At 33.7% G+C, this 54046-nt stretch overlaps 4 protein-coding genes and 2 long non-coding RNA genes across 6 annotated transcripts; 4 read left to right on the top strand and 2 right to left on the bottom strand.

Annotated features, from left to right (window-relative positions):
- The first annotated feature begins 1409 nt into the window (after nucleotides 1-1409).
- Nucleotides 1410-2787, top strand: LOC123663655. The gene is made up of 2 exons (XM_045598323.1): nucleotides 1410-2077; nucleotides 2380-2787. The coding sequence occupies exons 1-2, from the start codon at nucleotides 1730-1732 to the stop codon at nucleotides 2701-2703; spliced, it is 672 nt and encodes a 223-aa protein (XP_045454279.1). The 5' UTR covers nucleotides 1410-1729; the 3' UTR covers nucleotides 2704-2787.
- A 2688-nt stretch (nucleotides 2788-5475) lies between these two features.
- On the top strand, nucleotides 5476-7024 carry LOC123663656. The gene is made up of 3 exons (XM_045598324.1): nucleotides 5476-5980; nucleotides 6089-6203; nucleotides 6614-7024. Exons 1-3 carry the CDS (start codon nucleotides 5610-5612, stop codon nucleotides 6893-6895), a joined length of 768 nt encoding a protein of 255 aa, XP_045454280.1. The 5' UTR covers nucleotides 5476-5609; the 3' UTR covers nucleotides 6896-7024.
- A 2646-nt stretch (nucleotides 7025-9670) lies between these two features.
- LOC123663779 lies at nucleotides 9671-10215 on the bottom strand. The gene is made up of 2 exons (XR_006744702.1): nucleotides 9915-10215; nucleotides 9671-9780 (listed from the first exon to the last, which is right to left on the bottom strand). It is a non-coding gene; the product is annotated as an uncharacterized LOC123663779 (long non-coding RNA).
- Nucleotides 10216-10743: 528 nt separating this feature from the next.
- On the bottom strand, nucleotides 10744-26196 carry LOC123663777 (bleomycin hydrolase). The gene is made up of 12 exons (XM_045598444.1): nucleotides 26006-26196; nucleotides 25167-25324; nucleotides 20892-21022; nucleotides 20381-20495; nucleotides 18602-18739; nucleotides 17623-17743; nucleotides 17330-17457; nucleotides 16858-16985; nucleotides 14027-14125; nucleotides 12413-12533; nucleotides 11701-11811; nucleotides 10744-11190 (listed from the first exon to the last, which is right to left on the bottom strand). The coding sequence occupies exons 1-12, from the start codon at nucleotides 26085-26087 to the stop codon at nucleotides 11068-11070; spliced, it is 1455 nt and encodes a 484-aa protein (XP_045454400.1). The 5' UTR covers nucleotides 26088-26196; the 3' UTR covers nucleotides 10744-11067.
- Nucleotides 13593-36250, top strand: LOC123663780. The gene is made up of 3 exons (XR_006744703.1): nucleotides 13593-13732; nucleotides 20457-20460; nucleotides 36238-36250. It is a non-coding gene; the product is annotated as an uncharacterized LOC123663780 (long non-coding RNA).
- LOC123663778 lies at nucleotides 26755-30517 on the top strand. The gene is made up of 3 exons (XM_045598445.1): nucleotides 26755-26994; nucleotides 28725-28826; nucleotides 29656-30517. The coding sequence occupies exons 1-3, from the start codon at nucleotides 26854-26856 to the stop codon at nucleotides 30070-30072; spliced, it is 660 nt and encodes a 219-aa protein (XP_045454401.1). The 5' UTR covers nucleotides 26755-26853; the 3' UTR covers nucleotides 30073-30517.
- Nucleotides 36251-54046: the final 17796 nt, after the last annotated feature.

Here is a 54046-nt window from a genome sequence, read left to right as displayed (position 1 = left end):
AGAAGCAACACAATTTGAAAAAAAATTGTTGAATTTTATATATATTTTCTAGTTCTTGATTTTTTTTTAAATTTTGTTGATTGGTTTTTAATTAAGTACATAAAAGTATTTAGGAAATTTAGTATTTTAGAAAATAACAAATACCGTAAAATAAAATAAATCAAACAAAATAATAATAATAATTCAAACTATTATGTGAAATAAAAAAACATGTGTCTTTATTTATTTTTGTTACTGATATTACGTCATTTTCGTTATATATTTTTCTTACGGTTTTAGTATCACATTATTTAACCGACTTCCAAAAAGGAGGAGGTTCTCAATTCGACTGTATTTTTTTTAATGTATGTTACATCAGAACTTTTGACCGGGTGGACTGATTTCGACAATTTTTTTTAATCGAAAGGTTGTGTGTGTCAATTGGTCCCATTTAAATTTATTTGCGATCTAACAACTGCTTTTTTCGTCGACCTACGTTGTATTATACCGCATAACTTTTTACTGGATGTACCGATTTTGATAATTCTTTTTTTGTTGGAAAGGGGATATCTTTAGTTTGGTACCAGCTTCTTCCATTTGACCGTGTTCAACGCCGAGCGGCTCGAATCGTTGACGATAAGATTCTCTCCGATCGGCTCGATTCTTTGGCGCTGCGTAGAGATGTCGGGTCACTCTGCATCTTCTAACGTATTTACCACGGGCAGTGTTCTGAGGAATTGTTCGGACTAATACCTACAGCAGAATTCCATCACCGGACATCGCGTCAAAATTCAAAATTTTACCCACATCACCTCGAAGTCTGGAGGTCTACGACAGCTCGATTTTTGCACCATTTTCTGCCACGCACGACCCCTCTATGGAACCAGCTGCCACCAACGGTATTTCCGAACCGATACGACCTAGGGACCTTCAAAAGAAGAGCATATTCCTTTTTGAAAGGCCGGCAACGCGCCTGCTAATCCTTTGATGTAACCGGTGTCTGTGGATGTTGTTTTTCACTTACTATCAGGTGAGCCAACTGTCCGTTTGCCCCCTCTTTTATAAAAAAAAAATGTTCCCGTCCCCGCGTTTTGGCGGCTCACACGCATCTGGGCGTGTAGCGGACCGTTGATCGCTTGTTCCGCACACCGGTTCCTCCACACCGACTTCGTCTTAAGCCGATGTGCGATCTCGCTAGGAGACACCCTTATAGGACGCATGGACATCCCGAGCCCTTCTAGAGGGCTCCCCTTCTTCTTTCACGGCTGGGTCTCAGTACCCGGCCACCCCACCCAGTGACGCTGTAAAGGCCGATATACTCTTTGGATAGGGCCAACAGCACTATACAAATCGAAAAAGAAAAAAATCTACAAATCTACACTCTTGCTCTTGCTACACTCCATAAGTCAATTTCTTACCTCAATTCCATGAGCAAACTAACTAAACTAGTCTGTGGGCTACTGGGCTCTGGCCTCTGTGGCTGTCAATTTCAAATCAATAAAATTATTTACAAGTCTGCTTGTCTGCTTGGTATCTTCTGTTTGGAGTATCTTAATTCCTAATTTGCTATCAAACTTAAGTGAGTAAAGTTATACAAAAAATATGCAAATAAATAATTAAACGTATTATCACTACATTTATACAAATTGTATGTTTATAACATACTTCACTATTAAAGTATACGTAAATAAATAAGTACTATAGTGTTTTATGTTACAATAGTTCAACAATCATTTAATATTTACTTACGATGGAAAGCAAGAAAGTTTGGTCTAAAAAGGAAGTGTTTCAATTGATCGCTCGATATAAACACTATAGAGAACTATGGGATACTCGATCAATAGAATTTAGAGATACGTATAAAAGAAGAAAAGCCGAAAATAAGCTGGCGGCTGAATTTAAAACTACAGTTGCGGAAATAGGTAGAAAGATTCGTATTTTACGAAGTCAATTTTTTTACGAATATAAGAAAATGTATGATGATGAAGCCGAGGATGGGTCGTCGTCGACCGCGTATGTCACGAAATGGGCTTATTATCGCCCTTTACAATTTATTCTCGTTGCGAGGGAAGACAATAGTGACAACACTAATTTAATGGTAAGAAAACTTACTAATACAATTTAAAACAAAAAACTTAAGTCAATAATAAATAATAACCTTAAGTTAATAATAAATTACCTTATACTTAATGGCCCCCAGTTGGTGTACTTCTCTGTCGGTACTCAGAAATCTTACATATTTATTTATTTTATTCTAATTATATCATTAATTGTACACTAAAAAAGATTTACACACTAACAAAAAGAAGAGATGGTCAAGAGGCAAACATTAAAATTCATATAAAAAATATTTTAAAATAATTCTGTCCTCATTTACATCTAACATAATATGTGTTACAGGATCCTGATAAAGATTTAAACGAAGGCTTATGGACTCAAAATGATAATGATTCCAACGAAAGTAACGTAGATGAAGACTCGGACTCTAAAATAGTATTTGTTAGCAAGAAGAGGAGGCGATCAGACTCTTCATCAGACTCGAGTGATCAATCAGAGCAAAGTAATCAAGTTCCTAATGATGAATATCAGATATTTGGTAATTACGTTGCAAGTGAATTAAGATCTATGCACTATGACAAAAATATAAGGGAGTTAAAGAGATTGATTCAACAGCACATTGTAAGATGGACGGAGGAAGATGATAAGGAGTACTTTTCAAACTGAAGTATTAATTTGATTATATGTAAGAAATTTATTTCATACATATAATAAATTGAATGTTTATAAATGTATACTTGTTGTATGTACCATTTGTTTTAATATTTATGTCAATAAATTTTTTTAAAAATAATTACAATATTTTAATGTTCGTTATTCATTTTAACTCTTAAGAAATATGAAACTACCTGTCGATTGGTATTGTAAAATAAAAGCAAAGCATATTAATTAAAAATAATTTAAATACACGTTAAGTATGTTGTTGTACACGGGCTATTTTCCGCAACTCGACGTCTTGATGCGCCTTTTTTGCGTGATCGGCTGGTGGGCACTATTCGTGCCAGCCAAGCTCCTTGAGGAAGCCTAGCAGACCCTTCACGTTGCCGACGACTTCCTGGAGCAACCTCGGTGTCCCAAGGTGTAGTGCCCTGTAGTTCGCCACACCACCGCATTCCAGCAGGATATGTGAGGCCGTTTCCTCTGCCTCCAGGCACGCTCTGCACAGGGGGCTGTCTGTAACACCTAGATTGTGTAAGTGCTTGTTAAGACACGTTAAGTAATAAGCAAGTAGAAAAAATAAGAAAATTAAACATTTATTTACAAAATTAATTTGAAGCTAAAGAAATAGTTGTATTACATATTTATTTTTTAATTATAATACTAAACAAACTCAATTCAATTAATTTATTTTTGTATGGATTTGCAATAAGCATATTTTATATTAGTTAAAAGCAAAATCAATATTAATATTTTATTTTTATATATAACTATTTATAGGTCGGCAAACAAGCATATAGCTCACCTGATGAAGCAAACACCGTAGCTTATAGACGTCTACAACACCAAAACCATCGCAAACGCTTTACCCACTCATCCCCAATTCCCCCAAGAGCTCTGGTCACCTTACTCACCAACGGGAACACAACACTATTTTCAAAGCAGAAAGCAGTATTATTTAGCTGTGGTCTTCTGTAAAGTCGATGTACCCCAGTCGGACTGCTTCATATTTTGAGCAGAACATTTCCCGCTATGCCTTACTTCAGTGTAAATGCTAATAATAAAAACAAAACACACATTGACTTACAACTGAACTTAAAAATACTTATAATTACTTAACTTATTGTTTGAATATAGCTTAATCATTATATGTTATTTCGGTGGATAAGCGTTTCGGTAGACGCTTGTTGTCGCCATGTAGCCGGCGATCGCGCGTTTGATTTCCGCTCGGAGAAAATATTTTATTTGTTTGAATATTTATTTAAAGTCTGGGTGATTGTCCTTGTAGGTAGGGTATCTATCGTGTCTCGAAGAGCACGAAAAGCAGTGGGGCACGGTAGTCTTCATAAACACTTGGTAGCGATCGTAACGACTAATGGGTAGGTAAATTTTCCACCAACCCGCAGTGGAGTAGCGTGGTGATTTAAACTTAAACCCTTTTCCTATATGAAGAAAGAGACTTTTGCCCAGCTGTGGGGAGAATGTAATAGGCTGAATCAATCAATCAATTCAATCAATCAATCAATCAATCAATCAGCTTTTATCCACTCTTTATACGCTACGCGCTACGCTTCAGCCTGTAATATCCCACTGCTGGGCATAGGCCTCTTTCCCCATGTAGGAGAAGGATCAGAGCTTAATCCACCACGCTGCTTTAATGTGGGTTGGTGAATATATATGGCTCTACTAAGAGTAACGGCCGCTATCAGGTGTACATGATAACAACCGGGATAGACGGCTTAACGCGCTCTCCGAGGCACGGTGGGGAGACCCACAAAGACTGCACAAACACCCAGACCTGACTGCGCAAACATCTGTATGGCCAATAAAAATGTTTGTTAAGCGCGGGGATCAAACCCGCAACCGCCAGCGCAACGGACCAGCGCTGTGATTTTTTTTTATATATAAAGAAAATACATCCACGGGCTTTTAAAACCCATGTCCTTTTTAATTCCTTAAACATTCTATTTTTTTAAATCAAAGTATGCGTTTTCAACAACATCATTGCTTAACTTAGACTATCTTAATGTATCTAATAGAGACGTGAGTCCACCGACCGATTCTTATTCTAACGTATATGAGATGCAATTTTTTTCTTTCAGTTTTTTTTTCTTTTTGGAATTATTCTATTTATTTAACTATTCTATTGATTTTGGATGTGACTGTTGCACCAAAATGTCTTTATACATGAATCTGCATATATCTCATGTGGACTTTCACACAATGATTTTCATTACCATCTAAAAGGGGCTATAATAAAAAGTTAACTAAATAAAATTCGAGTAGGTAATAAAATCAGAACATCATCGATGTGGTCGAAGACGATTAAATACGCGTTATTAGAGATAATTCAAAAACTTCTCGTCAGATCTTGCTCAGATTTTAATAGGACCACACGACAAGCACCAGAATGTAAAAGCAATTACCTAATTCGATATACTTAATAGACAATTATCAAAATAAAAAATTACTTTATTCATGAAGGCTTCAAAAGCACTTTTGAATCACCATTTTACAAATTAAAAGTATATTTGTTTAAATAATTGGTTATAGTTAAAAGTAAAGCTGCCATCGAGGCATCGTTTCGTTATTTACTTTCTACAGAGGAGAATAGGAAAGAAATTTCGTAGCTACTCTTTAAAAAAACCTGTGTATGAGGTAACATATACAAAAAAACAGTCGAATTGAGTATCTCTTCCGTTTTTGAAGTCGGTTAAATTAAAAAGGCAGAAAGTTGAGTTTTGACAGGAATCCAGAGTAAAAAATATAGGTATCACGTTGTTTCCTTAATTTGACAATGACAACATTGACAACAGTATTTGGCGGAATCAAGAATGTCATACTCGTAGTCAATTTGTGCAATCTAAAATAAAAATAGTTAATAATTAGTTAACCGTTAATTAAATATATTAAAAATGCAACTGGTTACTAAAGTGTATCTTTATCGTAGCCCTTACACAATTTGTTATATTTCACAGGACCGTTTACTATTACCTGATGAATATAGTTCCAAATCTATCGGTGTTAAAGTGAATACCAGTGATTTTAACTTAGATGATACCGAAATTAAAAATGACAATACGAAAGAATTAAACAAGAAAAATTTAAAATTAAGTACAACAGCTCTATTTTTACAGCCTTTTCTCAAAGAGTGCTTAAATTCTGAAGTGTATAGAACGAATGTTTTGAGAAATTTAAAAAAATTGAGTAGTCATCCTAACAGTGGGACATTATTTTTAAAATTAATTCTAGAACCACCGGATAAAGAAGTGATCGATTATGCGTGGTAAGATAACACTTTTATAATTTTTTTTTTGTTTTGAAAACAAATTTTCTAATTTAACATTTAGTTTATAGTCTAGGTTATTTAGTTATCCAATATGTTGTTTTTCAGGAATTATAGAATGTCATTGTTAATATGGACGAGAGTTGAAGTAGAAAATGCATTTTCGTGGTTATCAACACTTGGTGGAGCTTATTCAGCACTAGGAGACTATTTTGAGCACTGTGTGAGTTTAATTGTTCTTTTTAATAAACATTGGTTGGGGTTTAAGTATTAGGACCTATTTCACTACTTGTCGATAACGCTATTTTAGAATCTAAAAGCTGTAGTTTATTAATTGAGGTGAAACAAGTACTAATGGTCTATTCTACCTCTTGCTGTTAAAGTCTCATAGTAACTTATTTGCAGGATAAACTTTATCCAAAACTGGCATTACAGGCTATTAGTAATACACTTTTAACAGAATAATGCAGAAAGCTCTCATATGCAATCAAAACAAATTTAAAACAGTATATTTACATGGATATTGAGATAGAATACACCTGTGATGTCATTAGTTACTATAAGTTCATAAAATTAAAATTGTTGTAAATTGTACAAATGCTTATATTATATTGTAAATTATTATTTTTACAGGCCGAAGAAGCAGGTAAAATATCGATGCGTCAGTATGCTTTGTCTAAAATGCTAGGTGATGATAGTCTAGCGGCGAGGAGTAAATTGTACTCTGCAATAGCATATGCACAGAAGGGTAAATTGAAACTAGCAAAGTATTTAGTTAAAAATATAGCAAAATACGCAAGAGAGAGTAATGATAGACGTCTCAACAGGATGTGTCAAGGTGTATGGGTTAAGTTAAAGTACTTACAAGGCAAAGCAAAGAAAGACAATTGTGTTCATAGGGCAAGTTCCAAGTGAATGTATAGTGATTTAAATCTTCTTGAAGCTTATTTTATCACAAAAGAATTGTTATAATTCATGTTGAATTTTTGTAAAATTACTATAAGTAATAATAAATATCAAAAAGTAAAAAGCAATATTTATATATGTATGAAGTATAATTTAAGCGTTGTGACTATTGGATTTCTTATAAAAATTATATAATAAGTTTTTCATGACCAATTTATTTTAGAAAGCTAAATTGTTTATCTATTTACCATTCTGTGATGGTGACTATTAAGGGTAATAACAATACATTTTTAAATATTAGGAAACTTATGTGCTATTCTGAAATAGAAATGATAACAGGATGTTAAAACCTAATATTCTTATCAGTATCAATTTCAAAAAGTAGTACATCCTACGTTATTATTGTTATGTTGTATTATTGTATTATTATTAGGTATTAATTCAGTTGTATTGACTGTGTTCGTCATGTCATTTAGATGGTGTCCTAAAATGTCACGACTATCTATTAGCTTAAAATCATTAATATATCTAATATATAATTATTGTTTTAAGAACATACAGTAACTAGAATAGCCAAGCTTAAAAGTGTATTTTTTTGGATTTTTTGCATATTTCGATACAATTGTACTTTAAATTATAAATTACAATTAATTTGGATTTTGATGAGTTATTCATATTTAAATTATAATTTAATACATCCCTTGTGGATGAACCTCTATAAGGAACAGAAATTGTTATTAGAATATCAATCATATAGTCATATATGTATATTTTTTCCTTACAGAATATGCATTAGAAAATAACTTTATTTTCCAATGTTTACGCGAATTTCTCTCATTATAATGAAACAAATTTTTCAGATTTTATTGCGGTTTATTAGGTTTTTTTTTATACATGCCCGCTGTTGTTTTGCACGGGCTTTTTTCCGCAACTCGACGTCTTGGTGCGCTTTTTTTTTGCGTGATTGGCTGGGGCCACTATTCGTGTCAGCCTAGCTCCTTGAGGAAGCCTAGCAGACCCTTATACATGCCCGACGTTTCGAATACTTTACAGAAACCATGGCCACAGGAGGAGTCCTAATACACAATAGCCTAAGAGACCGCGATAAAATCTGTAAAAGTTGTTTCATTATAATAACTCTATTTGTCGAAATTAATTTTTAGTTTGATTTTGTTTTTGTTTTAATAAATATACGATATGTTGTACATATATATTTTTCTGTAATGAGATAAAAGTCAATTGATAATACTTCAGTCAAGAAAATAATAATTATTCATTAACTTTTGTTAATATTGTGTTGGTGGAGTTATTTATAAATAAAGGATCATTTGAAATTTAATACATTTGTTTCTTCTTGTTATGATAATGATGATAAGTTTCTCATAGCGATAGTAAGTAGTCTTGACATGCTAATTAATTGATATCGGGTTTATAATTAAATTTAGCTTAGAATCTAGAGCAATACTACTAGGGAAGTACCTAGTGTACAGAAGATCACAGCCAAATAATACTGCTCTGTAATGTTGTATTCCTGTGGTGAGTGATGTAATTAGAGCTTCGGGGAATATGATGTGTCAATAATAGGGATAGACTGGCAACGCCTGTGGAATTCTGTTGATGTTGCAGGCGTTCATAGGCGATGGTACCACTTACTATCAAGCACATTTGTCTTCCTAGTGGTGGAGAAAATACACTTCACGTTTATGTTATGTCGCTTTTTCCTCAGTCTCTTTAACCGACTTCAAAAAAGGAGGAGGTTACTCAATTCGACCGTATAATTTGTATTTTTTTTAAATGTATCTTCAGGGAAATCTTCGTCGTTTATGAACCAATTTTGATAATTCTTTTTTTGTTGAAAAGAAGACACTCCAAGTGTGGTACCATGATAAAGAAACCAGGATCTGATGATGGAATCCCAGAGAAATCGAAGGAAACCCTCGAAAATAGTAGTGACAACTAGTGCGTTTGTTAACTTTTTTCGTCTACTTATGTTGTATTGCTTGTCGATGTAACTGAAGTCGGTTTTTTTCGTTTGCGAGCAAACACAATTATTCTAGATCTCTTATTAATACCCCCTCGAGAAACGCTGCGAAATCGTTTTGTGTAAAGGAAAGATTTGGGGATTTTTGCTAATTAATGGAAGGTGCTAGAGCTTAGAAAATCAGATAGCTCATTTGATTTTGTTTATTTTAGCTTGATAGTACTTTGTTACATTTTGAGTTTACATGTAGGCTTCTTGTGAGAGACTTAGTAAAAACAAAACAAAGATACTAGTTTAATTTACTATTTTTTGTTATTAGTTCTAAAGATTATGTAAAATGGACATGTAGTAGACAAAAAAAAAAATCAGGATTAATATTTTAAAATATTTTATTGTTTTAACAAAGGTAACATGACGGTAACTAGTTAATGATAATGAACACATTTTATTACAATGTAAGAAGAAAGTATTAAAAATTAATCTTAATATTAATCAAAGTAATACAATTTTCACTTGATTATGTTTGTGTTGTAATAATTGCTTTAAACAAGGTTGTGCTGAAGAAATATTAAATATTATATTTCTTAATATTTTTCATGAATATTACGATATGCAAAATAATGATATGAAATGAAAGCTAATCTATATAATATATATATATAATCTATATAATATATTATATATAATCTATATAATATATAATAATCGATTAATGTGCGTATTATTAGAATGAAGGGGCACATTATGGATTTATGTTTGTAAGTTTTTAAAGTGAACATCTTTATTCATTTAAACTAGCCTGATAGTCTTTTAAAAAGTTTATTATAATCGTTAACGGTGCTAGTATTTTACTTGTTAACTCCATCTTTCTGGAACATTCTTTTACATAAAATTAGTGCAAAAAGTGAGATGACTAACGCCGAGTTGCACGAAAAGAAATTAAAATTTAAGTAGTGATTAAACTAAGTTAATCGCAAGAATTGTATGAAAATCTTGTGATTAAATTAGTTTAATCTCTACTTAAATTTTAATTTCGTTTCGTGCAACTCGGCGTAAGAATGTTTATTCGCCTTTTAACTCGTCAACCATATGCAGTTACAAGAGTTTAATTACTTTGGTAATTTTTAAAAATTGTATGCATTGTAAGGGGCCAAATAAATAATACATCTAAAAAAGGGGACAAAATATTTGGTCACCATTTAAAGTTAAAGAGTAATGTGTTTTTAAAATCACTTTTTATGTAAGTATTACTATAGTGACGAAGACGACTAACGACGACGCGTTGGAGCAGCGGTCATAGCACTGGCTCTAGCGCTGGCGGTCGTGGATTCGATTCCCACTCACAACAGACATTTGTATCGGGTCATATAGATTTTTGTCGTTGTCTAGGCGTTGTGCTTGTGTATTGTGTGTGTTTCCGGACCCCCAACACGAGAGAAAATCCTACTGGGGGCCGTTGAGTGTAAAGCGGTTATTAATTATTATTATTATAGTTAACATTAAATATATAATCAGAACAAAAAGCTAGCTACGCCGATGATAAGGACTTCAAACAACAAATCTCGATGTTACATTTCAATCACCGAGGACAGAATTTTCAACACTTACTCTAACAGTTTACGTTAGTTTTTGGTTCTTGTTCAATTTACAAGTGAACACAGTAAGGATTGTACAATTAATAGCACCGTGCCATTTAATTACAACAAAAATATTGTTGTTTTTAAAATTACAATTGTTAAATACCTAATTATATTTTTATTGTGTAGTTGGTTAATTTTGCATTTGAGACGCCATTAATAATTTACAAATAAATTAAAATTCAAAATTACTAATTTGTTGCAAACTAAAGTAGCATGGTTTCAAATAAAATATTTTCTTTCTAATAGAGGGAGTTTATGAATTACAATTCAGCAAATATTTTGACTTGTTCCCTGTGAATATAGAATCACGCCACTACACGAATATATATTTCAAAAACTAATATGATTGGGTATTAGTCTTTCACTAGTATATAAATTTGATTTTTCTACTATATTAATATATAGAAAACTTGCCCTTATATAAGTAAAACATATTTTTGACTGATATTGATACTAATATTCTCAAATTCAAAATTACTCATCCATATGGATTAGTTTATATTCCTCGAACATTTCTATTGTATGTAACAAGTCAAGTTATTTATAGCAAAAAGTAATTATCACTCCTGTGAGCAAAGCGGACAAGCCAGAGTCCCCATCGGGTCCCAGGCGGGGAGCGTGACTGGCTTTTGTTTGAAAACGTCGAGGACGTGCTGCGGGACATACTTCTTATCCACGACAACCTGAAATATGAATTATGATATTACAAAAGAAATATATAAGTGCAGTAAAGAAATACATATTTTTAATAGATGGTTTATACATTTTTTTACACCACAGTTTTATATATTATTTGTTATTGTACGCTATCTACGCTTCAGCCTGTAATATCCCACTGCTGGGGATAGGCCTATCAGGTGTACATGATAACAACCGGGACTGAGCGCTTAACGTGCTCTCCGAAGCACGTTGGGGAGAACCACAAAGATTGTACAAACACACAGACCAAGGCAAACATCTGTATGACCAATACAAATGTTTATCATGTGCAGGGATCGAACCCGCAACCGCCAGCACAACAGCTACAAACCAATGCTGTGACCGTTGTGCCAACGCGTCGTTATTCGTCATATTTGTTTTCATTCTTATAATATTTTATTTATCTTCACCCAGTCTTCAATACAGTCAAATAATTATTATTGATAATATAAAAAATTTAACGGCTGTACTTAATAGTAAAAAAAAAATCTCACCTCAAATACAAACTCCCTGAACCACGGCTCCGTGAGTAGTAAGTATCCCTTATCGTATTCTTTTTCACCATACGAGTTCTCAACTCGGAACTTTTTAGGATTACCTTGTTCCTGTCAAATAACAAACTATGTATATGATAGAAGTGTGCCTATTTTATCACTATAAACCTGTATAGTCCAGGAGCCATATAGGCTACAGATCAGGCAAAAGTTATTTTTACAGGTGAACTTAAACTCTGCTTGTATTGATTTTTTTTGTATACAGCTTAGTAATGGAGTTTAGTATATGTATTTTAGTACTCTTGCTTGTATTTATTTACCTAGTGTATTTACCCAAGACAATAAATATTATAAACGACAGCTAATCAGAAGGGCGTCAAAACTTAAAGTAACTGAAGAAGATTTGACAGATAACAGTCATACGATCAGTGATCTATGAGTCTTTTGAACCTCTTATAATTAACTGACTTTTAATAGACGTACATAAAAAATGTCATGCAAATTTTTTTTAACAAAAAGTTTTGTCCTACAACTCTGAGCAACCCTCCTCCCTTCTCTCTTATATCATTACAGCCTAAGCCTTCTCTCTTATAAGCCAACATATTTTTCTAATTCTTTTCATAATATCAGCAAATCAAGCTTTAAGTTTTACCATTACCAACCAACCATTAATAGGTAAGTTTTCTTTATCATAATTAAAATATGTACTTACATCTGTACCGACAGCGGTGAACACCATAGCATGTGTCATACAGGAGTCTCCATACAAGAGTCTGTCGGCCTTGTTGAGTCCGACCTGCACTTCCGTGTTGAACACTAGTCGGTAATCGTGCCTGCAAACCAAATATACAAAAAATACTTGCTGACTATGAGACTCGTATGAAAAATAGATGTTGGCTGATTCTCAGACCTACCCGATATGCACATAAAATTTCATAAAAATCCATCCAGCCGTTTCGGAGAGGTAGTTTAACTAAAGTTGTGACACGAGAATTTTATGTATAAGATAATATTATAGATCAAATAAAACTCATCATACATTTGTATAAAATGTAAGTATAAAACTTAATACAAATGTCTGATTGTCGGTTCTGAATTGAAACATTTTTGGGCCTGTTTGAGAAGTTGTAAAGTTTATTTCAGATATAAGATATAATATGTTAACGTAGGTATGTATAATAATATTCTTTTTTAACCACCTGCTGATATGTTTTATCAGCAGAACAGGACAATGACTTAACAGAAACTTCGTTAGCTATAGGTTTCAATGGTCTTGTATTGGTATTTTTGGACGTACCAACTCAGAAACCTTTTTACACCTTGGACCATGTTTATATATATATAGATATCGTGAACGGTTAATAATTAATATGATTTATTTATTTATTTATTAGGGATGGTACACAGCATAGAAAAAGTTATAAAAAAAATAAGAATGAAATATAATCATAAAGGCCAATTACGATCATCCATCCGTTTAAAATTAAATTAACAAATTTGACGTTATTAGTATATTATTATTACGCGATGTCGGTAACTCTTTGAGGGGAATCAAGGTCGAATTATGTAGACATTTGGGGACAAGCCATAGAGAAATTGCTATTTTTGAATAAGTTTTAATTTAGTATGGATATTCTTTACATATCTTAAATCTTTAAGGGAGTTGGGATGAATTGATGAATTATAAAGTATTAATTTTGAATTTGTGAATTCACAAGTTGGAAATAAAAACGTCTGATAGATAAAGTGGAGTTTGATCTTAAAAATGATAAACTTTCTTTTAACCCATTTGTTAGGGAACGTCTCACATCTTCATTGCAGTGCAACTCTGTAACGGTTCACATCGTGTGGTCCTTACTTTAATTTATCGGTCATCGGTGTGAAGTGTTTATAAACTGTGAGTGCAATAGACAATCAGTGGTGTGACAGAACGTTTGGTATATAAGACAGTGATTTGACATTTGAACTCTCTTTTCCCATATTTCTTCTCGTCGTGCGAAGTGTTTGCTAAACAATGTAATTTTGTAATACAGTAATCTATTCTCTTCCATCTTTCATTTTCTCCAACTCTTCAAACAACAATGCAATAAAATACAAGCAACAAGCAATACAACGAAACATTAGATATCATTATACGTCAGATAGGTTAATCAGCAACCGATAAAACAACACATTTCATTTAGTAGATTTAAATATAACAAATATAATATATTATGTATACGGTAAAGTATAAAAATTACGTTGTACCATAATCATTCTCACACTAACCTGTTATCAATAAAAAATAAATAAATAAATAAATAAATAAATAAATAAATATACTAACGCGTCTAAGTCTTCAAGACCATTTTTTCTCTCGAATCGTTTGGACACTTCGCAGCCGAACCAGACCGCTTCCCCGCCTTGAATACAGTCTTTTACAGCTCTGCAATGATAAATATTTTATAACGTATAACTGAACATAAACGACAACTTCTGTTTAAATGATTTTAGGCGCATTCCAGCTAAGGCTCACAACGCCATCGACCACGACCGCTGAAATTGCCGTTCCACTACCCGTGACCATGGCGTTTGCAAGGTCTCCGAAATATCGAGAATGTCATGTGTTCTCGTCAAATCCCAGAGAATTAAAAGTGCTCATAGTGACTGTGAAAATTTAAAAATCGGTCATGTGCGAGTCGGACTCGCACACGAAGGGTTCCGTACCATTGACTAGGTAAACAACAGTGGCACAAAATGGCTTTTTTGTATGGGAATATTCATTTTACCCCCCTTGAATATTCATTTTACTATTTATTATTAAAGTAAAAATACAACTAAGTACAACAGACAGACAGACAGACAGACAGACAGACAGACAGACAGACAGACAGACAGACAGACAGACAGACAGACAGACAGACAGACAGACAGACAGACAGACAGACAGACAGACAGACAGACAGACAGACAGACAGACAGACAGACAGACAGACAGACAGACAGACAGACAGACAGACAGACAGACAGACAGACAGACAGACAGACAGACAGACAGACAGACAGACAGACAGACAGACAGACAGACAGACAGACAGACAGACAGACAGACAGACAGACAGACAGACAGACAGACAGACAGACAGACAGACAGACAGACAGACAGACAGACAGACAGACAGACAGACAGACAGACAGACAGACAGACAGACAGACAGACAGACAGACAGACAGACAGACAGACAGACAGACAGACAGACAGACAGACAGACAGACAGACAGACAGACAGACAGACAGACAGACAGACAGACAGACAGACAGACAGACAGACAGACAGACAGACAGACAGACAGACAGACAGACAGACAGACAGACAGACAGACAGACAGACAGACAGACAGACAGACAGACAGACAGACAGACAGACAGACAGACAGACAGACAGACAGACAGACAGACAGACAGACAGACAGACAGACAGACAGACAGACAGACAGACAGACAGACAGACAGACAGACAGACAGACAGACAGACAGACAGACAGACAGACAGACAGACAGACAGACAGACAGACAGACAGACAGACAGACAGACAGACAGACAGACAGACAGACAGACAGACAGACAGACAGACAGACAGACAGACAGACAGACAGACAGACAGACAGACAGACAGACAGACAGACAGACAGACAGACAGACAGACAGACAGACAGACAGACAGACAGACAGACAGACAGACAGACAGACAGACAGACAGACAGACAGACAGACAGACAGACAGACAGACAGACAGACAGACAGACAGACAGACAGACAGACAGACAGACAGACAGACAGACAGACAGACAGACAGACAGACAGACAGACAGACAGACAGACAGACAGACAGACAGACAGACAGACAGACAGACAGACAGACAGACAGACAGACAGACAGACAGACAGACAGACAGACAGACAGACAGACAGACAGACAGACAGACAGACAGACAGACAGACAGACAGACAGACAGACAGACAGACAGACAGACAGACAGACAGACAGACAGACAGACAGACAGACAGACAGACAGACAGACAGACAGACAGACAGACAGACAGACAGACAGACAGACAGACAGACAGACAGACAGACAGACAGACAGACAGACAGACAGACAGACAGACAGACAGACAGACAGACATCGAAAAGTAATACAGCGTAAGTAGTCGAAATAATAGTCAATTAAGTACGCATTGTTAGGAATAACTCAAAAAGTATTTATTACATCACGATTAAATTTAGTACGAAGTACGAAGTACACGACAAGCACCAACTTTCGATAAAAAAGTTACGAGGTACCAAAATAATAATAATAATAATGTAACCTTAACGAACTCCTTTTTTGAATTTGTTTAAAAGGATTAATTATTATTGTTTGATAATTTCAACAGTTAAGAGAATATGCTAAAGAGTTGCGAGGTCTGGTGGCGTCGCAAGCGTCAGACGAGGAGATCCAGGCCGCGATAGACAAACAGATAGCTGTTATATACAATATTGTCGCTACTTGCCTTGGTATGTATTTTATTTATATAAACCGTAAAGTGATTTTGCAAATAATATTAGTAAATTCTAGAAAACAAAGATTACTTAAACTTCTCGCATTTGACGATTCGCAAAATAAAACAACGTATATAGTGTCGGGTCAGCTAGATCGGGCAGGCAGGCAGGCAGGCAGGCAGGCAGGCAGGCAGGCAGGCAGGCAGGCAGGCAGGCAGGCAGGCAGGCAGGCAGGCAGGCAGGCAGGCAGGCAGGCAGGCAGGCAGGCAGGCAGGCAGGCAGGCAGGCAGGCAGGCAGGCAGGCAGGCAGGCAGGCAGGCAGGCAGGCAGGCAGGCAGGCAGGCAGGCAGGCAGGCAGGCAGGCAGGCAGGCAGGCAGGCAGGCAGGCAGGCAGGCAGGCAGGCAGGCAGGCAGGCAGGCAGGCAGGCAGGCAGGCAGGCAGGCAGGCAGGCAGGCAGGCAGGCAGGCAGGCAGGCAGGCAGGCAGGCAGGCAGGCAGGCAGGCAGGCAGGCAGGCAGGCAGGCAGGCAGGCAGGCAGGCAGGCAGGCAGGCAGGCAGGCAGGCGAAGTCTTAGTAATAGGGTCCGTTTTTACCCTTTGGGTTGGGATGGACTCCTCCTATTATGATACTAACTTGATAAGAGTTTCGATGGGTTGGTTGTTGTAAGCAGTCTGCTTGCCGCCGACCATGTTGCCTAAACACTGCAGCGTGTACAGCTGACCGAACGGGTTCGATTCCCGGGGATCGCTTACTAAGCACACCTGGAAAGAGAAGAAAATAGTCACTTCCAACTTGGAAAATAAATCATATCAAATTGTATTAAAAAAAATATCATTAGTTTTATAATAAAGCGCAAATTAAAAAAGTATTTTTTATATTACGTTACGCGTTACATAAAGTAAAAATACAAGCCTAATGGTCACAACGCTGGCTTATGATTATGGCGGGTTCCCCGCACATGGCATATATTTGTATTGACTATACATATGTTTTTTGTGGTCTGGGCGATTGTGCTTGTGTATTGTTTCCGGATGATTTCTGGATTTATGGAATTTATACGAGAACTTTTATTGAATCATTGTTGAATTTAGGTTTTAGTAATCACCTTATCGTCTACATTGTAGACGGGCTTCACGTGCTTGTTGTAGAACTCCTGGGGGGTGAGCGGCCCGAAGCTGTTGTAGGCTTTCTCCTTGTTGTAGAATTCGAAAGTGAACTGGTCCGGTGGGGTACCTGTGTTAGAACATAAATTATAGTTATCTAGCTGACCCGACACTATATACGTTGTTTTATTTTGCGAATCGTCAAATGCGAGAAGTTTAAGTAATCTTTGTTTTCTAGAATTTACTAATATTATTTGCAAAATCACTTTACGGTTTATATAAATAAAATACATACCAAGGCAAGTAGCGACAATATTGTATATAACAGCTATCTGTTTGTCTATCGCGGCCTGGATCTCCTCGTCTGACGCTTGCGACGCCACCAGACCTCGCAACTCTTTAGCATATTCTCTTAACTGTTGAAATTATCAAACAATAATAATTAATCCTTTTAAACAAATTCAAAAAAGGAGTTCGTTAAGGTTACATTATTATTATTATTATTTTGGTACCTCGTAACTTTTTTATCGAAAGTTGGTGCTTGTCGTGTACTTCGTACTTCGTACTAAATTTAATCGTGATGTAATAAATACTTTTTGAGTTATTCCTAACAATGCGTACTTAATTGACTATTATTTCGACTACTTACGCTGTATTACTTTTCGATGTCAATTGAAGTCGGATCTTTTTGTTCGCGAGCTAATGAATTATTTTATACTACGTGTCAAAAAAAAGTACGGTCCACCTAATGGTAAACGGTTACCGTAGACTATGGACGTCTGCGACAACATAACGTTGCTAACTATATACCCCTCAATCAAACTCATCCCCATGAGCTCTGGCTACCTCACAGCATAACTTGAGTACAGTTATTATTTAGTTGTGATTGTATGTGCAGTACTTCCCCAATCGGGCTGCTTTAAATTTTAAGCAAGTTATTTATTGCTGTGCCCTACCTCAATTTTAAAATATATTTTGTTATATAGAATCACTATAATAAGGCTTTCTATGACGGTTGATAGTCTATTTACGTTAAGAAAATAGTGACACATCGTCGTCACTTAGTCACACACCTTGACCGATTAAATCACAATTAACTATAGCGCCTGAGCTTTACTCATCACTTTGAATATGGAAATAATTAATTGGTCAAGGGTATTAGCTAAGTAACAGCGATGAGTCACTATTTTCTTAACGCGAACAGACTATATTTCGTTTAGTTAGGGAATATAGTACAATAATAATTTTATTTATTTTAATTAGTTATAAGTTACCTTAGTCTTGATGAGAGCGTTCATATGCAGGCTCCGACGTGAGCTGAAGGTCTCCGGGAAGCACTTCTTGGGCATGAGGCCGTGCTTGTTGATTAGGTTCACTATCAGGTCCCATTGTCCGCCGTCGTTTATTGGGTCCTGAGGAAGACACATAATCAAGTATATATTTCTTAAGGATTCTCAATATTTTTTTGGAATTTAGCTAATTATAATTAATTATTATAATATGGTGATATGTTATTTAATTTTAATACATGTCACTGGTATGGGGGGGGAGTGCATGGATTGTTTTAGGAGGAACATTTCTAGGATCATCTCCTTTATATTTTAGACAGTAAATGCATATACAGGAATTTTACTACGCTAGCTTATAAAATTATTTTATTTTACTTTGTTGAAGGCGATGTCTATCCGACTATATAAACTAAATTCAAACTTAATAAAGTTCAGCCTAGAAGTCATTTTTGATACATGAACATTGTACTATACAATTAATTTTCAAAAAGATGTTCTTTTTCCAAAAACCAGTTACAAATGTACATAAAGCTAATAATGTTTTGTTATGTATTTTAAGGTCTTTGAAAAAGTGAATACCAAATCAATAATTGTTTTATAATAAAATAATGATTTTTTTTATGTAAAAGATGGTCTTAAAATTCAATTCGAAGTGATTAAAAAAAAAATTTTAATATTGAAATATTTTGTTATACAAGTGTTTGTGTTGGAGGCAGGCAGCCAAGATAATTTATAGTTTTAAATTAAAATAGAAATGAAGAATAGAATATATTGTGGAACTGTCGATTGTATTAAGGTATAGGGTAGGTAGGGACGGACATTTTCAGTTTTGCTGTGTCCCTAAATCAAATAAGAAAAAGAATTGATGATTACATATACACGAAAAAGCATTGATGATTACATATGAGTCAATAACTTCTGTAACATTGCCTTATCATTATTAGATTCTGTTTATTTAATTATCTTTTATCTAGTATATAAATATTGGCTTTTACTCGTTATCTCGGTAGACCAAATTGTCTGTTTTCTGATAAAATATAATGCCATTTCTTACCACATGTTACGTAGTGATAAGATAATAAACAATAATGCATAACAGTGATAAGCATAACGTAATATAGTGCAATTTATATCTGTAAAAAATGTAATGGCATTTCTGTTTACTCAAATATTTGTAAATAAAACATCAAAAATGTAAAATTTGTCAAACTGAGGTAGGGTACAGCACGAAATTTCCTGCTCAACATTTGGAGCAGCCCGACTGGGGAAGTACCTCGACCTTGCAGAAGATCACAGCTAAATAATACTGTTTTAAAGCAGTATTGTGTTCCTTTTGGTGAGTAAGGTGACCAGAGCTCCTGGGGATTGGGTCGGCAACGCACTTGCGATGCTTCTGGTATTGCATACGTCTATAAGTTACGGTAATCGTTAACCATCAGGTGAGCTTGTTTGCCGACCTAGTTATATAAAAAAAAAAAAGAAAATAATAATATTGAATAGAATATAATTTACTGTATTTCATTGGTGTTGCTGTTTATTTGAGTCAAATAGAATTTATTTTTATTGAAAATACAATACAACTAAGCGACAATTTATAATTATAGCATTTGCTAAACTTAACATAAAAATAACCTAAATTACTCTATATAATTAAATTAATTACTTAATTGCGTCATTTCACGCGAAGCGGACGATTAAAAATGTTAATGTTTCCGATTTTGGTTACATTTGATTATTATATTGTTAAATAAACAAAAAACATACCTTTAATAAGAAATTAACTAAGCGATCCTCTAGCTTTTCCCCTTGTTTTGCAGTTTCCACAATGTTGTTCAACCAGAAATGTGATCTTTCTACCTTATCCCAGAAGAATAGGTAGCTGTAAAAATTAATCAATCATTTAACATTCAGACAATATTTATATTTATCAGCATTAGGTTTATTAATCACAATTTTTCAAGTAAAATTGCGTTTTTCAATTTACTTGTGTTAATGAAAGTGTCACAAACATAGAATGTAATGTTTCATTTTGGTCGCACCAAGCAATAATTAATATTTTAAATCACCCCTTTAAACGTTTTTCCTCTTCTTTTTTTTTAAATTTGATTTACCTCTAAGTCAATAAAGTAGAATATATGTCGGGGATTTGGAAACATACGAGAGCAGAAACGCCCAGACCACGGAAAACTTCTGTATGGCCCAAAGAAATAATTTGTCACCCCGAATGGCTAGAGCATGTATTGTTTTATCAATTTCCCTTAAACAAATATCTTACCTTTGTGAGAATTCAAATTCTTCAATGGCGTATTTCTTCATGAAAGGTAGTCTCATAACATTGAGAGCGGCAAATAGCCAGCATCTACCACTGTTCTCTTGGTTTGTCACAGGTTTGCCTTCCGACTCCACCTGTTTCAGAAATGGTAAATAAGCAGTGGTAACAGGGGCAAACGACATATGATCCGACTAATGGAAAGCGTATACTGTAGCCCAGTGGTCGTCACACTTTTTGGGCCAAGGGTCGCATAGGGCAATGTATTCTTGCCGGGCCGCACACTAACGCTATGGGCGTTTGTCGATATATTTATTCGGTCGTATTCATATTTGTTACATAATATTAAGGTACTATGGGTAAGACAGAATAGAATACAGCACCCCCTCTCTTAACCTGGGTGTACTAAGAGAGAAATAAGGGATAACAAAGTTTCACTAACGACTTGGAACTTATTTTATGCGAAATCTGAAGAGAAATCGAGGATGCGATGATTCTAAACTCCGTGTCTTGTTCTACTTCTGTGAAGGTGATAGATGGGCTTTTTCAAGGACGCGTCGCTTTTGGTTCACAAGATTCTTGCTAGCCACGTTATTACAGTTCGAAGTACTCAAAAACAACACTCTGTAGATAAAGTCAAGGCCATGACTGAGGATATTTCGAAAGCCATACATGGCTCTACTCGGCCCTTTACAACATTGTTGTTAGAGACATTCAACACAACAATAGAGACATTTAGCACATTAACAGAGACAATAGAGACATTCAACAATTCAACACAACAATAGAAACATTTAACACAACAACGGAGACATTCAACACAACAACAGAGACATCAACATCAGTGGGGGTACAAGACCGCGACGGTTTAGAGTGCAACGATTGCAGGGATCAGATGCTAGTTTACATCCTTACGTGGGAGAGGCTTTTATGATATGATTGAAGACAAAAGGCTTCAAGCAATGTGTCTCGTCTCTCTTGACGGTTTCAAGACAGTTACGGTTACGTTGACGTTTTAACGATGAGACTAGTCTGCAAGTTTAAGATCACTCAACGTTCTATAGAACGGGATAATCTTGGACTCTTATAAAAATCGGATCAGAAATGAGATTATTCGCGAAAAACAGAAGTAACCGATCAGAAGACAAACAGAAGTAGCCCGTAACATCGGCAACTTGAAGTGACAGTGGGCCGGTCGCGTGTGACGGAATACACTTGGTCCCTGTAGCAAACGTATTCTGGAGTAGAGAGCGAGTACTGGTTGTGCAAAGGCAGTATGAGTCATCCTGCCGCCCGCGTCACGCTGGAACGAGTATCTGCGTAAGATAGCCGGCAGAGGCTGGTTGAGGATTGCAGATAACTGAAAGATTTGGAACGAGCTTGGGGGAAAGCCTATGTCTAGCTGTGAACTGTGATAGTGACGCGAAGTTAAACGATTTTATTACTAATTGTTAGTAGTCGTCGATCAATCACGACTAACAAATAAAACATAAAAAATACGAATACGAATCGAATGCGTAGAGGTGAACAAATTCTGCCGTTATCATAACATATAAATTACAGTTAAAACTAATGATACGAGGTCTTCTAGACTTTTATGATTATTGGACACATTTTGCCCAAGCTTAACAAACTCTTTTTTTCACTCAATTTGGTTTGTATCTTTAGATAGTTAGTAATATTTAAAATATTCGTCGAGTTACGGTCCGAACAAAAAGGCCGGTAGACCGCATTTGACGACCTAGGCTGAAACCTATAGAAACCAATATTGGGAGCATTACAAGTGCATTGGCTAAGTTAGTCCTGACCCTGAGAGATCTGGCTACCTTACTCAACAGTGGAACACGATACTACTTTTGTCAGGAAGACATTGTAAATTATATTAGACAGTCTACACCAGTGATTCCCAAAGTGGTCAATATCGACCCCTACGGGTCTATGACAACCTGCAAGGGGTCTACGTCAGCGAAAAAAAATTTGGGGGTCCATGAAATGAAAATGGGGGTCCACGATAGTGGATCTCGACACATACACTGATAGTACTTATTTACTTACATCATACTATCTTATAATATCAAAACATATACATTATTTATAAAAGTACCTATGAAGTAAAAAATTTATTATATAAGTTTATAAAATTGTGTAAGTTGTAGGATGTTGGTATTTGCTTTGTGGTCGCAATACATTTTGATAATTTATTATTAAAGCATCAGGTTCATCCTTCTCACTAAAAATATTATAGTTAATTAAATTATTAATTTATAGTTTATTTTATGTTTATTTAATATTACGTATATTTTACATAACAGATACTCAATTTTATTTTGAGTAGTTTTAATTTAAATTCAATTAATAAATATATAAATTAACATGTGTTTTTACTTTAAGTTTTTAACACTAAACTTCACTACAGTTAGAAATTTACAGGAAATCAATATCAGGTAAGTAGGGGTAAGGGGGAGTAGGTCTACCCAACACGAAAAAACATGGCAAGGGGTCTACGACACAAAAAAGTTTGGGGAACTCTGGTCTACACAATGTGCAACTATCTTAAAGATTTGTTCGTAATGTATTTGTGGGGTAGAATAAAGCATGTATAAATAAACAATTAAAACACTAAAAAATTACAGTGCAGTGTAGTACAGTGAGTATTGATGATTATGTTTTCATAATTACTAGTAGTAGTTGTAATTATAAAAATTGTTAAAAGGACCTTCTTTATTATTAAACGGTTTTATTTAGCCCACCCCGTTTGTTTTATTTTTTATTATTCTTGGGTCAAATTTAGTAATTCAAATTTCACCCTCTTCCTGTCAACCGATTAATTTGAAATTTTGTATACACTTTGGATTTTGGTGACAATACAATTATGTTTATTCATTATCATTATAAATTCAAGATGGCCGCCGCTACAAAATGGCGGATAACGTAGGTTTTATCGATCCCATCAATATGGGTATCAAATGAAAGTGCTCAACCAGTATAATCAATGTACTATATAAAATTAAAATCCAAGATGGCGGCCTCTACAAAATGGCGGATAACTTAGGTTTTATCAATCCCATCAACATGGGTATCAAATGAAAGGTCTCAACAAGTAGAATACAATTTACTATGCAAAATTGAAATCTAAGCTGGCCGCCGCTACCAAATGTCTGATAACAATTTTTTATCAATCCCACCAATATGGGTATCAAATAAAAGGGCTTGACAAGAAGAATACAGTGCACTATACAACCTCAATATTTAAGATGGGCCTTGCAATAATGAATGCTAAATGAATTAAACAGAATGCGAAATAAAAACTAAAAACTAGAAAATAAAAATAGGCAAAAAAACTTTTTAAGTTAAACGGTTTTATGTTAAACATACATTGCAATGTTTAAGATAAATGTACTAAAAACCAAAAAATAATAAAATAGATACAGTCGTGGGAATTATAAACATATGCATAGACTAGACTAAAATAAAACCGTGGGGCACGTCAATTGTCTACAAATTATCGACTTAATGTGCGATAGAAGAATCGTTTAATTCGTCGTTAAAATAGGCAGTTGGCCTGCAGACGGTGAGGAAATTACTTACTATTTTCTTGCTCATGGAAATTCCAATAGTTATACACTCCATGTAAATAAAAGAGATGTTTCAACTAGTTTATCGTTGGACATTCACACTGCTGGCTGGCGAGGAATCGTTTCACTGCTCGTAGTTTGTCTTTAATCGACAAAACATATGATAAAAGTACTACTCGCTCACCACTATGAAACCCTAAAACTCGCTTATAATCGAGCTTGCTAGCTTGTTTCCACATTCTAGCCCTACTTATCACACGTCCATCGTTGTCGGTTGAACAACTGCCTAATTATAGTGTAACATTACAAAACAAACATTTTAATCAACGATTGTAGACAATTGACGTGCCCCACGGTTTTATTTTAGTCTAGTCTATGCATATGTTTATGATTCCCACGACTGTATCTATTTTATTATTTTTTGGTTTTTAGTACATTTATCTTAAACATTGCAATGTATGTTTAACATAAAACCGTTTAACTTAAAAAGTTTTTTTACCTATTTTTATATCTATACTAATATTATAAAGCTGAAAATTTTTTTCTTTGTTTGCTTAAACACGTTAATCTCAGGATCTCCTGATTGGAATTGAATTTTTTTTTTCTGTTGGATAGGCTATTTACAGCTTATAATAGAGAACAATTGTTATAGAAACTACTTTATTAATGTAAGTAAATAATTTTATTAATATAGTAGTCTTATTACCTTAATGTTATAAACATGTAGAGTACTGTCAGTTTTCCGTTTGCTGACAGCGACTTCGAAGGGATCAAACCGAGCACAGACATTTTGAGCTAATTCATTTTTAGGATCAGAGTTGAAGTTATTCCTTAGTTTATCTAAAGTTTCGAGACTCAAAGGTTCTGTAAACAGACGATAAAATACAGAGTTAGTTTTTAAAGTTTTTGTTTTGTGATGTCCTTTTTCTAAAGTTTGTCTGGAAGATATTACTCTTTAGCATTCAGACTGCCTGTTCTACATAGTATTTATTACCTTGCGAATTTCTGTATTTCATATTTTGTTTTTGATTGTATGATAAAGTACAGTAGACATTAATAATCACTTATAAGCTTTTATAAATAAAAAATGTCTTGCAAATAAAAGATAACATATTATAGTGTAAATGTTATGAAATATTCCAGAATATAAATAAAATTTATTAATATTTTAAGTATGTAGCTACTTGAGGTATTTTATTGGTATGCATAATTTAAAAGGACTATTTAAAACATCATTATTGTTATAAGTAGAAACTGTATCTTAAATTTATAAAATATGTGAAAGTCAGCCTGGCAAATTCTATAAATAGAATATGAATATTTTATTCATTTGACGGCTTTACTATGTAATAAAATAGTCTATTAATAGATAACAAGTTTGAAATGCTCTGTTCAAGGTATGTTGTGAGCTTTTTGTTCGGCATAATTATTTTAGTTATACATACAACTTGAAATAAAAAAGCAAATATTTTAGAAGCTATTCATAATAATTATTGGACTCGCATAAACAAAATGAAGTAGATAATAATTAAAATCTTTACTTACTTGAAGACATGGCTACTGTTGCTGTTCTTAGTATAGAAAACGGAGTTTTGAATAAAGTTGATTGTATACAATTGATTATCATTTAAAGAAAAATAAACAATATCAGTTCGCCGGCAAACGCGGCGATTATATACTGCAGCTGATGATAGACGCCAACAGGGCAAGGGACATTCAAGAACTGTGTACAAGAGAGAGACAGACAGATTACGCAGTACTGTCACGACGATGATACGTAAAATTGTTAGGAATCTGACGTATTCCATAAATTTATGACGACTTGATGACGACAGACGACAGTTGACAGTCAGACTGTCGATTGCCACTTAATTTTCACTTACACGATTGACCTTTGACGGCATTGCATTATTCAGATGTGCGTATATATATATAAGTGTACTATTTCAGCATCATAGTTCAATTATCAATAATTTATATTGTTGCACTCTTAAAATTAATATAAAACTTGTAAAAAGTTATGGCATAAGACTTATTTTAGATACAGTATTTTTAGTATAGGCAATCTTGTCATGTGAAGCGGTAAATTTAAATCAACAAGATGGCTCATTTTATCGAGAAAAAAAAATACTTTTACTAAATATACTGCTTTATATTTATACATATAACCGTAACGTTAAGAGTTTACTCATAATATAACTTTTAAATTAGGCAGACTGCTTAATATTAAAGGAATTAAAATATACACTAAAATCAATACTTGAGCTAGCGCAGTGGGTAACACTGACGTTTTTGGAGCGACTTATATAAAGATAAAACGGAATTACGGAACATCACATACTATTACAAATGTAAACCAGTTTCATAATTTTTATTTTCTAATATTAAAAAAAATGGCTATGAAAGCTTATGAAGACGCGTGTATGAGAGCGGAATTATTCGGCCAACCGAAACCGGATAGAGAAGAGTTTTTATCAAAACATAAACATTTGGATGTGGTTGAATTTGAAGAAGTTGATATAAAGACAACAGAGGTATATTTTTAATTAAAACTTATTTTTAATTATAAATATTTATTTTTTATTTTAATCTGAGCTAAAATGTTAAGTAACTTTTATAGTGAATAAATATCATTATTTTTTAATAATATAAGGAATTCATATTGTATTTATTTTTAACCGACTTCCAAAAAATGAGGAGGTTCTCAATTCGACTGTATTTTTTTATGTATGTGAATTCAGAACTTTTGACTGGATGGACCGATTTCGACAAATTTTTTTTTTAATCGAAAGGCGGTGTGTTTCAATTGGTCCTATTTAAATTTATTTGAGATCTAACAACTACTTTTCGAGTTATATCTAATAATGTGTTTTTACTTGACGCTTTTTTCGTCGACCTACGTTGTATTATACCGCATAACTTTTTACTGGATGTACCGATTTTGATAATTTTTTTTTTTGGAAAGGAGATATCTCTTTTTTGGTACCATGATAAGGAAATCAGGATCTGATGATGGGATCCCAGAGAAATCGATGGAAACTCTCGAAAATCCGCATAACTTTTTACTGGGTGTACCGATTTTGATAATTTTTATTTAATCGAAAGCCGATGTTTATCATGTAGTCATATTCAAATGTCATCGAGATCTGATTACAAATTTTGGAGTAATCTTTGATAATGCGTATTTACTTGACTATTTTTTCGTCTACCTACGTTATATTACTTGTCGATGTAATTGAAGTCGGTTTTTTTTCATTTGCCTGCAAACAAAATTATATTATATATTTTAAATAGATGCACGCGAAAACAAAAATTTTGCCGAACTATAGAAATGTCGCATTGATGTAGTAGTTCAAGGACAAAGTGAACTAACAGAAGTGTTTATTATTGTAATTAAAACGATGTACTATTAAAAGGCATTTTACAAGCTACTTATTGAATAATTTTCTTTAGTTAGTTTTAAGCACCTATTTAAAAATATATATAGTATATATATATATATAATTATTTATATATTTTGTTCAATTATATCCAACTTTTCACGATCATATAAAAGTCAGAAATTAACTTAGTTCGACTTAGATCCATAAAAAGATTAAGGAGTCCGAAAAATTATTTATAATCCTTTATCATCGGATTCTTCAACATCAGAGTCTTCTGACACCTGTCTTAATAACCTGTGTTTTAGTATTTTATACTGTCGATATTGTTAACAAAAAAAAAAACATTTCAAGTTGAAACAATACGTAAAATAGATAAGAGGCCACCCTTAAATTACGTCATACGAATTGCACGATTGTTTTACTAAAATAGATAAGAGGCCACCCTTAAATTACGTCATACGAATTGCACGATTGTTTTACCCCTACTCCGTCATTATCGTAGATTTGTGAGAACCGGGCATTCCTACCTAGCGTGACGTCACATACTTGACAATTTTACACCTATAAATAATTATTTATCAAAAAAACCCCATCAATCCAAAATATGTATGAAAAATAAAAATATTTTAAAATTAACAATTATATATATTATATTATATACATTATTTTGAAATGTGATGACACAAAATTTTGGGCCCCTTCCCATCCCTTGTTACACGACGTCACACTTCAGGAACACCATCTCCCTCTCTAATTTATATTTCAAAATCGAATTTTTTTTATCAAAAAAACTATTTATTTATTTAATATTTTTTGCATATTTAGAATAAAAATACAGTAACAATATTCTAATTTAAGTGCCATTGTACTAACTCTTCCAGAATACGGCGATGCTGAACGATGACCTGCATCGTGCGAGTGGAGGTCTTGCCGAACTGAATACCAGACTGAACTCTACTCAAACCAAGCTTAATCGTCTTAGGGTAAATATAAATAAATTGTATATTTAGGGGTTATCGATAAAAAGTCTATTATTGCTGCAGTCCTCATAGTTTTCACAGAGGTTGTAATCTCGACCGTACCTATGAATTGCTCTCGTATCATCTCAATTTCCGCGCATTAGAAAAACATTTGTGTTATTTAATTATTTTCATCTTCTTAAAACAATAAACAACCGCTATGGTGTAGTGGTGCGAGTGTAGTGGTTCCGCTCCGGATGGATATTTGCATTGGTACAAATATTTCGTCCCGGTTTGTTGTTATCATAAATACCTGATAGCTATAAATACTCATAGTAGGGAACATATCCGCCAACCCGCAGTGGAGAAGCGTGGTAGATTAAGCTCCAATCATTAACTTACATGGAGAAAGAGGCCTATGCCCAACAGTGAGATGTTGAATGCTGAATGCAAAACAATAAATCCAAATGCATAAAATAAATTATGGGTTTATGCAGTAGATTATTAATTTTCTTTAATGTGATCAAATAAAATGGAAACGAGACAATATCACAATAATATATCTATAGGGCAGTATTTTTAAATAATTTAACTGAATTATTAATAATATAGAAGTAAATGTCACCATCTAGCGTCTTCGGTGCGACAAAGCCAGCCCTGCGGTCACCAACCCGCCTGCCCAGCGTGGTGACTATGGGCAAAACACATGAGTTAACGCTATTTTTGGCGTAAACTTGTGGAGGCCTATGTCCAGCAGTGGACTGTGATAGGCTGTAATGATGAAATGTCACCATATCAATATTTTGCCAAGCTTTTTTAACATCAATTAAAAAAAAACTTTATATCCTTCCAGGGTGTCTGCGGTAGCGTCACAAACTTTTTTCGTATAAAGCTCTCTGCAAAGGATAACTTATCTTACTCAAGTGAACCAAGCTACATCGGACAGACGAATTATGATAAAGATTATATACCGCCAAAAAGTTCGGATGTCGGCTTTATAAATAAAGGCCTTGGTCCCGACGATAATGAAATGACGCCACATACGAAAAAACCAAAACAGAACAAATGCGATATCAATTCAGCCTTAGCGGATTTGGAATCTATGGAAATAGTCGAAAATAGTTCTTTGTTTGCTAAAACGGCTGTAATCGATCATCGTAAGCAAGTTTCTTCTCAAAGTAGTAAATTAGATAATTTGATAATACAGGCCGAGAGGGCTGAAGCGTCTTTGAAAAGTCAAAATCGACAAATAAGGTCGTTCTTGCGATAATAGAGAACAAAAAAATTAAAAAAAGAATCAAATATATGCCAAATTAATTTGAATATAAATTGTTTATTGTCAATTGAATACGCTTGATACGTATAGCAATATATTTTGTTGATATTTGTTTATAGGATAAAAAAGTAAATAAATTACTTAAAAATTATTTTGCTACAGATAATTCATTTGCTTAAATGTGATATATTTATTTTTTAATAATTAAGACAATTTTTAACAAGAGAAAAAGTCTATAGTATGAATATTTAATTGCATAATAGTTGTTTTAATTAAAGTTAAATAAAATGTAACTAAAAATTGTAGTCATCGAATATTATACAGAAATAAGAAAATCTACTAAAAAGGCTTTCTTTATTATTTGAATGTCTATAACAATAATTACTTTTGCGAATGTACTTACAGATACTTGAAATAAAAACAAATGAATTTATCGAGACTTTTCTGCTTATGATAATTTATTGATTTGTAACATGTCGTAAGCTAAAATTATGTATACATACGTAAAAAAAAATTAAGTACTCTACTACTATATCAATATGTTAAAACAGTGTATTTATGCGTAGTTACTTTGTTAAATTTAAATTTAATTAATTTTCGTTAAATAAAAAAAAATCAAAACAGATAAAGCGCGTAAGTATATATTCCGTTGCAGCAAGGACTCTAAGAATTTATTTAGCGAGTTATTTTGATTAATATTTTGGAGGTTATATTTTCGTATTTACCAGAGAAAGTTAGATTCTTAGAAGTTATTAAAACAATTACAGACATATGCGGTCGAACTTGGTGATTGTTGTCACAAACTGCTTTTTGACCGTTATAGCCAGTTTCAATACTTTATCAATATATAGCATATAGCATTTTGACGTAAACGCTATACAAATTGTGTCAAAAGCCTTGTAAGCGAAACTAGAGATAGATTATTCAAAATTTATTAAACCTATCTGCAATAAAATATATTTATATAATAATAAGATTTTACTCGGATTGTGTGATGTGATGCTGGTGCTTATATGTAAAAAATATATACTCATAAATAATAAGACAATATAAATGTATCAAATACTTACTATTTTCAATCTCCGTAATAACTAGTTCTTACGAAAGTGTAATCATAGTTATAAAAATTTAGGTTAAATAAGATTTTAATTAGAATTTGTACATGAAACATTATTGTACATAAACAATGTTTTTGGTGTTATTTTTGACGCGAAATCTTTATAAATGTTTTTTTTTTTTTTCTAAATCAAGTAGTCTGAAAATGATACTCATAATCCTTAAGTTTTTTTTATCTGGGTGAGACAAATTGTTATAATAAACAGAAAATCCAAATCTATATAAATGAAGATAAATCGCCGAAATATATTCGCATAACTTCCGATTGTCTGCACCTAAATTGGATAATTATTTTTTATTATTGTCAAGAAAAGGCTTAAAAACATAAAAGAAATTAAAAAAACAAACCAATATACTCACGCTAGTCAAATATATTTTTAATTCCGATATCTTTGCCTGTTCACATCCACGGACTTTTGAACCCATGTCCTTTTTTATTTCTAAAACATGCAATTTTTCTAAATCACGGTAGGCTTTACTCAGCAACATCATTGTTTAAGTTAGATTAACTTAATGTCTCCAACAGAGACGTGAAGCCTGTTTTCCTTTACACATAAAGTACATTCTTAACGCAGATGAAGTTGCGGTTATCAGATAGTATGTAATAAAAAATACGTAGTTCTTCTTCGAAATGGGCCAGTATAACTTAAAAAACTATGGCTGGGTTAAACTTACCGATAGCTTACACTCCGTGTGGCTGCCTACTGTTATTGATTTCTCAGTGTTTTGTAAATAAAATAAATTAGAGTTTTGTGCCTACATAGTGCCTCAATATTTATTTCAAGTTACCTAATTCTTAAAAATTATTATACTTATACTTTCGGATCTTGAAATTGTTCTATCTAGCATTGTAATATCGATATATGTAACATTTCAAGTTGTATCAAATAAAGTATGATAAAAAAAGAAAAAAAAGGTTTTTTATTTTTTCAAATACGACAGAAATGTCCATAGATAAACGAACAGCAGAGTTTAATGAAATGGTTTTTATAAGTATTACAGTTATAGTATAAAAATACAATATAATCTATTTATGCACAAATAGTTTAGTCATGTTTTCAATATTTACTTTATAGACAGGGGTCATAAAAAATCACTATCAGTGATAAGACAGTACTTTGTGAAGTTTAAATATTATAATCTTTCTTTCACGTACTTTTAAACGAGGAAACTACACAATCGCATCAATGAATGCGCAAATTAAGAAGATCAAATACTGATCAATTATTATTTGACATTGGTCTCGAGCAAGGGTAAACAAAAACGGAATCAGTCGAACCATGAAACGATTGGTTATATAAATGATTATTGTACCATGACAAATCAATCTTGATCAGTCGAGCCGTCGAGATGCTTCTTCCATTCCTCATATTACAATTAGTTGTTGCTGTTTTAGCAAATCCGTTTCACAAATATCCTTACGTCTTTCTCCTTGACGTTGGAAATGAAGAAATAGAAAAAACCAATACAGAACAGATAAGACTGACGATTCCTGGCGGTTCATTAGCTTTAAAGTATCCCGCGACTGGTGATGGAGACACGATTGGACATGTCAGGGTGAGCGGTATTGATTTTGGAACGGAACTCAAAGCGAGTATTATCCAAGGCGGACCTGGATATAAATACGTTGTGTTAGTATTTATGGGTAACCCAGGCGCTTCATATGATGCGGTCGTCACTATACAAACTGTACCTAATATTGATAACCCTAGTCAGTTAGTTTCGGACATAAATTCTGGAGATACAAATCAAGAATCAGAAGATGATACACCAAATAACAGTGCAGAAGATAGATCAGACATCGAAGTTAAACATTTGTATAGTGAAAATTCGCAGACAATGCAATCGAGCTCAAATACGTATGATTACATTAGAGACGAAGGCTTGAGGGGTCCAACTGACGACAGTGGACCCAAAAATGACCTCGACGAGATGAAAGATGACAATGATGAAATTGAAGATAATAATGATGATGGTGAAAATGATGACGAAAATCAAATTACTGATACACAAAATAATTATTCTGGAGGCAATTCAAATTTAAACGACCATAGAAATAGTTTAAATAGTAATCAGTACGGGAAATACGAAGCCTTCAAGCCTTTTATCATAGGAGGCGTGAGGTTCTATCCTCAAACTGGCCAATATACCCAGGATGGATACAGCAAGTCAATCCATGATCAAGAAAATCATGATGATGGAGACGGGGATGATGATATTGAATATAATGATAATGAAGCAAATAATAATATTGAGCCAGAATACAGGTCTCCTATTGATTATTAAATATATTTATTAAATTAAATATATTTTTTTGTATTGGTGTGATATATGTATATAACTTTATTTTGTGAAGAAGTTCTAAGTTGCTGGCTGTTTATGTAAAAACAAAACTTTTGAATGTCCATACATCTAAATATACGTAAAATATGTAGTAATAATTTTAAGTTAGTGAAAAACTTGTATAAGTTTGGCCAAAAATTTTGTCATTATAAAAATTGTTATCTTAAGAGTAAGTAAAACCGAGCTTAGCTTGGTATTTTTTTTTTTGTAAATCTTGTGTTTTCGAAATGATATAAATTAAATACGAATTACATAGTGATGAAATAAGAATAGTATTTTTCGATCTTACTGACATAATAAAAAAATATATAAACTTAAAAAAAACTTGCACAAATTAGATAGGTAGCACGAAAAACGGTAACATAATTAATATCCATAAAATCTATTCTAAGACAACAGAGCTTAAAAAGCATTTGTCCCACTTGTCCACTTTAAGTAGGGCCGGTAATTTTGGAACACAGCTTTTCAGGGAAGTCATACATCATCATGTAGGTCGCTAAAATTAGGACGGGTATAGAAATAGTTCAACAACATTGTTGTTTTGGACCATTTGAAGTAAACCATTTAATAGCCTTGACTAGTCCTTTGGCACAATTATGCTGCGAGTCTAGGAAGAAATATATGTATTTATTTTGAAAAAAAAGCTGTTTCAGTCGTCTGTAATGCACGCATTAAGTTACCTATCTTAGGTACAGACGACCGTGTGTGATTTAACATATATTTATTTATTTATAATTGTCTGAAGTTCGCTGATTTTTCTTAAAAGAAAGTATATTAGTTACTTTTTTTAATACCACCACATATAATTTTAAGTCAAACAAACACAGTCAATGTAATAGGTAGAAGTAGTAGTTTAAGCAAAAGATTGGCTTAAAAGTGAACTTAAACTATTTTATATGATTAACTAGCTGACTCGGCGAACGTTCTCTTGCCGCTAAACGTTATTTAATAATAAGGGTGAAAATTTAGTTTTGTATGTATTTTTCAATGCCAAATCATAATAAAATAAAAAATAAATAATTTATCCAAAAAAAAAATTGGGGTACCTTTAACATTTATTAATATGCACACAAAATTTCATGAAAGTCGGTCAAGCGGTTTCGGAGGAGTTTAACTACAAACACCGCGACACGAGAATTTTATATATTAGATATATACATATTTAGCAATATGCAATCTCATTTTAATGTCTGCTCTCACTTTATCTAAACGCCAAAGTCCATAACGAATACCGAATGCTGGCTAGGTTACATAATTGTGTACCTTATAAAAATGACAGATAAGGCGCAACTACGTATCCTGTAGACGTTAGATTTTATCAATTTTAGTAATTACAATTATTTTGTCAACAATATTTATTGTACCGTGTTTAATATGGTGAAGTATTTGTCGCAATAGCCATTTCATTAGAAAATCGTCTTCCTACCCGAAAATATACGACCACTAGAAAATGTCATACAGATATAGTCGAAATACTTTATTGATACAAAATAGAACCAAAAACAAAACCCGAGGTCAGAGACCTAGTCCGGGAACAGATATTAGAAATATTCATTCCTACATCAAACCAGTGACCGCCAGTGTCTAGGAGCCTTCGCGGACCATAAAAAAATATCGGTTGTAAAAAAAAAAACAGATTTTATTGTTGTTTTAGTGTCGAATCAAGAAAAAATCGAAGCGAAGAACTAGCATTTTTATCGGTTATTTTATACTGATAAATTGACATTTGATGTGTTCAGCAGGCCTAGCATGCGCGCCACGACAAAATTTTGTCTACCCCTTTTCTCGTATTATCTCTCTATGTCTACAGTAGCTAACATGCGTGCACGCGATACTCTTCTCGTTACGTCAAGAAGAGATAATCATTAAATTTTAGTGATCTGTGATATTTATCTCTACGGAAACTAACATGACATCGTAATTTTGTCGAATTTTGTCGTTTTAGGAAGAGAAACTTCTCGTCTTCAATATTATCGACGAGAAAGACGATAAATAAAAAATAAATAAAACCGGGTGCCTATTTTTTGTATACCATGGCGTTTCCCTATTATAATTATATAATTTCGGTATACGAAGAGCGGGAAATGCGAAAAGTCGAGTGAAGTGTGCCATATAATGACACAAAAAACGTATTTGCGCCCTGTTGCTTCTTATTCTAAATAATAATAATAATAATACTTTATTTCAGACCAAAGTATAAGTCCATATTGGGTTAGTACAACAAGACAAGACAACATTCAGAATAAAAAACAAAACAAAATTATATTAAAAAAATCAATAACTAAAAATAAAATTAAATAGAATAAAAGTAAAACAAATAATCAAAAAAAAAAAAATTCAAAAATTCAAAAAATTTTAAAAATTAAAAAAAAAAAAAAAAAACAATGCGTGATAGAATTACAATTATCTAATGTGCGACAAGATATAAAGCACAACACGAGCATATTGTTTTACATATATAATTAAATTCATTTACTTACGCCGTTTTATTTTCCATATTATATTTTTTAAATTAGATATACTCTTTTTATCTTAGCCAAAAGGCCGAGAACATTGTTAAATAAAACATGTGTCACTCGTTTGAAATTGGTCAATAACCTTGTAAATTCAACTTTACGACATAAGAAATAAGAATGATATTCAGTTGTGATTATAGTTGATAATGTTTCTCTACTCGACAAGGCGAAGTCTTCGGAAGAGAATTTTGTCTCTCGTAGTGCGCATGTTAGGGTAATCGAGAAAATACTCGATGTAGACATTATCTCTCTCTCTCGTCAAGAGATATCTCGTTGTATGCATGCTAGGCCGGCTGGTGTAGGCGTACACGTGTGGTGCGCCGCAATTACAGACGACTCGCCTTATGTTTCTACGTGAATAATTTCTGTCGTCTCAAGGACGATTCTTAGATATTAGCTGTCTTTATTGAAGCGCAATCACCTCCACAGGGATGCAATCTTTAAAATTGAGGTCTCCGTTCTACGACTAATTTTTTACACGTTCCACTTACACGTGTTATACATTTCTCTATGCTTTACAAGAAATAAAATGAATATAACTTGACTGTTGTTGTGATACAGGGACGATTATTGAAAGCGCACGGAAGTTAATGGTTTAGTCGGGATGAAAATTAAGATGGAATCTATGTTCTTTAACTGTTAATTTGCGTTTTCGTCGGAAAGGTTCGTTCGGAAGGTCTAAAGGTTGTCGGGAATAGATCGCTTCTAAGCGATAAGACCGCCTTTGTACATTACTATGTCTATGTGTAAATAACTGTTTTATGTCATTTTCTTTTCTGAGTGGTGTGCAATAAGTTTATTCTATTCTAGGGAAGGAACTATCTTGCTAAAATCTGGGAAAGTCTGCCTGGGTAAATAATACTACTTTGAAGTAGTGTTGTGTTCTTGTGGTGAGTAAGGTAGTAGGAGCTGATTGGGAGGACCGGGACTAGGGTCGCCAACAAGCTTTTAAAATTGTAATGCTTCATAGGTTACAGTACCGGTTATCAGGTGGACCTTACATTTGTCGCCTGACCGGTATAGTGCAAAATTAAGCACTTACATATTAAGTATTGTAAAAATATAAAAGTACCCTACATAGTAATATAGGATTAAGGCTATTTACAAAACGAACACATGTATTCATTCATGAAGACGTGTTTTGTAGTTTGAGTTAGGGGTTAAGTTGACAAAGTTAGGTTATAAGCCTCTAATAGTTTTTCCTACCAGCAGTTTGGTTACGGCATCAAAGAATATAGCCACCCCCTCTCTTCCCGTGGGTGTCGTAAGAGGCGACTAAGGGATAACACAGTTCCACTACTACCTTGGAACTTAAAAAGCCGACCGATGGCGGGATAACCATCCAACTGCTGGCTTTGAAATACACAGACCGAAGACGGGCAGCAGCGTCTCCAGCGTCCAGCGTGGTGACTATGGGAAAAATAGATGAGTTCATGCCATTTTTGGCGCGAGCTTTGGAGGCCTATGTCCAGCAGTGGACTGCTATAGGCTGATGATTTTTCCTAACTAAACTAATTTGTCTTAATCAAAAGTTGTCAATAGTTTCTTATATAGTACCTTATAAACTTGTGAGTACATGTTTCAGTTTTTCGAAACTACGGCTAATATTACTTTTATAATGAAAAAAACTTGCCTGCCATCTTGTTTTTTGCGTGTGTCATTTTAATTTCGTCCTTAAAGTCAATAAGTTTTCTTATGTAAGATGGATTAAAGAACCTACTCGAAATGCTCTTTAGGCTTTATATATTCTAGTGCAGGAGTGTGTGTGCAAAAATGTTTATTACTTGCGAATTATGGTAATATTGGCATATAATTTACACCTACGCCGACAGTCACATGTTCCATTTCCTTTGGGAACAGATATTTGTAATTGTAGAAATATTTGTGTTTATCGTACTGGTGGTTTACCCATCGTGCCTCGGAGAGCTTGTAAAATCGTCGGTGATCAATAATCAAGGTAGGGAAATACCAACAAACCTGCTTTGAAGCCGCTTTGCAGTTTAAGCTCATAAAAAAGTGTATAAAAATATTTTTTGAAAATGTGTAGTAAAAAGATTAGTATCTTTGTCTAGAAGTGCATGGCTGTATTTAAATCAGCGTATTTTGACGCAGATAGGTAACGGTCAATAGAATTTCAAATTTCGAATTTCGAGGCGATCATGTCACTCGCGCCAATCCATAATTCTAATTTTAAAGGCCTGTGAAATATTTTTAACTCTAGATGCATATGAAATATACTGCCCTGAATAAATTTTCATTTAACTTTCTGTTGTTGCGCGTGAAGTTCGTTTTATTTTTTATTCGTGCTGCCAGTGTGAATTTAATGTTTTGATTTTAAATTTTTAGTTCTGAGCCAACTTTACTGGCATTTTATTTTTAGCATTATAATAAGAATTTTTATCTCTTTTCAATTTGTTGTTTTCATGATTTTGTGACTCTTTTTATACGAATATACACATTATCCTTATTTCTTATCCTACTTATAATTGTGAATTTGTACATATTGTTTCTTTATATGATAATTAAATAAATAAGCAAATATTTATAATACAAAATATATATGTGGCTTATCTATTAATTACTAGTTTGTTTGGTTCTAATTTATGTAAGCCTACCCTTTCCGATAATCGTTCACTTTGTACCCTTGCTCATTGACATATTTCTTAACCTGAAGTTTAGGAAATCCATTAAATAAAGAAAAAAAAAAAACAGCTACCGTTTCTGAACAAAATTTAATAGCATTTGTCGCAGCTCCTGTCTTTTTATCAGGGTCAGAGATAGATTTTCCTGTTACTTTTATGAAACAGCATATCATTGGCCTCATAATAGTTGTTATTGACTGTTTTCGTGTTTTTTTTTAAAGTTACATCACCTAATATCCATGGCACATTTTTGAAAGTTCCAAGTTTAGTAATATTATATACTACCTACGTATTTCACTTGTTATATAATTTTTTTAACAGCGTTATTAATGTGAAAATGTGAACGGATATTCTACACTTACACACTAAACTATTGAATTATTGCAATGAAGCATAGATAGATAAAGATCTAGAATGGTATAAATATAAAATTTTAATTACACATTTAATATAAATTTTATTCCATTACTACTATTTCTACTTTCTCCATTACTGCTTTATACATAAAATTACATTTAATATACATTTTATTCCGCCATTTCCAATGGAAGGAATCAGACGAGTTACGAGAACCACGAGGATTAATTAGTGCTGAATAAGCGATTCAATAAGATGTAACACGCAACATGTGTTCAATGGAGCCGTTAGGCAGACGCTATGGTAGGGACATTGTTACGACGAACATACAAGTAATACTCGTAATACTAACAATGTGTCTGACATAAGCCATCTCTTAGAATTATTGGATACTAAAGTTTTACTCAGTGGGTGGAATTTATTTCGTAATATAATAGTTAGATAAGTACTTACTTATATTAAGTGAAATAAACCTATTTGTATTTGAGCTTATTTTGTAGCGGATGACAAATGCAGCTGGAACCTCGTTAAAATGGAAAGAGAACGGCAAAGAAAGAAAAAAGGCTGGGAAAGGTCAAAATGGTCCGATGTTAACATTTTCGAACTTCTAAGTCTGTCTAATTCTTCTTCTTTAGTTTTGTAATTTTGCTCTGTCTAAACGAAACTCCAAGCAAAATTCTCAATCTTATGTTATGCTTCAGTGGCATTAATGTGTGACAATTTTATTACACTTACTGTGTACTCTTCTGACTAAATTGCACATCTTTTATTTATTTCGTTATCGTTCTCGCCTGTGTTCTCTATCAGTCTTGCTTTGAAATATCATTTTTAACAAATAATAGGAAAATATGCAAAGTATTTCTTATTACTTACTATAGTACGAAATTCTTCTATGTGATATTCTTACGTCGTAACATTAATTATATCCAAACAAAAAAAAGCGACTTCAATTACATCGACAAGTAATACAACGCAAGGAGGCGAAAAAAATTAACAAACGCACTAGTCGTCACTACGATTTTCGTGGGTTTCCCTCAACTTCTCCGGGATTTCATCATTCCTCCTAGTTTTCTTATCATGGCACCACACTTGAGATATCTTCTTTCCAAAAAAAAAGAATTATCAAAATCGGTTCATAAACGACGAAGTTATTCCCGAACATACATAAATATATACGGTCGAAATGAGTAACCTCCTCCTTCTTTGAAGACGGTTAAAATACTTTTTACACCAGATCAGTACGTTCAGAGATTAGAACTAGAATTTAGATTCAAATGAACAAACTCCTAACTTATATTGTTTAAATAGATATACTTTTAAATACTATACAGATTATACATTAATTTTATACAGTAATTTTCATAGCCTGTGTTACGCTAAAAAACTTGTATAAAACATTTATAACGTGGCTGCTTACCATCTTCTACATAAAACAATACATCGGGGCTGGTCACTGCATATTTAGCACAAAAACGGTCCCCGATGACAATTCGAAATTCAAATTTCATGTCGAAAATGGAACGGTCTCTCAGAGGAGAGAACCGCTATCGAATATGTAGGTTTATGTATAACGGTTAAGAACTAGAAAGATTCGATGTGCTATTTATATTCGGACTCCTTAGTGGTAACATTATTTAAGTAACAATTTTTTTCTGAATAATCTGATAGTTTCTTTTTTGTGTATAGAAAAGAATCCGTGAAAGTGTATTTCTTTGGAAAGATGTGATTAAATAAGTTGTCTGTTTTATTTTGTCTGAAACGTTTTTGTTATGTCTCATATATGTTTACCATCTTAACGTAAGGTATATTAGGTAATGATTTAAGGAAAATAAGTTGTTGTAGTTTTTATGATGGTTATTCGTGTTGAATTTATGATGCGCACTTTTAACTCAGTTAATGAAAACTACATCGGTCATGAAGATAGACATGTTCACAAGTTTTAAGAAATAAAATATTGCTATTGAAATTATGAGATTTATCTTAATAAATGATATTAAATATATATTTTTTTATGTTTCATGAGTTTTACCTCATTTGCAAATACAGCCCAAAATATTTTAAAATATTTTGAAACAGTAAAACAAAAACTAAATATAATATTGGATGTGTTACAATAATGGATGTATTCACGGTACATATACCAAAATAACATTTTTTTAAAATTTTGTCTGTCTGTCTGTCTGTTTATCTGTGTGTTCAGACTAATCTCTGAAACGGCTGGGCCGATTTTGATGGGACTTTCATTGGCAGATAGCTGATGTAATAAGGAGTAACTTAGGATAATTTTATTTTAGGAATTTATTTATTTTATAACTCTGCGAACTGAACAATAATTTTTTTGTTACATTCCACGCGGATGAAGTCGCGGGCACAGCTAGTTTATTTAATAAATTACTTAATTTTCAAGCTTGGAAGTTTAATGTCACTTTCGATTCTACGTTTTTTTATTCACACTTCATTTAGACCATAATCTTGTCTTTAAGAAAGCAGAAAAGAAATCTAAGTCGAGATTGGTTTGCTTGAGAAATCCAAGTTATACTTTTACATATACCTCCTTTTAAGGTAGTCATGTAATACTTAGTGGCTGGAGCTTTATCAGGTTTCTATTGTCAAAAGTATGTCCCAGCTGCCGTTACGGTATGCCAAGAAATTTTCCTGCCACTTGATTGCAACTGACAACAGGTAACTTACGTCAGTTATGATTTTTTTCAGTTCTAGTGACTGGGTGGCAAAGGTGGAATATTTTTTCAGCTTAGTATCCAGAATTTTCTTTGGGCGAGGGACTATTGACGCCGCGTTGGCGCAACGGTCACAGCCATGGATTGTTCCTGTTGCGCTGGTTGGTGCGAGTTCGATCCCCGCACATGAAAAATAGTTGTATTAGCCATACAGGCGTTTGCCGTGGTCTGAGTGTTTGTGTAGTATTTGTGATTCTCCCCACCGTGCCTCGGAGAGCACGTTAAGCCGTCGGTCCCGGTTGTTATCATGTACACTTGATAGCGGTCGTTACTCATAGTAGGGAATATAGCCACCAACCCGCATTGGAGCAGCGTGGTGGCTTAAGCTCTGATCCTTCTCCTACACGGGGAAAGAGGCCTATGCCCAGTAGTGGGATATTATAGGCTAAAGCGTGAAGCGAGAGACTATTATCAAATACAAACAAATAATATTTCACAATTGCGCAATTAGTTGCATGTGATTCACATTATCCAAGTCACGTTTATACCAAAACATGAACTACCAGGATTTCATGAACGAGTAAGAGGTTTGCGAAACAGTTTATTTTTCAATACAAAAACAACTAAATATGGCACAAACAATATATAGTTGAAAAAATATTATTACTTCGTTATCAGAATTCGATTTTTTCATGACTTTAGCCATGTTTTTACTTATGAAAGATCATCATTCATCTTAAAAAGCAGGATACGTCTTACTTGATAAATATCTCAAATTAACAAAGTTAACAAAACATCTAGAGACATTGGGAATTTTATGAATGTTCTCAATTCTAAAACACAATTGTTTACTCTACAAGTCTTGTTACAGTACATTTTACAAATACATTGAATGTGTATGATATTTCGTCACTAAAAATGATGAAGTTAACATTAGCATTTCAATATGGGTACATTTTTAACAGTTGTTTGTAGCAGATTTTATTAGTTGATATTTTCTATAACATTATCTATTTTCATTTCATTTATTTGAGCAAAAGTGGAACTAACCGTGGTTTTTCAAATGGAAAAATTTAACTTCACACCACTTAAAGCTCCCAAGCTGAAGCTTTCGAAGTCACGTTTATACCCAACCATGAACTACCAGGATTTCATGAACGAGTAAGAGGTATACAAAACAGTTTATTTTTCAATACAAAAACAACAAAATATCATATCAAATATTTATACGCTAAGGATAACATGTTTGCCTTCTTTTTTTAGAAAAAAAAACTCACAATTACTTCACATAAACTATATGTATAATTTTATAGATAATCGCATGCTTCAATTTCGAAACAACGTCAACATGATTGACGTTGGTAAATTTTTTACTTATTTAGTGCGAATTATTCGCACGGGTATTGTATTGCTAGTAGGTACATAATATTAGACGTAGTTGGAAAAAATATTATTGTATTTTTTTACATAATTATGCAAGTACGATAATCATATATCTTAAAACGCAGGAAATTTCGAATTAACAAAGTTAAAAAACAAACTAGAAACAGTAAGTATTTTTATGAATTTTCTTAATTCTACAACACTAACGTTTACTCTACAAGTATTGTAATACATTTTTAAAGATAGTACGGAATGGGTACTGCCAAAGACCAAGAAAATATTAAAGTAAAAATCCTCAGCATATCTTTATTTCATATTATCAGGAATAATTCATTTACTGATGCTGAATTAAAACAATATTAAGCCACATCAAAGCCAGTGTAGCGAGATAAAGGATCCCGAACGTAACCGTTTGTCGAGGTAAATTGCTTGTATTTAGGTCAGGATTATTACAATCTATTTATTTCTCTTAATAAAAATACCGGATCTATTTAGGCCTCCGACGATGTGAGCTTAGAACATAATAAATGATTCTGTAAGGATCGCATGGACTACTGTAGTACACCAATATATGACTCATTAAACCGAGAATAGATTTCTTTATGAAAGCGATTATGAACGATAAAGTATTCGTTGGTAAGACACTCAGGTCATTATAACTTACTGTACTATAAAAACCCGCTAATGTTTCTAGCAGTAATCTGATAAAGGCTTTTTCTGCGATAAAGAAAAAGTATTGGACCTCATTCACGATTGCTCCCTACCTCCTACGTTGCTTTATATGAAACATGTGTTGTTACATCTTGTTTTCTTTCATCGTTGTTAAACATGATTAGTTAGTTTTAACATACCAATAGCAGCGCCACCTATCAGGTCCAATTAAATAAAAACTACCCTATCTCCCAAGTTGAACCAAATTACAAATGCGCGCAAAATTTGTTAAAAATTGGTTCATTAGTTTTCGAGTTACACACTGATAGCAGCGACACCTACCAGGTCCGATTGAGATAAAAACTACTCTTTTTCTAAAGTTGGACCAAATTATAGATGTTTATAAAGTTTGATAAAAATCGATTCAGTAGTTTCGAAGTTTATCTGGAACATACACCGTCACAAGAAATTTTTATATACCTACTAGCTGACCCCGCAAACGTTGTTTTGCTATTTATACTGTTAACCCCCTTAATTCCCCCCTATGACTTAGGGGTATGAAAAATAGATGTTGGCCGATTCTCAGACCTACTCGATATCAAACAACATTTGATAAAAATCAGTCCAGCCATTTCGGAGGAGTATTTTAACTAACATTGACACGATAATTTTATATATAAGATATAGATATATTTTGCCAAAATTAATTTCTAGTAAACACGCGTGCTAAAGTTAACTTTATCATTCAAAATACTAAATGGATGGATATACTAAATAGATGGATGGATGGAACCCCTTATGGGGTTGGTTTAAAACACTCTTAACAAAATATTACGTCACGTTTAACCTATAACAAGAGGTACTAGGATATCATGCACGAGCAAGAGATAAACAGTTCACAATATTTATCGTAGGGAAGCTCCAATGTAACAAACAATAAAATAATAACACCCACACTTTAAACATAGTAAGATCAAAAATCATTTTATTACCAAACTAGCTATGCTCGCGACTTCGTCCGCGTAGAATTTGCAAAAAAATATTGTTCAGTTCGCAGGGCAGGTTCAAGGCAGGTTCACAAAATAAATAAATTTCTAAACTAAAAAGTAGCCTAAGTTATTCCTTATTAGACCAGCTATATGCCAGCAAAAGTCCCGTGAAAATCGTACACCGTTTCAGAGATTAGCCGGAATAAACATACAGACAGACAGACAGACAAAAATTGTAAAAAATGTTATTTTGGTATACTATGTATCGTGTATCATATGCATTAGTAAAAAGCGGTTATATTATTATTATTTATTACAAACAGACAGTACAATTTTATTTATTTTTATAGATACGATATGTCAGCAATAGCACTGTCGTACGCAATTAGCAAGGAATTTATAAACAACACTTGCACATCGTTCGATATTCAACTACCCTCACTTATTATATCACTCGAGTTATTCTGACGTGTATAAAACGAACAGTGGAACCGCCGCTAAGGCAGTCTTGGCTCTGGCTTGGCACGATACATTTGTTGTATCCTGCTAGTAGCTTAACCTAGACTCATTCGATAATTAATTTGTGCATACGAATTAATTGTTACATATTATGGCGGATAACTCGAGCAGTGAAGGTGAGCGTTGATGCGCATCTCAAAGGAGATCTCCTTAAACCTACACCTGGGTCGCAAGTCCTAGGCACTGCTCTGAGTTACTCCCTCAGCCACACGATAGACTCGATCGGAACTCCAAAAAGTGTGCAAGCATACACGTGTTCGGTGTACGTTATAATTTTGTTATAATCTTTTTAAGTACTACCTACATAATATTGTAAAGAGTGCGAGTATAACCTACGCCCGCGCCCTGAAAATATAGAAAAGGAGCTTCCAATTAGTCGAAAGACTACAGATATAATTATTTATCGGTTAACTATAATCATTACAGCCTTTACAGTCCACTACTGGACATAGGCCTCCACAAGTTTACGCCAAAAATAGCGTGAACTCATGTGTTTTGCCCATAGTCACCACGCTTGGCAAGCGGGTTGGTGACCGCAGGGCTGGCTTTGTCGCACCGAAGACGCTGCTGCCCGTCTTCGGCCTATGTATTTCAAAGCCAGCAGTTGGATGGTTATCCCGCCATCGGTCGGCTTTTTAAGTTCCAAGGTGGTAGCGGAACTGTGTTATCCTTTAGTCGCCTCTTACGACACCCACGGGAAGAGAGGGGGTGGCTATATTCTTTAGTACCGTAGCCACACAGTACGGTTAACTATAAAATAGAAATTAATTGCATCATTGCAAATTTTCTGTTTCAAGTAAAGCACTACAATTATTTCAGCCTGTCGCAGTTCATTGCTGGACATAGGTCTCCCCAAGTTCGCGTCAGACATCCCGGTGTCTGCAATCCTCAAATCTTACGTAGATCGTCGGTCCAGCGGGCTGCAGGACGTTCCACACTGCGTTTGCCAACACGTGGTTTCCACTCCAGGACACGTCTGCTCCAACGGCCATCGGTCCTGCGATACAGGTGACCAGCCCACTGCCACTTCAACTTGCTAATTCTGTGGGCTATGTCGGTTACTTTCGTTATCTCGCGTATAGTCTCATTTCTAATAAAGTAAACAATAATAATATATCTCATTTCTAAGACAAGTAAAGCACTGCAAACGATCTATAATTTTTTATTTCCTAGTTATAGATAAGTATAGCTAAACTGTATTTTTTTTGCAATTCTAATGTAATTCGTAGGTACTTTAAAAATAATAGCAAGTGCAATAATTTATGAGTATGAAATTAACCAATAACACTCACGGCGGTAAAATTGAATAGATTTAGTGCCAAGTTCAATGTGTATATTCTGTGCATTGTTTAATATGATTGTATATTAATTGTTATTTCAATTGAATTGTATTTATATTTTGTCATGATCTTGTACATACCGTAATATATTTGAATAATAAAAAAACATATTAACATGCATTTAATTATTGCTCAGAGATTTAGAAATTTCAAATTTTAATATTAAAAGTTCTAAGTTTTCACTTCTATCGGCAGTCTCTATAACCGCCTTTTTTTAATTTATAATAATAAGAAGACACATTACGCACCATTTATAATTAAAATAATTTTTAACAAAAAAAACCGACTTCAAAAAGGAAACTAAAAAGTGAAAAATAAATTTACTTAGTACAAAGTAATTCTTATTTTGATTTAGTTAATCAGAAATGATTTAATAAATATTTTATAATTTTGAAGTCGGTGCCAAGTAAAACAATAACTACTCTAGTATCTACTCGTAAGTTGTATTCAGTTTTCTTTCATAATTTGTTTCATTGATTATTAGGTTGAATACTCTGTTATTATTCTGTTATTGTTTTGACATATCTAATAATATTTTTTGTACTTGTTTGTTGTGTGTGTGTTGTTTGTATTTGTTATTGTAGCCAGGTTGTTGTAGTATTTACTTGGCTACTTTACTATAACTAAATCAAAATAAGAATTACTTTGTACTAAGTAAATTTATTTTTCACTTTTTAGTTTCCTTTTTGAAGTCGGTTTTTTTTTGTTAAAAATTATTTTATTTTACAATTTTTAGTGATGGGTAGACCTAACAAGGATGCTTTTTCTCTTATGTCGGGGGTTCGGAAACATACACAATACACAAGCACAAACACCCAGATCATAACAAAAATTTATATGGCCAATACAAATGTCTGTCGTGCGCGGTGATTGAACCCACTAACGCCAGCGCAACAGCCGGTGCTGTGACCGCTGCGCTAACGCGTCGACATACTATGAGTAAAGTTCGCTATCAGGTGTACGTAATAACAACCGGGACTGACAGCCTAGCGTGTTCTCCGAGGCTAAGTTGGGAGAATCACAAGGATTAACAACTAGACCGAAAATAAATATTTGTATAAACATAAATATCCACTCCGAGCGGGAATAGAACCCGCGGCCGTCGGTGTTTAGGCGCCGCCGACACGGCACATGCACCATTATATCAAAGCAGTCGTCAAACAGCAAAAGGTAATTGCTGTAAATTGTTGAGAAATTCTCTCGAGTGTTTATGGGCTCCATCATCAAACCTGGTCCTGCGACACAGATGATCACACAGCAGGTAATTGCTATAAATCGTTGAAAAGTTCCCTCGACTATCTTTCGTCTCCATCATCAGACTTTAATGGCACTTGTAACTCATATAGGTGCAAAGTTCTCATCAATAGAAACGAATTAAGTTCAAACAGCAGGTAATTGCTATAAGTCGTTGAAGAGTATCCTCGACTATCTTTCGTCTCCATCATCAGACTGAAATGGCACTTATAACTCATAAATATGCAAATTTCTCATCAATAGAAACGAATTAAGTTCAAACAGCAGGTAATTGCTATAAGTCGTTGAAGAGTACCCTCGACTATCTTTCGTCTCCATCATCAGACTGAAATGGCACTTATAACTCTTATATATGCAAAGTTCTCATCAATAGAAACGAATTAAGTTCAAACAGCAGGTAATTGCTATAAATCGTTAAAGAGTTCCCTCGACTAACTTTTGTCTCCATCGTCAGACTGTAATGGCACTTATAACTCATACAGGTGCAAAGTTCTCATCAATAGAAACGAATTAAGTTCAAACAGCAGGTAATTGCTATAAATCCTTAATGAGTTCCCTCGACTAACTTTTGTCTCCATCATCAGACTGTAATGGCACTTATAACTCATACAGGCGCAAAGTTCTCATCAATAAAAACAAATTAAGTTCAAAAAGCAGGTAATTGCTATAAATTGTTGAAGAGTTCCCTCGACTATCTTTCTTCTCCATCATCAGATCGACTCCAGACCTTTATTAAATAGTAGTGCTTTATAGTACTTAATGAAAACATGATTAAATTTACTAGTCACCCTTACGATTTTTGAAAGTTTCCCTCGATTTCTCTGGGATCCCATCATCAGATCCTGGTTTCCTTATCATGGTACCAAACTATGAATATCTCCTTTCCAACAAAAAAAGAATTATCCAAATCGGTTCATAAAAGACGAAGTTATCTCCGAACATACATTAAAAAAATATATATATATACGGTCGAATTGAGTAACCTCCTCCTTTTTTTGAAGTCGGTTAAAAAATGGTGTTAAGTACATCATCATAATCAAAATAAATTAAAATAAAAACAAAATAAACTACGTAAAACAAAATCAAATAAAAATTTTCTTGAACAACTTTTATTTCATTCATGTTAAAGAAATTGCGATATTAGTATGTTAAACTTGTACGAATTATAACGATATGTCAGGAACACAAGCTACAATACTGTAGCAAGTACTGTGGGCTTGTGTAAACTTGTGTAGTTGTTTCGTTTTAATATTACGTTTAACTCAAAACATCGGATACTAGGAGATTATGAACGTATTGTAGGTAAAATTCAGAGTACTGTAATCTTCTAATATATAAAATTCTCGTGTCGCGGTGTTTGTAGTTAAACTCCTCCGAAACGGCTTTACCGATTCTCATGAAATTTTGTGTGCATATTGGGTAGGTCTGAGAATCGAACAACATCTGTTTTTCATCCCCCTAAATGTTAAGGTAGTCTACCCCAAAAATTTTTTTTAATTTTTTTTAATTTTTTTTATTTTATTATGATTTGGCGTTAAAAATACATATAACCCTAAATTTTCACCCTTCTACCACCACCAACCCCTATTTTTAAATAGCGTTTAGCGGCAAGACAATGTTTGCCGAGTCAGCTAGTAAATGTATAATTATTATCAGTCATTTCGAAATGGTGTCAGTTTCAGGGGGATTATTTTGTTTTATATTTTTGATTTTTTATTTTTTAATCTATTAGGATAGTATATAATTATGGTAGTATACAATAAAGATTAACGGTCTTATTCATAAAAAGTTATGGAACACCTAAAGTGTTCTATAAGCTCGCTATAAGAACATTGGCAAAAAATTGTATTCATAACAGCATTATAACACTAAACAGTTCTATAAACCTACAAAGTTATAGATGGCAGGATAAATATTATTGGCAAATTATTATGCAGTATTGTGATGACATAAAGGTGATTTAAGTCAAAGTTAAACAACCATTGATAGCATTTTTTTGCATCTGTGTCACGTCCCTCGATAGTGATGAGAACGTCACGTTTAAACCAAAACATGCGATACCAGGGAATCATAACCGCGTAGAAGATACGTGATATCACACATCTCTTCATGATATCATCAATCTTCTAAAATACACTGTATTGTTACCACAGAGTGATTAAATTCGCTTGTAATAAACCTATTATTATTGTGCGAGCAAATTTGTTTAACAATGTTTTGTAAACAAAACATAACAACAAAAGGCGCATAATTTAAATTTTTTTTTTATATGTCACTAGGTCGGCAAACAAGCTTACGGCTCACCTGATGGTAAGCGATTACCGTAGCCTATAGACACCTGCAACACCAGAAGCATCGCAAGCGCGTTGCCGACCCAATCCCCAATCCCCCCAGGAGCTCTGGTCACCTTACTCACCAACAGGAACACAATACTGCTTGAAAACAGTATTATTTTGCTGTGATCTTCTGTAAGGTCGAGGTACTACCCCAGTCGGGCTGCTCCGTATTTTGAGCAGGAAATTCCTGCTGTGCCCTACCTCAGTTAAATATCACGTCCATAAATCCGAATTCAATCACAAATTTAGGTTTTACAAAATTAGATGACGTTAACTATTCGAAACCATATTTTTACTATCAAAATAATTCTTGATTGGCTACACGAACATCTTTCTAGAGGTTGATTTAATTATTATTCCAACAAGGATAAGTCTTGCAAGAATTGAAATATATGTCGGTAAAACATTAAATTATACTGCTACGTAAAAGAGTATTTATTATTTCGTAAAATGGATACACTAATCTTTCAACAGGTGACACTGTCTCGCCCTGGTTCAGGCGACCTCGGGCTGGAAGTTTGGCAGAAAGTTTGGCACAATTGCAGAAAGGTTTTGTAATTACTAGAAGTTCTTAACAATATTACTAGAAGTTCTTAACAATATTAATCTCTATGTTTTATTATACGGTACCTTTATTATAGATTTTAGTGGGGTAGCAATGGTATACTTTGGTATGTATAACTATGATACTGATTTTCAATAAGAGTACTACTACTACTACTACTACTACTAGTACTGGCCTGATAGAACGTGTGATATTTTTTCTTTAAAAAGTAATACTAAAAATTCCGGCAAAAATGAAATACAATTGTTGATTGCCACTATTACAAATCAAGTTAAATTGACTTGATATCGGGCACCATATTTTGTTTATATCGTTCAAGTATAGTCTATCCGTGGTCTATCTATAAAATTTTCATCATAATATTTTTAATTTTTTTAATCAATTGGTTTAATGTAAATATTGTAATTATTTTAATGATGCTACTTAAAAAATAACTGAAACTAATCATCTTCAGTTCGTTAATATTGAGGGTAACACTAAATACATACTACACATATAGACGTCATCAAAAATAAGATATGTATTTTTCAGTAGTCATCACAGCAGCCTTTCGCAGTCCACTACTGGACGTCCTCCACAAGTTCACGACAAAAATGGAGTGAAGTCATGTGTTTTGCCCATAGCCAGCACGCTGGGCAGGCGGGTTGATGACCGCAGGGCTGGCTTTGTCGCACCGAAGGCGCTGCTGCCCGTCTTCGGCCTGTGTATTTCAAAGCCAGCAGTTGGATAGTTATCCCGCCATCGGTCGGTCTTTTAAGTTCCAAGGTAGTAGTGGATCTGTGTTATCCCTTAGTGGCTTCTTACGACACCCACGGGAAGAAAGGGGTTGGCTATATTCTTTGATGCCGTAACCACACAACATGTCAATGTCAAGTTCAGTAGTCAAACGTAAAAAAAGTTTCATAAAAAAGTAGAGACTCAGACTTCAATCGATTGAATGCATATATGTTGGTAGCTTCAGATGTCTCAATAAATTTGAAATAGGATTACCTATAATGGAAGCTGTATTTGCAATTTAAAAATTCTTGGTCCTGGTGATTTTTTTAATGTTCAATGATGAAAAAGCTTAGCTGTTCAGATTCGGGGAACAATTAAACAGGCCATTTATGAGTTCATGCGACCCGCCTCCTTCATGGTTTATCGTTTTCCACAATAGTGATCTTAATATAGCGCGTTTGTAAAGACGTTTACATAGTGTATGGATAATTTATTTATCATTACTTTATTGTCTTAAGTTTCGCGCTACACAAAATGTACCTAACATTTTTTAATTTTATATTTCGAGACGTTATTTTTGTATGAATTTAACATAATTATATCCTTTCTTAGCTTGTGGTGATTATTGATATAAAAAAACTGATAATTTATTTTGTATATTCATTTTATAATAACTTCTGACATGATTTAGTGCAGACTTTCTGTTCTGATAGTAAAAATAATTTACATGAAGATATGTAAATATAGACCTTTTCCTTTCTCTAAAAGTTTAGTTTTGCCTAAACAGTTTGGATAATTTTCATATCTTTGATTCATGGTAGCAATTGATGTTTCAGATATAATATTAATGAAAACCGTTTTGCGTCAAAAGTTTTAAAATATAAAATAAGATTTAAATATTTTTTTGTTTACTATAAATAACTGTAATTTAATAATTGTGTTTGCTGGCAAACGAGAAAAAATTGACTTCAATTATATCGACAAGTAATACGACGTAGGTAGACGACGAAATAGTCAAGTAAATACGCATTTTCAAAGATTACTCTGAAAGTGGTAATCAGATCTCGACGAAATTTAAATGTGACTACATGATAAACATCCGCTTTCGATTAAATTAAAAACTATCAAAATCGGTACACCCAGTAAAAAGTTTTGCGGATTTTCGAGGGTGTCCCTCAATTTCTCTGGGATCTCATCATCAGATCCTGGTTTTCTTATCATGGTAGCACACTTAGAATATCTCCTTTCCACCAAAAAAGAATTATCAAAGTCGTTCATAAACGACGAAGTTATACCCGAACATATATAATATATATTCGAAATGAGTAACTTTCTCCTTTTTTGAAGTCGGTTAAATGGTTACAATTTTTAAATTACAATCACTTTCAATCAAATTGTCCCGACAGGTCAAAAGCGTCCTTAAAACGAAGTCACGTTTTTTCCAAAACATAAGTACCAGGATATCATAAAATGTAAGAGATAAAGGGAATACACAGCTCCCATCGTTAGTGTGCTTTTTAAACATGATCTCTATTATTAGGAGCATTAGATTGTTATTACTGTGCACAGACAAAAATCAATACTACCCTCACTCGTGTCAAGTTAGTGTGAATAAGGTTGTTTGATACGTAGTAGTCGCGCTTTATTTTCTTTAACCTCGGTTTTACGACTACTCAGTCCAATTTGTCCTTAACCGCAGTTCATATTTCTTTTAATTGACTTCTTCTTAAAATGGCTTTCAATTGTACGAAACGAGCACAGATGATTTATATGGTTTCAAAATGCTATTATAATATTAAGTTTATTAGTTAATAGAAATGTAGAAATTATAAAATTATTGTGAAGTATTTTTATTTCATTCTTTACCTAAATGCTGGTTAAAGAGGTTATGGATTTTGAGTTTCCGTATAATTATTTCCGTTTTTTCGTTAACAAGTGAGTGTGAAGCGTACGTCAGTTGATTGCAATGAGAACAATAAATTAGATGTACCCGACGTTAGCAGGGCTCGCTGTGGACAGCTTGCTCGTTAATGTAAACTGCATCGTGCCACTTTTGTGACGTCATAAAACCTAAAATAAAATGTCTACTGTCCTTGTACCAAAATATGTGCGCTGGTTTAATGACCCCTGGCTAATTACATAAGAGTATAAGGTTTTGTAAAATAAAATAGTAATGTATTGATATTGTAGACACTACTGCATTATACCTGTATGTAAATATATTATAGCTAACTATAATAGCTAAAAATACTATGGTATTACTCGTTCTTATGGTGTACACAATATTTCATTTAAAACGGTCACTTCAATTATATTCAATATAAACTATAACGGTCTTACTTATAAACGTTTCTTAATTTTTAATCAATTGCTTAGCAACGGATTAGCAAAAACCTCACTTATAAACACTATTTAGCGTTAAGAGGTCGTTAAGTAGTGTTTAAATAGCCGTCAAATTTAAACACTGCCGAGGCATAGTTTAACTCCTGCTAAGCGGCAAGATGGCGGATTTTACATAAATCAGCTGTTATATTGTGACGTTTGATCTACTTACTTGCGTGT

Source organism: Melitaea cinxia, chromosome 20 (assembly GCF_905220565.1).
Source record: "Melitaea cinxia chromosome 20, ilMelCinx1.1, whole genome shotgun sequence".
In the NCBI taxonomy this organism is placed as follows: domain Eukaryota; kingdom Metazoa; phylum Arthropoda; class Insecta; order Lepidoptera; family Nymphalidae; genus Melitaea; species Melitaea cinxia.
The sequence above is the reverse complement of the archived record's forward strand: the minus strand, read 5'-3'. Positions and strand labels throughout refer to the sequence as shown.

Coding starts and splice junctions, on each gene's coding strand:
- LOC123663655 (XM_045598323.1), top strand. CDS start 1,730: ATGGAAAGCAAGAAAGTTTGGTCTAAAAAGGAAGTGTTTCAATTGATC. Junction 2,078..2,379: donor GTGACAACACTAATTTAATG/GTAAGAAAACTT, acceptor TATGTGTTACAG/GATCCTGATAAAGATTTAAA.
- LOC123663656 (XM_045598324.1), top strand. CDS start 5,610: ATGCAACTGGTTACTAAAGTGTATCTTTATCGTAGCCCTTACACAATT. Junction 5,981..6,088: donor GAAGTGATCGATTATGCGTG/GTAAGATAACAC, acceptor GTTGTTTTTCAG/GAATTATAGAATGTCATTGT. Junction 6,204..6,613: donor GAGACTATTTTGAGCACTGT/GTGAGTTTAATT, acceptor TTATTTTTACAG/GCCGAAGAAGCAGGTAAAAT.
- LOC123663777 (XM_045598444.1), bottom strand. CDS start 26,087: ATGATAATCAATTGTATACAATCAACTTTATTCAAAACTCCGTTTTCT. Junction 21,023..25,166: donor TACATGTTTATAACATTAAG/GTAATAAGACTA, acceptor TTTCTGAAACAG/GTGGAGTCGGAAGGCAAACC. Junction 12,534..14,026: donor GGTCTTGAAGACTTAGACGC/GTTAGTATATTT, acceptor TTTGGTTTGCAG/GCACGATTACCGACTAGTGT.
- LOC123663778 (XM_045598445.1), top strand. CDS start 26,854: ATGGCTATGAAAGCTTATGAAGACGCGTGTATGAGAGCGGAATTATTC. Junction 26,995..28,724: donor TTGATATAAAGACAACAGAG/GTATATTTTTAA, acceptor TAACTCTTCCAG/AATACGGCGATGCTGAACGA. Junction 28,827..29,655: donor CCAAGCTTAATCGTCTTAGG/GTAAATATAAAT, acceptor ATATCCTTCCAG/GGTGTCTGCGGTAGCGTCAC.